This window comes from Pagrus major, chromosome 3, assembly GCF_040436345.1.
Source record: "Pagrus major chromosome 3, Pma_NU_1.0".
Taxonomy (NCBI): domain Eukaryota; kingdom Metazoa; phylum Chordata; class Actinopteri; order Spariformes; family Sparidae; genus Pagrus; species Pagrus major.
In genome coordinates this window covers 15,272,782-15,344,379 of record NC_133217.1, presented here as the reverse complement: position 1 = coordinate 15,344,379, position 71,598 = coordinate 15,272,782, and the positions used below count along the sequence as shown (strand labels likewise).

Genomic DNA, 71,598 nt, shown 5'->3' with positions numbered 1-71,598 from the left:
GTCGATCGTATAGTGATCTCTTCAGCGGAGAGAACTGTAAACTGAATTATTATTAAGACAAAATATCTCAAAAGCTGAGTGTTTGCTGGTTTCAAGAGAATAATTTTGTGATATAGTTTAGATTGGTAGTTTGCAGACACTAACTGGGTGAACTGATTATGTTGTATTATATCTGCATGTGATATGTGATTGGTAGCTAGCTACTGTATATCTTTTTTCAAGAAAAGCAAGAAAAAACCTGGCGAAAAACAAAAATGCAAATGCTTCTCTTTACCTGTTCTTTTTCTTTTTCTTTTTTGGGTTCTGTATTGTATGTATATTTCTTTTTTTTTTTTCTTTCTAAGCGTCCTAAAAATGTCACATTGTGTTATATGAATGTTTGTGTTTTAATTTATTTGTGGTTTGCCAAAATGAAGATTTGAAGCATGTTGCAGGTATTGTCACAAGAAAACGAGAAGAAAAAAAAAAAACTTACTAAGAATGATAGCCTATGTGTTTGTGTGATGGGGGAAGGTGTGTTTATTTGGGGGGATTTCAGGGAGTACAGAAGGACAAGAAGGTTGCAAAGCCTCAAGATTATATAGGGAGTATTTCCTTCATTGGGAGTGCATCAAAGTGGAATCAAGAAAATTCCTACGCTCCCTTGAATACTTCCTAGTCCCCTCCATGATGTCACTACTGTCCCTTCCCCATTGGTCCTGCTCTAGATTTGGCTTATGGGTAACGCAGTCAACACAAAGATCTGGACTGGAAGTTCCCCCCAGTCACAGATCTAGGATCAGTATGACCTCCCTGTTCTTCAAATCTCACGCGTAAAGGGAATGTGCACATCTGACCTGCGATCAGTTACTCTGGGTAACTTCAACCCAACTCCCGACTTGAGTGTTTGGTCTTAAAAGTCTAAAAGGTGAAAGGTCATTGCAAGACCAAACAGGAATGTGCAATAAAAGTTACAGCTTATTCAAACTCTGCTGATTGGACTGTGGTTTTGTTTCATATCTGCATTATGAGCTAATGTCACACCTGGGAGCTTCGTTTGCCGCTACACTTACATTTTAACGACCCACTTCAGGCTGCTGTGTCCTCTGCATGGCCCCTGCATTGTCCTACTTTCATTTACTGCAGTCAATAAGACACTGTTTCTACTGTCCCCCTGCTCTTTGGCTTTTATCAGGCTGCCTCTAGCTTGATGGTAACACAGTGTTCCCTCTTTGTGTGTGGAGTGGACGCAGGCGGGACCATTTCGACTTCTATCAGGGCACAGTCACATGTGTGAAGCTAACTTTGGTGAATATTCACCTCCCACTCACTCTCATTTTATACAAGCAAAGGGGTGAATTCATCTATGTTTCTTAGATCTATAAGCATTCCAGGTGAACAACGCCAAAAGTTAACAAAGAACTTGGCTGACCGTAACAAAAAGATGTCTCTGTGGCGACTGTACGCACAGTTAAACCCTCAGCAGTGCAGTCGCCTTGCATATACAAAGAAAAGACACATGAGATGACAGAAGCCATTATTATTTAATTTAACAGCACTTTCATACTGGGAAACATATCTAAATTTTCCATTCACTCGTCTAATTAAGTAATTAGTCGACAAATACACTCCATACCTCCTCCCTATGGGTGCTGCCATTGTTGCGTGACGTCAGACAGCTGCTCCCTCTTGAAGTCAGGATAGATGGATGTGCCCTGAGTTTACAATGAACGCCACTCCAAGTCAGAACCCTACTTGTGAACTCGAGTCTGAAGTCTGAAGTCTGAAGTCGATAAAACATGGACGCCCCCGCAGCAAACTGATGTTTGTCTGTGAACTTCTCAAGCAGCAGATTTAACAGATGAGCACACTTTAAAAAGAGCCAGGGGGAGTAGGCTTCTGCCGCATGCTTGCAAAGACTTCTATCAAACATGAATCAACTGAATGGAAATGAAAGTTGTTACAGAAGGTTTCACAACACAAACACAAACATAAAGTGAAAAAAAGTGAAAAGGTAATTGCTACCTGCGTGCGCCACCATACTGCTGTGACGTCGATTGCGTTTATGTCGGTAAAGCTGGACTTGGTGAAACTTGCCCGAGTTTCTGACCTGAAAGTTCAACTTGGATGACTGTTCTATTGCACTTTTCTGCATCAGAGGTCGAGTTCCGAGTACGATGGATGGCAGCACCCATGGTGATAAGGCAAGGTGTAACTGTAGACTACAGTATTTGTATAAGACTCCTGAATGGAATATTTAGACATGTTTCTAAGTATAAAAGTGCCATAAAACAAAATGTATGATGGCGTCTGTTACCTCTTGCGTCATTTTCCCTCTTTTGTTTAGTTTAAAGGAAGCTGCCATGTGAAGGGTTCACTTGTGCTTTTGTTCACTTGCCAAAGAGACATGATTCTGTGACGGTCAGCCAAGTTTTTGTCGCTTTGTGGTCTGAAGTTGTAAATTTTAACTTGGAAATTCCGACTTCCTACTATGACTGTAACGGAGCATGACCTGTGTGTGTCACATCCTGCTCTGCCCACGCTCAGCACCAGCAGACAATAGTCACCTGCTCGGCCGCATTTCATGTGTGACTGTGCCCTCATCCTTATTAGTACTTGGTGACATCATGCCAAGTCCAGGGCGGCTCCAAGAGGACGTTTAAAACAAGTGAATAACATTGACGACAGAATGAGACAATTTGATTTTCTTCCAGTAATTTTTTTTTGGTGCAGTGCATCTGGTGTATTTAATGATGTCACCAGATAAAGAAGATTAAACAAGATGACTGTCATTGGAAATGTTCATCTCACTCTGGTGCCAAATCTTTTTTTAGTTTCAGAATGGAAATTTTTCCCTGGGGACATTTTGCATGTCAGAGCAGGAAACACATAGGTGTAAATAAGGAAATGAATTTAGATGCTTGGTCCTGGTACTGACCCTCTTCACAGCAGACATTTTGACTCATATAAGCAGGAAAAATACAGGAAAAACGTTAACAATGGCTCCATTCTCTGAAGTGTCCCTGGAAGCCATGCCAGTGAGCTGGTATGCACAATACCAGAAAACAAGCTCACCTAAATGGAATGCAGCCATCACTAACGTTATAAAGTCCATCTGTGCTTTTCCTGCTTCGACTTGTGAAAATGTCTATTGCACATATAATATGAACATTTATTTAAGAGAGAAAACACACTGGATGTAATCAGACAGTAATGTTAGCTCGGAAGTGGTTGAATGCTAACGTTAGCTGTTGGCTCACGGCAGCTAATTTGTTGTTTTACCTTAAAAAACAGCCGGATGTCCCTCCAGAAATGAACTATCCATCATCTTTTCAGTTGCTGGTCAATAATGAAGCGCTGAATTGATGGGGATTTGTCAGATTTCCCATGTTTATCCCACGTATAACACAGCGGTATAACATAAACCCAGCATTCGAGCTGACGTCGGCGGAAAATGGCCGGCATGTGGATATGGGTGATGGCTCACTCAGTCAGCGAAATTAAATGGCAGCATTGTTAATGTTAGTTACACCTGCGCTTTTACTGCTGTGACAAGTTAAAATGTCTGCAGTTAAAAAGGCAGACTGTCCAAGTATTCAAGAAACATTTCCTGTACAGCAGCAGGCCTATCAATTAAAGGAATTGTTAGGCATTCTGGGAAAATGCTTAACAATCGCTTAACGCAGCAGGTGTTAGACAGCACTTAAAAAACTTAATGAACACACCTACATCCACCCTTACACACACACACAGCTATCATCATTGCTGACATATCCCATTAATTGATCCCTGAGCACTCTTGTTTTTGTCTAGTTGATATTTCCCCGCTGCTCATTAGGAGGGGAGAGAGACCGAGCAGTGTATGGATCAGAGAGAGCGAGCAAGATATTGATGACACCGTTCTGAATCCTCTGGGGACATGGCAGCAAGCAAAGAAGCTTCATTTGACTGATTAGTCAACACAGTCAGCATGCAAAAAGAAAAAAAAAGCCAGTTCCTGTGCGTATGTACGTGTACGTGTTTGCGTGCACTCCTGCTTGAGTGGAAGCAACAGACAAAAACATTCATTATTCAATTGTGAGACAACAAGACTCAATCCCCTGAAGGTTACCTTGGCACAGAATACATCCAAAACAACCTCGGCGAGGCTCAGAGAGACAGAAAACAACAGGAGTGAGACGAGAATGAAAGCAAAGAGGAAGGTGACCATGACTGTGTTTATGTATTCAGGTTATTGCTTTTATTCCCCCTTCCCAAAACAACAACCACAACCCCCCCCCCACAGGAAGCTGTTTATGTGATTTGTAAAAGCAACACGCAGCGTGATGAAATAGCAGCACGGCAATCTGAGAGATGAGAGCATATGGCACCTGTTTTCATGGGGCAAGCTTAGTTGGAATGGGATTTTAATAGGGGTGAGGAAATGGTGATAAGCTGTTTTATATGGGTGGTGTCATACCTGGAGAACTGTTTTATTCAGGATTAGAGATGAAATGGAGCGGAAATCCTCCTAAATGTAGTCTAGCCACAATTTTTTTTTACTTTTCAGAGATATCATAAATCTTGATGATAACATCAGCGGATACGTAACTGCAGCTAATAGCACACTGGGGTGTTAGATAAGGATAGGGTTGTTTTTTTTCTTGACAAACATTAAGTAAATGGTTTCTTTAAAGTAGCCTGTAGATTTCTGTGTACAGTGGTGGCTGTTCACACATCATTTCCCAATCATTAGGTAAAAGAGCTGTGTTCGTTATGAAATAGTCATTTATTTTGAAGGAATAGTTGAACAATTTGTGTTATCAGCTATGCTTATTCGCTTGCTGGTGGATTGTTAGATAAAAACTACTGCCTCCTTCTCATAATATGAAGCTACAGCCAGCATTTAGTCAGCTCAGCTTAGCATTAAAAAACATAACCTAGCATATAAATTCAAACCACCTTTTGAAGCAAGATCACTCCAAACAAATAGGGGGCAGCATATCACCAGAGTAACCGGTAACTGCTGCTAGCTGTGGCTGCCGTTAGCTAGCTAGCTCAGTTAGCCTTGCAGCTAGCAGTCCAGACAGGTAGCAGTCCAGACTGGGACATCAGAGTGGGATTAAAAGACAAGACAGGCTGGGGCTATCTGGTTAGCATGCTAACAGCATTAGATATCTCCGCCACACAATACATGTCTTTGACATCACATTATCACATTCTGTTGATCATTTTAGTTAATTTATTTATGTTTTAAACCAAAAAATATTACATATTGCACCTTTAACATACAACTTCTCGTTTGTAAGTCTCCTCAAGAAAGAGTATTTCCCCAAATGTTGAAGAATTCTTTTAATGATCAGTTAAATGGTGATTACAAGATAATGATGAATGCCAAAATGCAGTGTGTCAATAGTTTGAGGAAAGCACTATCTAAAGTTTGCTAACATTAGCTAATGTTGGCTAATGTTCTCTCTTTTGTCAAATGTAGGCCAGATAGTTTTGCTTTATTAGTGTCAGATGAAAGAATGCCCTTTCCAATCAGCCCCCAAATTACTGATTTTGTCAGATTGAGAGTCAAAACCACAAAAAGATTTAACTTAAAACGCGAGCCTAATAATGACATAAATCAGAGGAACAGAGCTCTGATTCAAGGAGATGGAGCTAGCCAATGTTAGCTAGCAAGCTGCATTTTGCTTTATAAATAAGGCCTTATTTATTCATTTGGTTAATGTCCTCATCAGAAAATCAGAGTCAGTTCTTGGTTGACGTAGCCTCTCATGGTTATGCCAGTGACGATGTATATTGTTACAGTGCTGTTCTCTTACAAGAGCTAACATTGGTCATCTTATCACGTACATTTAGTTGTCGAGTCTTAAACAAGGTGGCAGATTAAAGCACCTATAAATAATATTTGCCAATTTGTATATGATTATCAGTATTTTAGTCCATTAATTGTCAGTCGGCAACTCAATAAGCTTATTATTTGGGTCCTACTGGGGAACACAAAGGAATAGTGACCCTCCATGAAGCCAGCAGAGACAGTGAAAGAAGGGGTTTAATAAACATAAAGGGATGTAATAAGACAGTGAAATAAGGCCACACAGCCAGAGGAGCAGGGGGTTAGCTTCTCCTCTCTGTCTGAATTATATTAGCTTCATTAGATAAGATGTGATTTGTGAGTCGCCCATTTCCTCTGCCCTGTCCTCGCTGACACACACAACGCTGAGAAGATTTCCCAGAATGACTCTGTGGGAGATCAACCATGTCGAGAGCGTGGCAAGAGGATGCGGAACACACAGACACGAACGCCATTAAGCACACTCGTGCGTCGAAACACACTCGCACGCGGAAACACTTGCCATTCGATTGGTGACAGAGTTAATGTCAAGAGGATCAGTAGAAGCAGGAAGGGGCCACAAAAGGGTCGGAGAAGAAAAACCAGAAGGGCCAGAAACCTCCTGGGAGAACCCATCAAAAAGCCTGTGTTGAATTATAGATCGTCCCTCCCTCCCATACATAAGCCAATGATGTATACAGCTGTCTTTCAAAATGCATGAAATACTGGAGGTGCTTTTGCATCAATGATATATAGATCACACATAATATATTATCTGTTGATCATGCGAATTCCCACAGGATGATGTACAATGATGCTGTCTTGGAAAATCATATTTCAGAGTGAGAGCTGAAGGATTCCTCTCCTCCACAGGAGGATGGGAAATAATAGGAAATATTGAGTGGCTCCAGCGCAGGATGAGATGAGGCCGTACTATGCAAAGTGACGGACACTGGAGATGTTATTTCATTCTATACAGCCTGCATGCATTATGCATCTATGCCCAACACACTGGTGTCTCGCTTGGAAATATGGCGTTAAATAATGAATTTGTTTTCCCTGTTGATACACCAACGTATGGATAAGATGGACTGTGTGTATGTATGAGGGAAGATTTGCATATAGATAATGCGGGCATTGTGCACGTGAGTGAATAAGTGGGTCCATCAAAAATGTATGAGCATGAGCAAACATCTGCCGGATAAATTAAGCTGTGTGGAAGCTGTTTACGGCAATCAAAATAAATGGAGCTCTGTCAGTGCTCAGTGGGCATAGCTGCTGTCATTTACCAAGCTAGCGACTAATTTTGGTGTATGTCATGGGCTCTAAATAATACTGATACATGGCAATATGCTCCCATACTCCAGTTCTGCTCAGCATCAGGATCTTGCAGTAAAAAGCAACGGAAAACAACAAGAAGTAAAAGTAAAAAAGAATGAAACTATGTACAATATAGACAATATCTGCACTCTGTATTGTTCCGTGTAATGTCTCTCTATAAACAGATACTGCATATGAGTGCAGAGTCTGTAGCAACCCAGTCACCAGAATAAATGTTGGCAATATACGTTTCGGCAGACCACGGATATGTTTAACATTTCTTTAGGCTCAATTTTCAATTTTATCTCATGACAGCAGTGTTTGTCGCCACAAACACTGCTGGAAATTGTCCTGAGGTCTCCTTAAAAATATCCAATGGTTTCACACTTACAAATGTTGAAACTGTACGTCGTCTATGACACATATGTGAATGTATCAATGGTTTGGAGAAAACATCAACTACCAAGATTTTATACAGGGAACAGGCAAAGGACAAGATTTTGGCATTGTAGGAGCCCGAGTATTATTGACCAATCAAGCTTGAGCGAGCCTTGTTAAAGAGTCCGTGTGAGGAGCAAAAGAGGCTGAATAGGTTGGTCGAAATACACTCTCTGAAACCAACTGAGCACAATTTTGCCTTTTTTTATTTATCCGTATTCATATGCAGTTAAATCTCTCAACTCCAACTTCATTCTCGCATTTTAAACATGAATGTATTAAGAAGAAACTGGGTGAAGCATCAGAGGTGGGGCCTTGTTCATTGATTATCAAAGCTGCTCCTTGGAAGCTAAAAAAGTTCGACCTTCCTGTTATAAAATAACACAGATCTTCTGCCCGGGCCTCTACAGCATGTGCACCAGAGCTGCCTATGCTACCACGAACATGCGAGTGAGCAGCAGGAGCTCAGCAATGCAGCCGACACGCACTACACAAGCATCCAGTGTGGCCACCCTGGTGCCTGGATATTCCTTATCCAGATGTCCGCTGGTTACACTGGAAGCCCTGAAACACAGGCAGCCGCCCCCAGAGGCTAAATGGACATCAGACCATATCCGATCCCTTCAGAGACTACTTACTTTGACATAATTGTTATCAAGCTAAAACCCCCACCATCAAAGGATATTGTTTCATCTGGGATGGTGTCCAGACTATACAGCCAGACACAAGATCAGGAGACAGACAAGGTCAATGTCAGCCTAAATTGTTTTATGCAATTATGGCATGGTATTGAAATCACATTACCAGAGCTCACTGAATATAGTTTTGAACTGACATCAGAAACAAAGGATGGTCCTCAGATATATGAAAAATGTATTTTAGTATGCTGTGGATGTTTCATTCATGATATATTTACACAGGTTCTCAGTTTCTGTGCATATAAAACAATATACGCTTCCATTTTCACAAAGCTACAGTGCATAATACAGAATCATTGGTTAATCATAAAATCATGTCTTATTGTGTTATGAGTAAATTCTTCGAAATGGCTTTTTATCTTTTCTTTCTTCAATAGAAGGTCAGAGCGTTTCCTCCCACTCTGAGGAAGACAGTCTGTCAGCGTCATCATCCTGTGCGTGCTGGTAACATAACTGAATGTGAGCTCATTTGTAAATTTGCTGCTGAAAAGTCCACAACTTCCCACAGAGAGGGAGTGCTTTTCCCCAGTACAAATATTGTCAGTCCTAATTATTAGACTGCCATTCAAGTGAAGCTGGTGTGAGGGGTATTTCCTACTTGACAGCTTCGTGAGAAATGAGAAATGAGGTTTGATGTTCGCTGAAAACCCCTAAAATACCAGAGACTGTTGTACAGTCACGCTATTCTTTTTACTGACTGACTTGTTTACTCCTGCAAATAATGTCATATGAATACAGTCTAAATCATGATTTTGTGTTATCTCCACACAAATGATGGCTTTCAATGATGAATGTCTCCCACAACTGTAAGCGCGGTAGAATCAGGACATGCGTAGTCGCGGGCTGTAGGATACAAAGAGGTGATAAATGTAGATTCCTGGAGAAAGAACGCACAGTAGAACCAGTCCCCTCTCTTCCTGTCTGTCTTTCTCTGTCACTTTCTGTCTCTGTGTGTGTGTGTGTGTGTGTGTGTGTGTGTGTGTGTGTGTGTGTGTGTGTGTGTGTGTGTGTGTGTGTGTGTGTGTGTGTGTGTGTTAAAAACAGAGTGTAAAGCTCTGTACTCGTCCCTCTCAAACTGCAGTTAGCTCTTATGTAAGCTCTGGCAGCAGGATGGAGGCTACCTCGAGCTTTGGCAGCTACTTCCCCTTTCTCTCTCTCTCTCTCTCTCTCTCTCCCTCTGTAGCATCTTTGCCATTCTTAGCAGGCTGGGGCTCACTATAAATATTTTATATGGCACAGTGCATGTGGGAAAAATGTATTTTTAGCCTCTTTCTGTGCTTCCACAAGAAGCCAGCTCCGTGTGAAGCCAGACAGCTTTTTTGGTGTGGATTAATTCGACTCTCCTCGTCTGTGCATGTGTACGCGCATGTGCACCACTGCCGGCCTTGATTAATTCGATCAGTCCTGACTGCTGCGCACTGGCAACAGTTACAGCATTGATTCTCAATGAGTTCCTTTAAGGTAGGATGCGCTATGTTAGCTCTGAATTCAATAAAGTTCCGGTTTTAAGGACCTGCGTCCCCAGCACGGGTGGGATTATGCACAAGGTGATCCCTCTCTCCCAAAGGACAATTAGGCAGATAGAGACACTGACAGCGCAACAAGGGGACTGCGAGGGGGGAGATCAGAGAATAGGAAGAGAGGGAAAAAAAGCCTTTGCAGACGTCGCGAGTGAGGGATGGGATGTTAAAATGCAAAGCACACCCTTCCCCCGGCCACAAAGACATGCATGCATGAACATGAGCAGCAGCAGACAGCAGTTGGTCACACACTCCCAGTCAGCAGCGCCTTGCAAACACCTGAAGATGTAGCCTTTTGAGAAGTAAAAGAAAGGCTTCCTTTTTCAAAAAACAGAGACACTCATTGGTAGTCCAGACATTAAACACATCAGTGATGCAATTTGTGTTTCCGTGCGCAGACATTGGAGGATCTGTTTTTGAATTTTGTCTGTAGAAACAACAAAGACACAATGTGATTTCCTGTCTCTCTGTCCTTCTTTTTTACACCTGATCTGTTAGTTCCTGTAATTTTTAACAAGGCAGTAGATAACTGGGTCGATTACACAAACCCTCTCGCGCCCAGAGTGCCCTCAATCTAACCTTGAGGGGTCACGACTGCACACCGAGTGCTTCGCTGAGCCGCCTTCCTCACTCATTTTATAAGCTCTCTGGCAAGATGCTGAACGTAAATCAGAGTCATTAAAAGCCACTGGTCGGTCGGATGTGTGCTGTGTGTTGGAACTGCAGAACAACCGTAAAAAAAAGAAAAAAGAAAACAAGCTTTCAGAGGGAAATGATAAGAAAGTGGAACGGAGCAACAAATGCACGGCAACAGCCTTGATGGATGTTTACAGGAGGATTTCGCTGCATTTTCTCACCTCTGTGTCTACTTTTCCTCCTTAATTCATCTCCCTCCTCCTGCCTCTCCTTGCCCTCCTTTCCTAGCTTCTTCCTGACAGGAGGACAGCAGCCATCCTGACTGCTAATGAGGGACAGGGCTTTTTTGCTATTTGTGTGTGTGTGTGTGTGTGTGACAGAGTCTGAGGGAGAAAGACACAGAGAGAGTGTCTTTGTTTGTGTGTGCGTGCCTGTATTGGGATTTTGGAAGAGTGTAAGGCCAGGAGCAGAAGAGAACGAGTGAGAAAGATAAAGGGAGATGTGCTCTCCAGTTCTCTTCCCTCGATCTGTTTCCTGTCTGTTACTAGGCAACACCTGCAGGCATGCACTAAATAAAGCCTTGTACCCACTATTCAAACCCCCCGCCTCCAACTCCAACTCTAACTCTCTCCTCATCAACCTCATCCATCTCTCCTTCTCTCATTCATCCCTCAACTCTCCAGGACCCTTACCCTTCACCCCATCTACCCAGCACCCATTACTTTCCTGTTCTTTCCTTTGGCGTTGTCCTCTTCCTCCTCTATCACCTCCTCAACACACCTGAAAGCGGGCTTTTTTTTTTCTTTTTTTTTTCTTCGATTTGGGTTCTGGCCTGACACTGAACAGGAACGACAGCACTCCTCGGTTTGAAAAACCAAAAAATCACCAAGGTTAGGGGCGCAGTTAGCGAGGTAAATCAGATTACAGGGCGCAGTGTTTTGTTCAAGGACTTCCATCTTTTTGGACTGAAAAGTAGCTTCACTCTCGCCAAAATCAACAATAATTACTTTCTTCTACCACTAATGAGTGAAGAAGAAAAACGCACCTGAGATACAAGGTTATCAGCTGGGTTGGGCTGCACAGGCTGCTTGTAAATCCATTACATTTTGGGTAAAGACCAGCTAGTTTTAAAGGGGCTCTATGTAACAACTTGCAGCAGTTCGGAAGTGAAAAATGGGACCGTCCCCCGTCCGTCTTGGTTGCCTATACAAGCCTGCCTATTTATTTCAGGACCTACATATATCAGAGAATATACATTTACACAGACAAAAAAATGTGGTACCAAAAATGTACATTTTAGAGCTTCCCTTAAATTCCAGACTCTCAGGAGGGCTCATGTATCTTTCTGGGGAGCTGAGCTTTATGTAACTCTCCTATTATTGGAAATCTGAATAGCATAACTTCCACAAAGTAGTTGAAGGTGGTAAAAATTATATATATTAGTAGTATTCATGCCTAGCTAATCTAGCTTAAGCTATTAGGCCACTCAGCAATGTAGATATTTGTCATTTCTGGTGTGTTGAGTTATTTTTGTGAAATATGAAAAAGTCTCAGGTCAAATGTATGTATGTATCATATTTCACATTATCTCTTTAACGCCTCGATCTAAATGAGTCATACTGTATATTAGCAAGGTAACGTTCATTTAACAGTTACATCTGGAAGTTACTGGGTGAAATATGTAGTTACAGTTCAACACTAGTACAAAGGAACTGGTTTGTGTGGCGCAACCATTTTTAATTGAGTGATGCATAAATGTCCACTTTGTCACGCTCATGTTACAGCCAGGTTTTAACTTAGCTTGTGCAACCGGCTTCTTGTCAATACAGGTTATTATCAGCATTTCAGACATGGCACTCCCACACGGATTTAATGAAAATCCCACAGTCTCTGACTCATATATGCACATTTAGATTGCCTCTGGGAAGCTGCAATAAGTGCTTCAAGGCACTTTTAAAGCATAAAATGCTTTATCCAATGGCTATTACAAAAGGAAAGTGAAATTCTTCCTCGTCAAGGAGAACCTTAGAAAAGAACTTGTGTGGAGGTGGGTTGATTTCTGCCAGAAGTCTGCAAGTGGTTCTTTAGTATAGGTAATGGAGGCTTTTTATTTTATTTTCTAAATGTCTTTTATTCATATTTTTGCTATGTTTTCTATTATTTTGCATGCAGAGTGCCTCTGAACTCCTTCGGAGCACCAACAAACCAGCGTCAACAAACCGCCTCCGCAGAAACACTCTCCATCCTTCTCAGTACTGTTCTTTTAACACAGCTCCTATCTGAAGCATTTCATGCATTCTTTAAGGGTTCTGCGGTGGTAAAAGCCTCCAGGACTATTTTCTGGTACTGTACTTGTTGAAGATTGTTTTAGCCACTTTATGAGCACTCAAGTGCAGAAAGGTTGAGTGGTCCGATGAGCTATATCTGTTATGAAAGATGGATATGGGCGAAGATATTGCTGCCAATTTAGCGCTGGGGAATCCCATATTGATGCTTAGGGTGAACAGGTGACCCGGCCCTCACCTGGATTCTGCCCTGAACCCTCAATTAATTTACAGTGAGAATATTATTATTTCTCTTTTGGTGATTTGTCAGCTGAGAGAGGATGAGGGCCGAGGTTACACAGAGACAGAGACAGATAGAAAGAGAGAGGCAGTAGTTCAAGAAGGCGCACTTGTGGGCACAGGCAGCTAAAACTAACCCCAAACTGTCATTCTGACATAGTACCCCATCTTCTCTCTGCGCTGCTGAGGAGGATAAATCTTTGGACCATATATGAGATCAGTCAACCTGACAGGCAGCAAGTAAGTACAGTATGTAAGCAATGACCCTGGACTGGGCTGTGACCGATAAGAAGGGATTTTTTTTGCTTTTAGACCTCTAAAACCCTTCTTTTATTAAACCATAGTAGATAATATTTAAATGTAATACTATTTTTTTTTTCATTACAAATGATAATATAACAATATGATAAATCTAAATTTGAATTGTACAAAAAATTTACATGAATTTAGGAATATGTTATTATTTAGTTTTTCCCCCTTTTGCTTTGATGACAGCGTGCACTTGACCTGCATGGACTCCACGCGGGATATGCGAGCCAGTCTACATGCGTACCCGAACGCGTTGTTAAAAGCAACTATTTCTTCAGGCCTAAAGGTTTCTAAGGAGGCGGTGCATGGAGCGCTACAACACTTTTCAGAAAACTGGATCAGTTGCATCCAAAGTATGACCACACCATCAGAGGATTCATACTGCAGCAGGATATTGACCCCGAACACACCTCAAACCTTTGACAGAACTACTTGAAGACCAAAGGCGACCGAGGCGTCCTGACTGTCACGGACTTTCCTCCACAGTCACCCGATCTCAACCCCATTGAACATTTATGGGGGCACGTGAAGACTGAGAAAGCCAATCATCCTGTGACATCACAAGAAGCTTTGTGGAACACTGTCAAATCATGCTGGGATAACATGAGTCCACGCCAGATCAAGTGCATGCTGAAAGCAAAGGGGGACATACCAAATACTGAAATTCATGTATATTCTTCATGTGTATTCAATGTATTTTGACTTCCTGGCCCTACTATACATTTTTATGTATTACCTAATTAATTTTAAAAGACTGTATCACATTTATATCAATGATTTGACCAAAGTTGATCAATAAAACATGAATACTGGCCCAATACTAGTCTGATATTTGAAGCAGATATGTGAAGCAGAGAGAGTCATTGTGATGTGGGTGCTGTTCAGCTGTTGATTATAATAATGGCAAAGAGTACTCAAGTATACCTCTTGAGGCATTAATTTGGCCTAATGCAGGAGTGGGTGTTTGTTCACCCCGGTAGAGTTGATTTTATTACACATTAGAGGTAAATTCAGGTTTAAACCCTGGATGCATTCCTGAGAGACAGCACATTCACACACACACACACATTTATCACGAGTCCCGGACGGAGGACGACAGGAAAAAAAGGATTAAAGCCTGTGAAAGCTGCGGCATCATGCGTTAGAGAACAGAGTGTGTTTCAGAGATAGAAATAAAATCGCATAGGTCTCTGTGCATGTGCGGAGTGGGAAGGGAGCTGCTTTAAAATTGTTATATTGTGAGGGTGCACGTGCACACATGGACACAAACACACACAGGCTTTGCACAATAACACTATCAGACAGAGCCAACATCCATAACCAGAGATTTACCAGCGGATTTTAAAAGGGCGAGCGGTTGTGTGTGTGTGTGTGTGTGTGTGTGTGTGTAGAGCTGAGTGGGATTTGGTTTAATCCAAACATGAAACACAAGATTCCCCCCCACCACACACACACACAAACCACACCACCCCTCCTATCTGTCACTCTCTCTCTCCCTCTAAGTGTGTGTGTGTGTGTGTGTGTGTGTGTGTGTGTGTGTGTGTGTGTGTGTGTGTGTGTGTGTGTGTGTGTGTGTGTGCGAATTTGCCTCCCTCAGTCTCTTTTAGCGTTGCGTAACAGCTTGATTATATAATCCCAAACATATATGCATGTCCACGAGGCTGAGGGCTAGAGTGCATGAAGCATGCAAGAGCATCAAACTGAAGAGGGGGATGATGTGGAGGAGGAGGAGGAAGGAAAAGAAACGAAAGAGGTGAACGGGGGACAACATCCCCACTGCTGTGGTTACTGAGGACATTTCTTGTCTGGCTCAGAGCTCTAATGACATCACACATTTATAACTGTCAATTCATTAATGTTGATTTAAACTCATCAACAGCTGAGCAGAGGAGGCGGCATGTCTCATATTATTAAATAGTGTAATGTGGCGAGTAAAGATGATATCGATAGATGTAATAAGATTAAATGTCAGATCTGATTTTGATGGTTGTAGGTCTGACCTGAGAAATGACTGGAAACACAGTTGAAGTGTCCTTGGCTGTGTTGCGACTGTCCCTCTCACTAGTGCTGGCTTGTTGTGTCTCACAGCTGTTGTCTGTAGCTCCCAGCGTTGGCACAAGGTGATGGTCGTTTCTCCTGAGCATACCTTGTGGCCATTGACCAGGTATGATCTTGACATAGGAAGTGCAGCTGTCACTGTGCAACACATCGTCATACCAAAACAACCGAATTGGTCGATTGCCAGCGACTCCCAAAACGACATACGTATATCACCGTTTCCAAAACGACATGACCGCATTGCTGCGTACCAGCGACAGACATAACAGATCGTTATCGTATGCTTTCGTTAGGTTTAGGTGAGAAAACTGCTTGGTTGGGTTGAGGAAAACGTGGTTTGGCCTTAAATGTTACTTCTGTAACTTCACTTATAAATGTACCTATGTCACCTACATGACGTAACTTGACTATGTAAGTTAGAAGAACTCACCGTTGACTTCTGGTTTTACACTGGACACAAACAGCAGTCCAGTCAATCAAAGTCCTGTGCATGTTTAACCCAACCATCCATCCTGATCTTCTTCCTTGAGGGACTTTTTGCTCTTTACCTCCTCCTTTACTGCTGTGATGATTATTATAGCCACAAGAGGTCGCCACCCTTCATTAAACATCCATATTGGTCGTAATAGGCTGCTTTCAAAGTCGACCTATGGTGGTTTTTCTGATGAGGACAGGCTACACCATGCCTATCGTCTCGGGGTCGGCTGCTTTTTTCAGCAATGTTTTGACAGTTTTGACTGCTGTTGCTTTGTGGATACCTGGAGTTGAGTGTGACGTGCTTGAATCCCTGGTCTTTCATGTCTGGACCCTAGAACTGAGGCCCATTGTCTGTGACTGATCCAGTACACCATGTCCAACAAACATTGATTTAAGGTGTACTACAATGTCAGCGCATCTTGCCAGGCTCAGCTGGATGATCTCTATGGATCTAGAGAAGTTGTCTACTATGAGCAAGTATTTGATGTTGCTCAGTGTGAATAACGGTGTAGGCCCACTGCACACAAACTGACTGGTGACAAAATCCGCACTCGGATGCCAGTTTATAGGCGTTGGTCGTGCGCAGTGGGCCTGCAGTGTAAGGCCCCAATCACACTGAGATGTGTGTTGTAAAATAAACCCCAAACTGTCAATTTGACAGCTACTACAGGCGACGGCGCTTCAAAAACACCTTGGAAAGTCCACAATGTCCATGGTCCTCTGGGACTACGCTCACCATCCTGGATGCAACATTGAGGTGCTGTCCAGCATTTTTGGGCATGACTTGTGCTCTGCTCCTAGTGCTGTTTTGTTTTCCTGATTTGCACTGCATCTACAGTAGCTCTACTGGCATTTGCACTGTTGAAATATCTCACAGCCAGTTTCAAATGTTAGTGTATCGTCATTAATAACAAGTGATCAGTTTCTCTTTTTCTGGTAAGCTTTCAAATACATCTCACAGATAGCTCACTGGAGTGGTTTTCCTGATTGATGTAAAAGCTAGTTAGAGATATGTTTTCAGAACTTGGCAACCCAAAGGTTGATCTTATTAGTAACTTATAACTGTTATATAAAGCTTTAAATAATTAGCTTCTAATTAGCTGTTAATAAAGCAGTTACAACATATTTTGTACGTTCACCAGAGGAGTTGAAAATGTTTCAACTTTAGCTTGCATGCTTTCTGGTGAATTCTAAGCTCAATCATCAGTTTTTCTACGTCTATATTACTTTCAACGTGGAACACAGCAGCATAACATTGTCCCAGCATTTGAGCTTCCCACCCCGGGAGTGATGTCAGAGGAAAATGGCCGCCGTGTCAATATATGGTCCATAGAGTGCTGATGTCCCGCTTCTTCCGGTTTCCCTAATGGGACCTTATTTCAGAAAAACTTTGTATGGTAGTGAATGGAGAGAGAGACAAATCATTTCTTGATCCTGCCATGAAGTGCACACATGATGTTTCTCAATTTAAAAGACAACTTTCCAAATCACTAAAGTCGCAGTTTGTCAGAAAACTAATGAAATATACGTAATTATAAAGACTAACAGCCAACAGTTGCGTTAGGGACACCGTCTCGTTGAACGCTTAACAAAACCTGTAACGTAACCTTGTAGAGCTGCTCATGTGTATTACTTGTATAGTAACAGCTCTCCAATTGGCGGCCATGTTGGTGTTGGTGATGTGTGTTGAGCGAGACAATGTAATTCACTGAGGGGTTTCACACAAAATCTAGATGATATTTACTTTATTTAGGACAAACTGCGACTTTTCTTTTAAATTGACCAAAATCATGTGTGTGATTCATGGCACAATGGCGTGCCTTTGGCTCAATATGGGTTGAGGCTGCAACACAAATGCACACCGTCAAAACGCACACCGTGGCCTTTTATTGTGGCCAGCCTAAAGCACATCTGTGCAATATTCATGCTGTCTAATCAGCATCTTGATATGCCACACCTGTTAGGTGGGATGGATGATCTCGGCAAAGGAGAAGTGCTCACTAACACAGATTTAGACAGATTTGTGAACAATATTTGAGGGAAATGGTCTTTTGTGTATATAGACAATGTTTTATATCTTTGAGTTCAGCTCATGAAAAATGGGAGCAAAAACAAAAGTGTTGCGTTTATATTTTTGTTCAGCGTACATACATGCTTGATACATTGCTTGCTAGCTTACAGCTAACATCTGAACTAAACTGGCTGTTTGGCCAAAAATAAAACAATAACGCTTTCTGACTGCTTCCACAGTATAAAGTCTCGTGATCCATGGTTGCCATAAAATATCAAATAGTGCAGCTTTAAAGTGTACCAATACTCAGTCAATCAATTTATCAGGAATAAAATATTTTAGGTTTCAATGAATAGTTTTTTTTATTGCGTCTGTGACACAATGTCTTTGAAGCCTTGAAACATATCTTGATGTACTTTACAATGGGCAGTGGAAGAACAGTGCTGCTGTATTGAGGGGAAGCTAAAAGCAGAGACTTAAATTGAGACGACAGTTTGAGAACATTTTAGTATCCGAGCTTCGGGAGGCCGTGAGTGCTTTCAGAAAGCTCTTCCAGGGACAAAGATAATCAAAAAGGAAAGAGGAAGCGAGTGGTATGAATAAAGTTAGAGACAAGGACCGGATGGAAATTTAGAAAGAAAGCAGAAGACAGGAAGAGGGGAGGATGAAGGAGAAAGAAGACATAAAGTTAATGTATGTGTCCCTGTGCCGAGCTGATGTCATTACTAGTATTAGTAGGTTGGCAGTAAACGCTGACGCTAAAAGGCAGAAGGCATCACTCACACTGACACACCAGCGCACACACTTTTAACACACAAAGACTGGCTTAGTCGAAGCATACACACATATTCACACGCAGGCTTAACTCAAACACACACACACCCACGCACACAGACAGGCCTATGACTCAGTAACAACTTTTGCCTTATCTCCAAACCTTTCTCTATCTGTCCAATTCAATTTATTCATCCCCACCCTCTCTCTAACCCTCCATCCACTCATCTCTCTTCATCCTCCCAAGGCTTTTATCATTTTCTACTCCTTCCATTTTCATGCGCTTTCCTCTACTCAGCTCGAAAAAATTGAGCGTTTTTCTCTCCTTGTTCATCCTTGACTGACTCCACGATCAGCCCCACCCCCAACACCTCTGTTATGGCTTCACCTTCACTCTGAAATACCTTCTACACATTTCAAAAGATCTCCACCTTTTATTCATCCCTCCTTGATCTTGTTTAAACTTCCCGCCTCTTCCCTCGGCAATGTTGTTCATATCAACCATTGAGTCTTTTATTTCCATCTTTCTCTGTCATATAAGCTGTGAGGAAGGGTGGAAATCAGCCTAATTTGACAAACAAAAAAAGAAGCAGGTTAAAAAATACTGTACAACTGGTTTTACTCTTCCACTAGGTCTTCTCTTCTTGCCCCAGACTTGTCCGCCTCTGCCTCTGCAAACAGCGCTGTCACAGGCATATCCACAGCTGAGAGAATTGACATGACAGCAGTAATACCCGCTGCCGTGCACTTTAGAGGTCACAGATCAAATAAAAAAAGGATGGGAACAAGGGCCAACAGAGGATGGAGAAGAAAAGCGAGGAGGGAGTTGGGAGAAAAAAAAATGAGAGGCGAGCAGACGAGTACAGGATGCTCTCTGTGGTCCCTCTGTCCTCTGTTCCCTTTCCGACACCAGAGAGAGGTGAGGGGGCTGGTTGTCATGACGGCTGTTGTCATGGTAGCTGGACTGGGTAATAAACAGGAGGAGAGATGTCCGTCCGTCCGTCCGTCCGTCCATCCAGCACAGTGAAGACGTGGCTCATATGCTGTTGTCATGGGAAGTTGATCTCGTGTTTTGCATATTTTGATCATCACCTTAAAGTATTACAGTGAACTTTTGAACTGGTTATGAAACATTCTCAGTTTAACACTGATGCCTGTATATGACCTACATAAGCAAACAAGACCATTAGCAAAAAGACTGGTTGTTTCCATTAGAAATACTTACATTTTAGAGTTTGTTACTTCCTGGAAAATCATTTAAAATGTTGTTGACTCACTCTGCACTCGGAGGCGTATATACATTTTTCATCCAATAAGCGCCTTCTTTCTTGCTTGTATGGATGTATAAAAAGAAGAAAGTCTGGGTTGTGTGTTGCTCGTGACCGGAGCTTATGGATTACTGTACAAAAGCACAACTTTATATCTTTATTTAATGTTTTGGGTGAAACTGGGTCATGTTTTATGGAGAATATTTGCTGGTTTTCCCTCTGCTGCCCTCAGGCTGCTCTGCCTTGAGCAGCTCTGGGCAGGTAGCTTTACTTGTTGCCAAAGTAACTGCTAACAAACGTACTGATACGTTTCTCCCTCTGGAGCAGGGCCATAGTCTTGTTTAATCCGTTGCCCCTTCATACAGATTTATTTTCATGGCACCTTCCATAAATCTGCTAATTGGTTGAAATTACTTTTGTTATTCAGTTTTAGGTTTTCAAGGACAAAGACACAGATTATGTTTTTCATCTTAGTCCATTAAGAAAAGAAATATAAAAGGACAAGGTTATCTTTTTTGATTAAAGAGAGATGTTTTGTCTTTGAATCTGACTTTGTTTCTGACAACTGTGAACTTGGAAAAATTGCATGCTGGAGACCTTGTTGCGTTACTATGGCAACCAGCAACACTGAGCTGTTGTCATTAGTCTTGCCAATGATTTCATGCGAGTTTGATGGTTTCTTCAATTATTCGACATTTGAAACCATAATATGAAAAAAATAACTTGCAACACCTTTGTTTATCCTAACCCACCTAATTTACTAAACATAATTTTTTATTTTTTACCATTTTATTTCCTCATAGCCGTTTCATTCTGCCTGTAATTATCAGAACCTAATCAACCCCATCTCGAGCATGCCTTTTACACTTCAAGAGTCCAAAGTTAATAATTTGACCGGTGACACAGTTAACCTTCAACGCTTTTAATCAACTCCATATTTCTGCTTAATTACAGGTGTAGAAAATGAGATGGCAGTTCATATAAACCTCTCGAAACATTAGCAAGTGAAAGAAAATTGACGCCACTTGGTCAGTGGAATAATTTGTTAAACCATAAAAAAAAACAGCTATATAAAATAAGACGAGCCATTAAACTAAAAGCTGTCTACTGGAGGGGCTCCAAAAATTAAAATTCCCAAGTGAGTCCATCTCTGGGAGGGAATCCTTCTGCAGTGGCAGTGTGTTGAACAGAGAAACCCTCCTCCACCACTTAATGTGGTCTTGGACCTGGTTTACAGCTCTCAGAGCTCCAACACGTCTTCAGTCAATCTTCCTTCCTCTTCCTCTCTTTCACAACATCCTCAGCTGCTAGTCCCCTGGTTGCCGCTGTTGGCCTTTGGTTGTGATGATCCATTTTCATCACCGTTCTCCAAGTCCAGCTCCGCCTCATTCTCTGCCGCTCTTTCCTCCTCTCCCTTACCCTCATCCTTCTGTTTCTGCCCGAGGCCCTGTTTGTCTCTGAAGACCTCCACGCCTAACATTCGGAGGTAATGAAACCTCTCGTTACGGGGGACGAAGGCACGGATGGACGTCTTTCCCCTCCAGCCACACAGCTGGATGGAACACTGAGGGTCCGCTGGGGCACTGACAAACATAGGGTTAAGGTGAGTATCAGAAATGACCAAGGACACTACTTTAAAATACATTTTTCCAAAAAACACACAACTTACTCTGGGTTGGGGATGTACTTCAGCACAATGCTACCCATATCTGTGGAGAGAATAACAGATTAATGATAACTAGAAATCAATAATGGATTATTCAAAAAATGTAATTTCCATTTTAACTAACGATACTCCACCACGCTCGCCATGCACAGTTACTTACATTCATATTTGACAAGTGCTCAGTGTAAGTACAGTTTTCTTTTGTTGGGACTGCTCAGCTACTATTTTGAGGTTTTTGGGTCAGTGCCTTGCTCAAGGGCAGCTGAACACCAGTTGTTGAAGAAGATCGAGCATTACTCATTCATTTTCTTCTTTCATTTAATGCCAGCCGAGCCAGAAACCTTCCAGTCACTGATGCACTACTCTAACCTCTAGGCTGCATCTCAGACTCTTTTTGTTGGCAGTATCAAAAGGAAACCTGCTGTAGCACAATCCTATTAATTACACTTTAAAGTCTTTATTTAGTTGAAATACATGTCTTATATTATGGGATAAAAATCTTTTGGCATGCGTACTTATTTTCTTGGCCTGAGCGTGAGCGTCCTCCTGCAGTTTGCTGAGGAAGGGGTTCTCCTGGGTCAGCAGCACTTTGATGTCCTCCACACTCACTCTGATTATCCTGGAGCGAATGTACGGCTGAAGAGTGTAGATACCCTTCAAGGACAGAGGAGAGAAGTGGTTCACAATCTGAAGAGCAACTAAATAAATCCAGATTCCTTACAGTTACACAGACCATAAAAGATTAATTCATTATAAGCATATCTGAGCGTGAACTCTGCTGTCTGGCTCTCTTGTTATTATTCATCTGTGTTCATCGCATCTGCAGGGAATAGAGCAATGATAGGAAGAATAACTCTGCATGATTGAGGAGCTGCTTTTATGGTGAAATGTAGTATAAAATCAAAGAATCTGTAAGGTGTCGAGGTCCTACAAATATAAGCTATCATCACTATGCATCACTGCGTGTATCACTTCAATTCATGAGGTTGATTTACATACAAAAAGGAGATTATGGGAGTAGTGTGAAAATGTGCAGCTAAGGTGTGAATAGAGAATGTTACGTTTTCAAAAATAACACAGCTTTCAATTAATAAAAAGACACTGCACAACAAAGAGCAGCTGGATTTACAGAAAATGTGTGTGTGTGTGTGTGTGTGTGTGTGTGTGTGTGTGTTACCTCCTGAGCCAGTCTGAAGGCACAGCCAAACTCCTCTCCATCACTGTTGCGAGACCACACCTTCACCCCTGTGTTAATGACCTGAGAAACAAGTAAAACAAGCATGCTGACATATGGCTCCGCACAAAAACAACACAGGATGCCAAATTCTTCTGGCCAACACCACTAATTAACATCTCTCTGGAAAAAAAGGCTGTATAAAATAAAAATACATGACTAATTAAGCTACTTGTGGTGTTGTAGTATTACTGATGTTAAAAAAAATGCCTTGCTCAAGGCATCTACTGTACACAATATTACAAAACTGTGTGTAAACACTGTGCAGCTGGTCTCTGGTGTCCCAGCAGGAGTGGGAGGCAACTGTCAGTGATTTGCACAGGAAAAAATCTACTTCTGAAATAAATATGCATGTGGAATTCTTTACAAACCTAAGGGAGGTGAAACTTGTAAAATAAGATTTGCATGATATTTTAATATCAGAATAGTAAGGCAGGAGAAACAGATACTTTAATTAAACGATATGTAGATTTTCTCTGTGAAATGAAGGAGGAAGGAAGGGAACACAGGGCCTGGTTTATTAATCACCACATCTAAAATATGGAATCGTGTGGAGGGATGCAACTCACTGTGGTTAAGCCCAACAGAAAGTGGCTAAAAGTGAGAAACATTAAACACAAGGAGGACAACAAAGAGACTGAGGCACACAAACACACACACACACAGCCACCTGTGCAGGTGCTACAGGGTGGAGGACCAGAGGGATTTGGGATAGGAGAGTGTCCCATCTGTTATGCACGTTCCCTCTGATGGGCTAGTACACACACGCTAGTACACACACTACAAAAATAAACTGATGAACCGATGTAAAGCCAATATGTCTGTGCCCAAAACTGGCCTGTGCACTGCAAAAATAAACATAATGGAGTTTGTTTGACTACACTGTGAAGTCTGATCAATACTCGATGCATCGTCTCTAGGAAAGAATTGACTCTTGATTTGTTGCTTCTATTTTTAAATCAGATTAACAAGCTAGGAACCACTTTATCATCATCACCATCAAACCTAGCTTTGAATGTGTGCGAGTATCTGAATGCAAACACACCTTCATGCGCTCGCTGTTATTGAGCAGCACATTGCGCAGCTCTTTGGACACCATGTACAAGTGTCTCTTCTTGCCCTCGTGGGTCCTGGTCAGAACATTCATTTTGGGGAAGTTTGGCGACAAATCATAGAAAGATCTGGAAAAAACAGAACAAGAGTAGTTAAGCTATACATAAGTGCTGAAAACAACCATTTGCATGCCTAATACACACAGAGACACTCACTGTATGGTGGTGAAGACAGGGTCATCTTCAGTCAGGAATACAAAGGGGTCTTCTTTATAACCAAACAGCTTCATCTTCTTAGAGGCTGGAGGCCTGGGGGGAGGAGAGACACACATTCATTTATGGCTCTAATTAATTACTAAGGTTTATTTCAAATCAAATCAATTTTACTATGTAGCCCAAAATCACAATCACATTGCCTCAGTGGGCTTTACAAGTTGTAGAGTGAACCACACCCTCTGTCCTTAGATCCTCGATTCGAATAAGGACAAACTTCACTTGCAGTCATTTGAAATATTTTTCCCAATATCGAATACTGAACAACTGTGATGGCCTCTCATAGGGCTTTTATTTTGAAAAGAAAATGCACGATATGCTAATTTTTGCATTTCATTTTTACTGTAAACTGATGATATGATTTTTTTCTGAGGTCTGTACTTAACAAGCATGTTCCCTCACCTCTGATTTGGATATTGCACTTGTTCAGCCCTAAAACAATTCTTCTTTATGTAACGGCTCAAGACTGCAGTATTCCTTTGTTCATTAGCTCACCAGACCAACATGACTCACCCACACACTCCATCTTGTTTCACAGCACTCTCCTGGGCCAAGGATGCTCCTTTGGGTGCCTCCTCTTCTGCCTCACCGTCTACTTTTCCCTCTGGGCATCCCCGCTCCCCCTCCTCCATAGCACTCTCAGGCAGACAAGGAGTGTCTACAGGGGTCGAGGCCGCTGGAGAGTCTCCAGTCTGGGCCGCTGAGAGGGACGAGACATCCTTCCTCAGCTGGAGACGACGGGGAGGGAGATGAGCAGACAAAGAAGAAAGAAAGAAGTCCCAGCTGTGGTTAGTAACACTGAACAGGTGAGAGATGCAGCGGGGGGGAAAGGGACTACTGCTGGTTCAACACACATACCCACATGGGGGGAGTTCTGCTCCATTTCCCTCTTCAAGTAAGACTGACAATCTAATCATCCATTAACTGTGAGTGTTTGTGAGGCAGTACCTTGGGATATCTTTTGTTCCAAGGCATCGGGGCTTTCTTCACCAGCACTGCCACAAAGAAGCCTCCAGTGTTTTGGTGATGTGGCAGAATCCTCATACTGACATTAAAACACACACAAACATCACAAATCATGCCGTTGAGTTTTATGGTGCCACCTACTGTGTAGATAAACACGGATTTTTTTCAGCATTAAATAAAAAGGTGCTGAGGCAGTGTGTGACAATAGCTCCATCTGCTGGCTGGCATCGTGTCAGCCTGAGTATTAAAGTAAAAGCTGCAGAGCAGAAATGACATCATCCGCCATTAAGTGAGAGTGCAGGTGTGTACATGTATGTGCATGCATGCAGACTGTGTGTGTGTGTGTGTGTGTGTGTGTGTGTGTGTGTGTGTGTGTGTAGCTGTGCCAAGAAAATAAATCAGACACATTACTCAGCTAATGAATTTGGCATCAATGAAAACAGAAAAGACTACAAGTGTGTGTTTGTATTTCTCTGCTTTCAGAACAAATTACTCTGAGGAGGCTAAAAAGATGAGAAAAATTAGCTAAATTAAGATAGAGGTTTTGTGGGGGAGGGTTGGATCACGTCAAATTGGCCCTTCCTTTTCTATACACTGAAGAAATTCCAGCAGGGAACCACCTCCTTATTACAGCACTCGCCAATAGACTACACTGATTGTTTTGGCCATCAAACTCATGTCAAACGAGGCTTGCCTTGACTATAGAGCCTTTAGCAAAGTCACTACAGCAGAGCCGACCATATGTGGACTTAAAGATTAAGGTTTGGGGGGTTATTGTCATGAAAAAGGAACTGAAATGTCTTAAAGTCCTCCACAGTTTAGAAGAGTACGTATGTAGAGTACATACTTTTAGTGTGTGAGTGTGTATGTACCATCTCTCCAGATGCATGCTAGCAAGCTTCTCGGGGTCTTTTGGCGGGAACATGGTGGGGCGGATCTGTGTGTGACGACTGCTTGGAACCGCGGACCAGTCCGGGTACCACTGGCCCTCCTTGGTCATCAGCTATGGAGACAACAGTCAAATTAGTCAGGACACCGACCTGCCAAATGTAGTCAGACTTTGAAGCTGAAGCGCTTCCATGACTTAAACACTGTTTTCCTGTCTGGTTTGTTTTTGTAGTGGTTGGTTTGTCGTAATGACCGCCAAAGACTAAACGTTCCAGTACCTTCCAGGAAGTGACCCCAGGCATCCACTTCAGCCCTGGCAGATCGGCTGAGCTGTCGGCCAGCTCCAGCGCTCCTGGCAACGGGGATGGGAAAGACATTACAACTTGGCAGAAAAAGACGGAGTGGTTATATTTAGATGTGATTTTCATATACTTTATTCGGATACATTTAGCAGCTCAAAGGTGAAGGAGGTTTTATTGTAAGCGCTACAGTTATAGGCCTTGCGTGTTTCATCTAAAAGTGCTCCAACTCTTATTTTTTTTGTGTCATCTGTCCAGTTTTTTTTAATTATATATATATATATATATATATATATATATATATATATATATATATATATATATATATATATATACACACACACATTTACAGTGTCTAAGAGTGCCATGGCAGAAGGTAAATGAGACGTCCTTGGCAGTCTTTAACAGTATTATATCGTAACAGAAATGTTCTTATTGAGCACTCAAACGTGCGCTAATACAATATTTCTTCATCCAGAACAGAGTCCCTGATGACATTTGGATTGGGCATGGGGTGATATGAGAATCTGATGTCTGTCCTGGCCACAGTTATTGCATTGTTTGTGATAGTCGGCTTTCAGAACCAACAAATCAGACTTTAATCAGCAACTATTAAGATAGCAGATGAGTTATTTCAGTAATTTTTCAAATGAAAATGTCATAAATAATATCTGGTTTCAGGATATATTATAATAAATATAATATTGTTTAGTTTTAGATTGTTGGTCAGACAAAATAAGCCATTTGAAGATGTCACCTTGGAGTTAAAGAAACTGATTTTGTTTTCTGCCATTTTATAGACAAACAATGATTTATTGAGAAAATCCGGAGAACAATCAATAATAGAAAAAAGAATTGTTTGCTGCAGCCTAATTGATCATAGTAATAGGTCAAGATTCAGTGCTTTTAAAATGGTTCAACATCAAAACATCAACTTACTTTTGCAACACAAGGTAAGCTAGTTGTAAGCCAATTGTAAACATGTTTTATGCTAGCTGTAAGGGCAGAAAAAATGGTCCATGCAAATACACAAACACAGATGTGAGGCAGACACTTCAAGCTATGCAGGTTCAATTTCATGCATTGTTGCATTCCAGAGTTATGTGTCTGAATTAGGGGTGTCACGATTCTCCAAATCCTCGATTCGATTCAACTTTAGCACAGGTTGCTATGCCATTTTTAGACTAGACTTTTATGCAATATAATATCTGACCTTTGTTCGCAATGTACCACATTACATTGTCAAATTTAAAACATTTATTAACAACATAATGTAACAATAACTTTTATCTTCAGTCAATTGGAAACTTAAACAAAATAACCTGCCATCTAGTTTCTCTTTTGTAACTGCAGTCTTCTTCACAGAAGATGACATTCAAGTTCACAACAAAACAAACAAAAAAATAAAACAGCCATGTCCATAGTCTTCTCTGAACAATTAAGTGTCTTAACACACTATTCCCGAACAGTTGAACATATACAAGGTGCGTAAGGTGTGAGTGGGTGAGCAGAGTGAGGGAGCGTGCGTACGTGCGGACAGTGAATGAATGGGAGAGGAAGGAGAAGCGAAAGGAGTAGCAGTAGTAGTGACAGCAATAAAGTGTACAATATAGGCTGCAGTTTGGCTGTGAATTAAGGCGACGGCTCCTCAAGGTACAGCAAAGCTCCTTGGTATTATTTCCCGACCAGCTTAACACGTGAAAGGGGGTTCACCCCGAAGGTAAACAGAAACTTCGGCCCTGGAGGAAATCATCTCCCCTGTACTTCCCGACCACGGTCCGGGAGCCGAACAGGAATGGTGTAACACTATGTTATCGTTTGACTGGCTGTAGCTAATAGCTACTGGCTTAGCTAGTAGCTAAGTTAGAGGAGGTTGACTCACACGTGTGTGTTTTTTTCCCCTTGGCAAGCCGACCGGACGTGACATGGGGGCGTGGCAGCATCGATGATTCTATTTTTTAATTCGAAGTTCGAGACGGACACATTCAGATTAAGGGTGTCATGATTTTGAGTTTAAATCGAAATCATGACACCCTTAGTCTGAATGTGTCAGTACGTCACAGAATCTTGCTTTGGTGCTATCTGTGGTGGATGTGGTTGAGTCAGGCCACATGAATTCCTCGTAAATGTGGCGGTGTGTGTTCCTATTTTTGAGAAATTTAAAGCCGTCCGTGTGAAACGATCAAGGCCAAGACTATTGACATGTGTTTCACAGCCAGCAATAGCAACTGAGATGTAAGAGACAAGCAAAAAATGGAACAAACAAGAAATTAAACATTAAATAAAAGGAAATAACAGTTGAAACTGAAGATAAATTGAGCTCATTTCAATAAAAACTCTGCCACATATTGCTTTAATTGTATAGCCCTGTGAGTGTTTGTTACCTTCGCTCTTCTCCAGCAGTGCTGCAATGACAGCTTCGTCCTCTATAGGGTTGAGTGAACAGGTGGAGTAGACCATCCTCCCTCCTACAGCCAGCTGTTCAACGCCACGCACTGCAATACGCAGCTGGAGCCTGGTGAACACACACACAACACACACACACACACTCTGTAATATTGCCAACTTTTTTTAATTAGCACCAAATGAACACACTCCATTCCCTTGTCGTTTCGTCAATTTGGTCTACCACAAAAGTACGTGGATTCCTCTGTTGTCACAAAAGCACAAACACACACTTCCCCCCACTCACCCATGGAGGTGCAGGCTGTTGCTGGTAGTCCACTTCTTCCACACATCTATGTTCTTCCTCATGGTGCCGTCCCCGCTGCACAACACAGAGCAGACAGCAACACCAGTCAGACACATCCCCAGTTTGGCCCGAGGCGCTGCAACCACCAGAGATCCCCGACACTTCTCACAGGGCAAAAACTGTCTGCCAAGCACAAACTGTCTAAACGCTGGGCTTTAGCTGACTGCTCACATCACTGCTGCCTGCCTGCCTGCCTCTCTCTGTCTTCATTACGGCTTTTCCTCCCCTCCCTCTCCCTATGTTGTGCTTGGCAGGGCCCACTGGCTTCAGCGCTACAGCTGGCCAAACTCAGGCAGCATTTGCAAACAAATGCAGTTCTGTTTTGGCCATAAAATGACACTAGATTTCAAGAGGAGAAGGATGTTTTACCACTAAGCCTGTACTGAAACATTAAGAACAAAACACTAGAAACATTCATTTATAAGGACATGTTAATCCTGCATTTAACAGACTGAGTAAAGTATCATCTCCATCTGTCACACAAAATCTCCTCTCCAGCCAAACAACCACACATACAGCACAGTTTATCAACCATATTTCTGTTCTTTATCCACTTCCTCCTCCGACTTCCAAACTCCCACAGTGCTGTAAAATGTGTCAGTGACAGTGTCCTGTAGCCTTTTGCTGACCTGCAGGGCACATCACACAGGATGCGGTCATAGAAGAGGATGTCCTTCTGGCCATCGGCGTCGATCTTGAGTGTGGGGATGCAGGAGGCGTCGTGATTGATCACCATGATGCAGGGGCTGTTGAGACGCTTGGCTTGGTGAACAAGCAGGTAGCAGCGCTTGTTGTCTACGTCGTTAGCAATGACAAAGCCCTCTGAAGGGAAGAAGAGTGGATTTAGGTTAACTTAAAGTGGGGGCACAGTGGCAAGAGCTATGGTTTACTGCTAGGTTATTTCGTACAAAGTAATACAGAGGATTCATACAGAGTTTCAGTGATACAATTCAAGCCCTTTTAAACACTTTCAAGGTACCTAAACAAAACAGTTCCAGATTACAATCATATCTAAATAGTTATAATAGATGAAATTGCTAAAATAAAGTTTACAGAATTCCTTTATACCCACAGCAACTAGCATATATTGTAAACAGATTAATTTACGAGCTGTTCATATGAATTTTGATCGTGATTTTTTAAATGTTTGTTCATTTTGACACCAGAAAAGGTGTTTCTAGCTTGTAACAAGTAAAAAAAAGATCTGCAAGTATGTGTAAATATCTGCAAGTATCTGTAAAAACAGTCAAAAAACAAGTCCCATTTATCTCACTGAAATGCTACTTTCTAGGTGATATATTTTTAACATGAATTAAATTAAACAAATATACTTGGTAAGAGCTGTGCAACAAATATGATAGAATCCAATATAACGAGATTGTTTCATTTTAAATATCAAGGATTTTTGGTTTACAGTACATGAGTGATTGTGTAGTTGAAACACCAGTTTCCTGTTGAAAATCAAGCATTTTTCAAGAAGTATATTTGAATTCACATAACATAATGGTTAATATCAAGCATTACAAAAACTTTCACGACTTTGTACAAAACCTAAATATACTGGGTTATATTTATAGATGTGTTCTGTGCTTGATAACAACAATAAAAGCCTTTTCACACCAAGCAAAGGTTTTTGTCTAGCTTGAGATCGCCCTGCAGCTGGGATACAATGAAGATGGTAATGCAGCTGATTCCACTTTTGTTCCTGATATTAAACATGTGTGTCTTACCTGGGAATGACACATCCATGTCAGCATGGAGCATCTCAATCAGCTGGGCTGTCTTTGACCCTGGAGCTGCACACATGTCCAGGATCTGCACAGAATCACATGCAAATGAACACTTCAAAACAATATTTTTCTTTGGAAGAGCGATATTTTTCCAAGCCACAGGGAAAAAGTTTTACAAGGAGGAACAATGGAGAATAATAATAAATAAAAAAAATGCATAAAGCACTGGCAGACGTGTTATTCTTAACCTTCAAAGAGGGCTTTTACCTTATGGTGGGACTCAATCTTCATTAGGAGAGGAGGGATCATACTGACAGCCTCCTGTCGGCTGATGTTGCCCTGCCATGACAAACACAAAAATGATGCTCGTCTCTTCATTTCTCTGAAGACAACTGACATTGTGTTCTCCTTATTTTTTCAACAACCTATCAAGACCACATTTTGTGATCGAGGCCAATGTTCAAGCCTGCAATGCTGCTGTTATAAATTAGCTCTTCAACAGGGCCGCAGGTGTTTATGGTTAATTTCCTGTGTGGTTTGTGTTTGACTCACAGACTCAGTCTCGCTGACCAGAAACTGGTGGAACTTCTCCAACAGGGGAGACTTCCTAATAATCTTCCTGCTCATGTTGGTGTGCCAGGCCTGTTCATCCGGATACCTGCAGTGGACAGGATACAGTGTGTACTGACTTTATAGGCTGAATCTGTGTGTCCATTTAAACTAGAGTAAACCATGAGATCTTACCAGCTCAGAGGCTGCGGGGCCTCAATCTTCTGGCCTTCGATCTCCAGCTCCTGAATATCCTTAAAGTATTTGTCCTTCAGACAGTGGAGGATTTCTTTGGCATGGCTGAAACAAGACAGAGAGCAGAGGAAATTGGGCTTGTAGCCACAGAATCCAATTATCAAACCACTGTCCCCTTTACAAGCCCAGATACTGGAGCTTAGATCAAGACGAGAGAAAGAAAAGACACATTCATTTTACACATCATGTATGGGGACACTTTTACGAGCAATACAAATATTCTGAATCCAGGTTATAAATCTGCCCAGCCCACCTCTTGTATCCAGTGATGCGGATGGTTGCTGGCAGCGGTTCCCTCATCGCCTCCATAAACTGTTCGAACTCTCCATCAGGCACCAGGCCTTGTTCCTTGTAGTAGTGCTCAAACAGCTTATTCTCCTTGACAATGTCAGCGTAGCCAGCTCCCCAGCCCTGAACACAGCAATGTATGGTTATTAATAGGGGTCATATATACAGAATATTTGAACTGCCTTTTTGCAAACTACCTGGACAAGCATCAACTAAAAAATAAACTGAATGTCATTCAAAATTCTATCAATTCCATGTTTACGTGCTTATGGTCCAGTGTAAATAACCTGTAGAACATGTCATATGAGCTGTTACAATTCAGTACGGTCTAATGGTCAATTCGGCATGTTGTAATCCATAAATATTACTTTTTCAATTACATTTTCTATGCTTACTACCTTCACAGGATTTTGAAAAGGACTATTGGACTTGGAAAGCATGGCCACTTAAAAATTAACACATTTCTAAGCAATGTCTGGTGAAGGCACACAATCTCTCCTGACAAAAACAAACAGGTACGTATCTGGACTAATGTTTAATGTGAAAAAAGGCGGTCACACATGGCTTTTAAAACATTAGCAGAGTTAACGGTGGCTAACAGTGAAGCTCTACAGCTGTTAACCAGCGCCACAGCAGCATGACTACACACGTTTAGTGAAGACAACTTTGACACAGAACCGTGCTCGTCACAGCTCACTTCGCATCCAGTAAATAAAGGACATAAACGTGGCCTGAATGAGCACTTTCCATCCAACATTAGCAAGAGTTGCTGCAGCAGAAGTGTGAATCTTACAGCGTCTCTGTCGTCTCTGCCAGTAGACTGGTTTTTCTGTCGCTGCCTGCTTCTCTTCCCCATGTTGGAGCAGCAGACAACTCTGGAGACAAGTCCGCGGAACAACGTGGTGGGTAAAAGCGGAGAGAAGTGACCAGCGGCTCCGGTAAAAATATAAGCCTGCGGAGCGTTTGATGAAGGACTGCTGCTGCGCTGTGTTGTATCCTCGAAACGTGTTGCCTCTGACGCACGTGAATCAGGACCCTTTCGGGGTGGCCACGAAATCTGCCTGAAAAAAAGTAAAACACCTCCGTGGCAATTGGTGCGATTTTTGAAAACAAAAACAACAACAACAACAAAATAATAACCGGCTTTTGGGTAATATAAACGCATTACACAGTGACCGAATTCACCTATACATTTTTACGTATTTAACTGATTTCTTTCTCCGTGGTGTTATATTGCGTTTATTCCAGCTTGAATGTCACGTAGACTAAAATACAAGCGTTAGCAACAATAGAGTAACCTACAAAGTAACCAGGTTATTGTTTACAACAAATAATAAATGCAAATTGTATATGAATATGAAGTGATGACATCAGACAGCCCATACACAGCCGCGCATATGATTGGCTGATAAGATCCAATTTGGTATGCTCAGGGACCTGTGATTGGTCCGGGATGGGACACCCATGCGTCAGTTGCTTGCATGTACTGCATGCCATTCGTAGCATGTGTGGGTACTAGCTTATGATACAGCATATCTTGAAGTAGTTTTAGATATTCGTAACATTTAAAACAATAATATTTTTAGTTGTGCAATAGTCGTCATGGACTGGCTGCTCTCCAGGCTCTTCTCCTCGGAGAACGAGGAGCTGTACATGTTGGACTGTCTGGCTTACTTCATGGTTTTCATGGCAGCCTGCACTTTCGTAACTCTGCTCTTCGAAAACGTCCCATACGGCCGATATGCTACCAGCAAATATGGCTTTCCAGTGAATGTAAAGTTTGCTTGGTTCGTTCAGGAGCTGCCTGCCTTCCTGGTGCCTTTGTGTCTGGTAGTCTGGACGTCTTGTGCGAAAACATCACTGCTGCCCAACCAGCTGCTCATTGCTATGTATTTCTGCCACTATGTTCAGAGGTAGGTAATTACAGTCAATTACCAATCAAGCTGCACTGTATTTAATATGACATCAGTGGTAATAGCTTACTAATCTACATCAGTCGGTCAAAATAAGTATTTGGAATAACTTTGACATTTTTGTTCTGTTGCAGATCCCTCATTTATCCATTTTTAATCCGTGGAGGTAAACCAACACCATTCGCCTCGTTTGCCCTGGCCTTTGTCTTCTGCATCTATAATGGCTACATGCAGATCAGATACCTGAGCCATTATGCTGAGTACCCTGCAGACTGGGTTACGCATCCATGCTTCATTGCAGGTGGGTGTTCTGTGTGTGTGTCTGGGATCCCACTGTCTTCAAGGAAATATGATGCATTGTTTTATTTTGCACAAGATCTTCACACCTTTTTCTGTGTAAAATAGACCTGCTTTGTCATTCACATCCCTCACTGTAAGCAGTAACTGGTGTATGTTACAAGGGCATAGGATTAAAAAAGAATTGGTTATATTTTATATTGGCAGAGTTCAGGATTCCTTTATTCCTGTTTATTCCCATCCAGCTCATGTGTTGTTTTGAAAGCAGTTTGAGGATTGATTTGTTAATCCTGAACTATTTTATCTTAAATAACAGTGCACTCTCATTTTGCAATAAAGACAAAATATTTCTGGAGCTTCAAATCAAAAAAAGAGTAGCAGCATTCACGTAAACAACTGAAGTAGATGGGGACTTGTTCTAAAACATAAGAAAACAACGTTAAGAAAAAAACATAAAAGTTGTCCATCAGCTTGTCCAGCATAATCCAAGTCTCCAGAATCCCAGAGATCCTAAATTAAATTGATTTGAAAAGACATTGTTTACACCACTTCAGTTGTTAAGGACAATGCTGCTACACTGTTTTGCTGTGAAGCTCCGGAAATGATTTGTGGATTACGAATTTTCACCCAACTTTCCATCGACACGGGGACGAGTAGATAATGCATGAATTTTTATATTTGGATGAACTTGGATGAAAATATCATTGATAGCATGATATTTTACTTAATAATGTCATAAAACTGATTGCAGATAAATAGTTAGATTATTGCACTGTTCAGTTTCTGTGATTTCTGTAGCTTATTCCCAACACTGTCTGCAAACGAATGGAGGAGCTGCTGTTTTGGAAGACACCATAAAACTGTAGCAATAGTTTGCTATGTCGTTTGCATTCCATTTAAATCCCCCACCCACTTTCCCTCTGTGTGATGTATCTTGTTACGTAATACCAAGGGCTGAGGGGAAGTGGAGCTACTAATGAGACGCAGTAAAAGTCTCATTTTCTGTGTGTTCCTGCATTATTACTGCTGTTCTTTTGTCCTATATTGCGCCCCACAAGATTAGATTTTACCAGTGAATTTGGTAAATGCCAGTGATATTGGTGCATGACTGGTGGAGGTTCTCAATGCATGTGGAAAAAAAACTTTTCGGTGGCAATCATAAGCCTGCTATTAGAAAAATGAAAGCTTCCTAAAATCTCATAAATAGTTGATTTAAATGCATGAGCAGTTTTTTTTGCAAAGTGATTACTGCGGTTAAAACAGTCGGCAAGTTTTAGTGTTCAAATGACAAATTTATATTTTAATGTCAAGTTAAATGGCTTTGTTGGTCTTTTAACAGTCAATCTTTTAGTTGAGTTTGTTCATTTTTGCAGTTTGTCAAACTACATTTGGTTTTGCTCGTTTTTATTAGTCAACTTTTATTTCTTTGTATTTGATTTATTTTTTATTAAAATTAGTTTTAACATGTAAAAGTACAGTGAACTCTTTGAAGTCATTATGAAAATCCAGTTGTGATTATTACACAGCTCATTGTGATTTTATAATAACCTCTATGATCTCATCTAATTACAACATTTTGATTATAAATCTAAGAAAACTTTTGCAGATTTGGATTTAAGGACAAGTTGCTCTGATAACTATTCCAGATTCATTTTAAACCAGTTAAAAATAATAATAATAATAATAATTTCAGACTAATGCCAAATGGTCAACATTCTTATCTGGATCAATCCGTTATCTGCATACAAACAACAGTTCATCCCTTCTCCCCTCCTCTCCTCCCCCATGCTGTCTCTCTCTCTCTCCATTGTAAATTAAATGATATGGCAGGGCTTTGCTCAAAATCACAGCTGTCATTCAAACTGTTTTGTCGTCTCCTGGCTGTTGTTCCACTGCAGGTGCTCCTTACGCTTTCCAAACCTCAAAGTGCTCAGCAGTTTTTTTTGGCTCCGCTTGGCTAATGCAGGAAACTGTCAATTTAGGATATGTTGTATGTTTTTCCACTGTAACCCTCTCTTCACGGCCCTTACAGTCTCTCTCAGACCTTCAATCAGCTTCAACTTACAGTTTTTGAGTTCAGTTTTTTTTTTACTTCAACATTAACTCACCATCCTTCACAGGACAAGAAGATTAACAATAGATATTATATACATGTATACACAGTAAATACATTGTTGACTTTCTATAGTAATGAGCAGTTTGTGTAAATGGAGTAAAATGTGACCAAGAGCTGGACAATAAGACAGTTGCATTGAATTAGCAATATTATGACTTTCTTATCAACCCAAATGTATATTCCAATTTTCAGTCAATATATAAATTATAGCCTAGTAATCTGATGTAACTGCTGTTTTATTTTGAATCACAGAGAAAATCTAAGATGTGCGTGGCCATTTTGAGGTTGGAACCCGGCTGATAACCAGTAATTACACTAATTGGGTAATTAGCCCAGTCTGCCCACAGTCCAGCCCAGGTTATAGTGTAATTAATTAGGACAAACAGGTCAGAAGTGACAGTAACATGGTCTGAAATATCATATAATGTATGTTTTTATTTTTTAAATAACTATGGTTACATGTTTCAGTATATAGGTAAAAGTGAAGATATAGATTTTAGGTCATAGATGGCCCTAATATAACTAATATACTATATATATGGAACATGATAAGTGTTTACAAAAAGATTATATCGCGGTCTTCATGTAGTGTGACATGTAAAATTTCAAGTTTATTTTAATGCAACATTATGTAGAAATTTGCTTGTGCGATTTGGCGCCCCCCACAGTTTCCGAGTGCAACACCACTGTCGTAAATACAAATCCCAGGTCTGTAACAGTTTGTCAGACGTAATGTAGGTGCTAACTACAAACAAAACTCATTGTGTCATAACAACGTTATGTGCTGAAAACTTGTATGTTGAAGTCAACATGTATGTAACGCTGTGATCCTACCCTCTCACTGAAGTCATAGTGCAGAAACAAGTGACAGAGACAGAGACACCATTCACCCTGTTACAAAACACTGTACCATCAACATGATGTTAAAAAAGCATTATAGGTCACAGCAGCACCAATACCGATGCAACTAATGATTATTTTACTCATTGATTATTATGTCAGTTATTTTCACGATTAATTCATTATTCGTTTAGTCCATAAATTGTCAAAAAATGGTGAAAAAGTTGTCCAAACAGTCCAAGACCCAAAGACTTCATTTAACACCATAAATGACAAAGAAAAGCAGCAAATCCTCAAATTTAAGTCGCTGAAACCATTAAATATTTGACATTTTGCTAATGATTGCAAATGAATATTCGATTATCAAAATAGTTGACGATCAATATTCTTTTGATTGAATAATCTGCTATCTCAACTAATCATTGTTGCTCGAAGGAATACTAATTAATTACTAGGGGTGGGAAACTCTAGGAAACTCTCCGATTAAAATGTTATACATTCTATACATGATTGTCTTTTCTCATTGTGTGACTACTTGGTACTTTTAAAACAAATCACATTTGTAATGACCCATAATTTAAATAAACAGATGAATTTACTTCCATTATCTTTACTCACGCTCAGCCAACCTTTGTTACATAAATTGTTACAGGTGATCATAACAACAGTAAAATGTTTATTAGTGACTGTTCTGCATTGAGACATAATCTCTGAAGAAAGAATCACGATGCATCTGAATCTATTTGACCCCCACTCCAATTATTACTGTGAATAAATGCTGTAACTTTTGAATAAATGTTTCACATTTAGAAAATATGCTCATTTCCTCTCTTTCTGAGCATTGAAAGGAAAACGTAGCTCAGACCAAGCTCGTGTCTGTGCATGAAGCATGGGGCTGGAGCCGGGAGGCGATTAGCTGAGATTAGCATAAAGATTGGAATCGGGAGGAAACCGCTTACCATCACACAGATATGAGAGTAGTATTGATCTGCTCATCTCACTCCGGGAAGGAAAGAAAATAAAGAGTTTTTCATCAAAAACATAAGTTGGCTGACTTGGCTCATGGTCAGTAAAATGTCGTGCTGAAGCAGCTTTTGCTTGGTTTGTCTCCAGGGTCTGTCCTGTGGTTGGTCGGCTGGCTGGTGAATGTGCACTCTGACCACATCCTGAGGAACCTGAGAAAGCCTGGAGAGACTGGTTACAAGATTCCCACAGGTAAGGGCTTTAATCATGAAGCGCTGGGTGGAATTATTTCTCTCACCACAGCCAACAAGTCTGATACTCCTATTACAGTACATTGAAATCTCACAGAGGAAATCTTAGGTATTGTACAATTAGAAATACTAAAATACTTGAAAGGGACCATTCTTGAGTATTTTTCATTTTGAGCCCAGGACATATGCTGTTCGCCATGCTACTTCTACTTCAATTTAGAGTTTGAGTCTTTTTTCCACCACTGCTGTGGGGTGACAAGAAAGTCAAGAAAGCAGTAATCACATCATGGCACAGAGCTCTGCGGTCTTTGTGCGCAGCGCTACATGCTAATTTTCCAGTGTGGTCGCATGATTATACAGGATCACACTGTGAGCAGAATCACAGGTTGTCAGTAGTTATCTTCTCCTCGCTGCCTTACCCTCTGTGAGCCCCTACATTAGTGTTCTAAAAAGGTTCTCGCTGTTTTCTCTCTAATATGGTCCAACTCAGCTTGTGTGTCAGTGACTCACAATACTTGTAGTGTGTAGTTTTGCTTTACGTGACACATTTTCGAAACCACACAGCGTTGATTGTAATCGTGTGGGACAGTAAGCCAGCCCTATACTGGAACATGCACATTATATGTCTGTACATGTACTGACTAAACCGAATCTGGATTCATGGTACAAAGCATTCAGTCTGTGTTGCCAGTAAGCTTTAATGGCCACTGCTATCGTACTGAACCAGTTCATATCAGATGTTATATTTCGGAGACGTCTGTGCCCTAGTAGAGGATGAAGACCACTCAACTACATTGATGTTGTTGGCAGAGACACGCAACATGTAATCGAGGACCTAACAGTGTCCTGGTTTTGGCCACAAGATGATGAGAACTGTTTAAAACTGTAAAAATAATGTCCATGCGATCATCGATATTACTTGCATGTTTAGTAATAAATGCTTCTTCTTCATGAGACAGATAAATAATTCAGATTGTTGAGATGCAATAATTCTAAAACTAGCTTCAGTATATGAATAATGCTTAAACAAAACAGTTCAACAATTTGGGAGAACACTTTTTTTGTCGTTAATAGGGCAGAAACTAACGTTTATTTTCATTCTCGATTAATCTGCCGATTATTTTCATGATTTCTTGATTTTGATTTTTTTAATTAATTTTCTGAAGATTGTGAAAATGGTCACAATTTTCCAGAGCCAAAAGAGACGTCTTCAAACTGCTTTTTTTGTCCAACTAACAGTCCAGTAGTCTTCGTTTACTGTCATAAATTTAAGAAGCCGGAACTAGAAAATATTTGACAATTTTGTTTTAAAAATGTCTGAAACAATTGATTATCAAAATAGTTGGTAATTAATTTTCTTTGGATTTACTAATTATTGCAGAGCTACTTGATTCAAGCACTCATGTTAGCACAGTAAGTATGAAGCTACAGCTAGCAATCGGTTATGTTAGCTTAGCATAAACACTGGAAACACTGGGAAACAGCTAGCCTGGTTCTGTCCACTAACAAAGTTAACTAGAATGGCACTTAGGAAACACATACCTCTCCCCAAGGCCTAACAGTCCCCTTTAATTCAATCAAGCCTCAATCCAATATCAGATAAAACATCTTTTAATCCTCTAGATTCAGATTTTTATTTGGGTCTGCATCATAATGTTCTCACTCATAGACACCAGCCACCTAATAAAGCTACATTTTTTTCATCACAATCCAGGCATTATTCCCTGAGAAAGTAAGAAAATGTAGAAAAAACACACCCTATCTCGCCATGTTCAAGGTGCACTGTGTAGTTATGGATAAGAAATTTTAATCAGAAGAGAAAGATCTTCATTGACTGATTTTTTTAGGCATTAACAAACTAAATAAACAAACTCTCTTTGCTTTCATGTCTGAGTAAACTGAATAAACAAACTGACCTTAAAGGACAACACAATTTCATACCGTTTTACTTTGTTTATATGTGGTGGACCCTGCCACCTTTTTTAGCTTCAAACAGTGTTCAGGGGACCTTATTTTCCTCTGAGAACAGCTTGTTTATTCAGTTATGAAAAATCTAAATATTTCAGAGTTTGTATTATTACCTCATTAAAATTGTAAATACTAAACTTCTGTGTTTGAATTTCTTCTCTAAAACTACATACTGCCCCGTTAAAGAAAGTGAGAAAAAAATCCTGGATCCAACCATTTATCAGGATCAGCACCAAAAGTTAATGGGGTCTATTCATCTTTCATCCAAGTGTCTGGAAATCTGTTCAGTAGATTTTGTGTAATCCTGCTGACAAACCAACAAATTAACCAAACTTGGCAGAGGTAATAAAATCTGCCTCCCAGCACTGCTAAAGCTCACCAATTAACGTGTTGTATCTTGTTTGTTGTAGTTGTACAAAAACCAAGAACTGGGGTTTTACAATCCCAGGCTATTTCTGATTCAAGCTAAGCTAACTGCTTGCTTCAGCATCATGCTGAATGGACAGTTGTGAGAGTGAATTATTGAAAACAATTCATTATCGAAACAGATGAAAGACTGTTTTGATGGTGCATTTTTGCAGTGTTCAACCTTTACTATGTGAAAATGGATGCACATTCTATGAGACGTGACAAGCACAGGGGTGGGGTTGGGTAAACAAGATTTTGGCCCATCTCCAAATTCCTTTTGACAAACAGCCTTGAGGGCGGGATGTATTGGAAAAGCAAGATAAAATCTATGCTGCTGCTTTTTTAGGTCACATAATTGGCAAATTCAAGCCATACGTTGGATTTTTTTTCCCCTTTGCTAAATGAATCAGTAATCATAACACGTTCACACAGAGTGAGTGGCTCCCCTGACTGTGAACATAGTCACAACAATAGCACCTTGAGCCTGAACTTGTGGTGAACCTGTTGAAACAATCCATCCCGGGCCCTGAAGGAAAATAAAGTGGAGGAGGAAGCTGTGAGCCGCACTGCTCCAAATGAACCTCCAGGCACGTCTGGAATCTCTTCAGCCAAGAATCTTTCACAGAGTGGAGCAACACGACACATGGCCTGCAGTCAAATAGTGAGCGCTCAGCCATCTTTAGTCAGCGTGGAGCTAGTTGTGTGGATGCGCTTTGAGTTTTTATCAGCATGCCTTCTCAGAATTTCATTGAGAGAAGAAATTGAATGGTCGTAAGTGAAAATCCATAATTTTTCCAGGGTAAAATATTTGGGTTGATTTTGCTTCTGGGGAATTAAGAAAGGATGATCACACCTGTCCTGTTTCCTGTCTTCCACCCACAGGCGGCATGTTTGAATATGTGTCTGGAGCCAACTTCTTAGGAGAGATAACAGAGTGGGCGGGCTTCGCTCTGGCCGGCCACTCTGTTCACAGTTCAGCTTTTGCCATCTTTACCGCAGTGGTCCTCGCCAGCAGAGCTGTGGCCCACCACAAGTAAGAATAATAACCCGCTCACACACACACGGAGTAAGAAGGTTTTCACAGAGTGTGTTGCACACTTGGAAGCAAATACTTGTATTAATAGAAGAAAATTCCCTTTTTCTCTGTCTACAGATGGTACCTCACTAAGTTTGAAGACTACCCTAAAAGTAGGAAGGCCCTGATTCCCTTTCTCCTCTAAAAACACTGTGGGTACTGGAAGCCTGAGAAGGTACTGGTTTTTACGGTGGCTGAGAAGAATATACCCATAATCCTTTTTTCTAATTCAGGAAAGCTGTGATGTCAGAACAAACCTTGAAGATACAGATTTTGTTTTTTCATCTGATCTGCAAGCAAGCAACAGTTAAAATCCATCATGTTCAAAAGACTTGTACTGCTGTCATTTCTTTGGTTATAATGTCTATGAAGCACAGAGTAACCCCAACAATCATCAACTGAATGTAATGGAAGAGTTTTTATCACTGCTCTGGAGGATATGAGATAGTGATGTGAGCATACCTTAACAGTAATACAGCGGATTTATAACGCTCTGCACCAGCAATAAACAGTTTTAAGAGCCTCTGCTGATCTGCATATTCTCCCAGATGGAGCATAAACTTAGAAATGCGAAGCGGACCTTTAAAGTTTTTATTCCTTCTCAAGAATCATCTGTTGCAATGCATCTATTTGAATTAAATAGATGAAAGATGATGCTTGAATTAAGTCCCGCCTCGTTTTGCTCTGGGTGTCACCAGAAAGAGATTTCTTCTTCTACTCTACTTCATCTCAAGCTGCGGGAAGAAAAGCCACTTTGGAACAAACGGTAACCGCATCTCTGTGCTGAAAAGACTGTAGCAGGCCGGTCCACAGCTACTGAGCTGCAGGGAAGTAAAATGGAGATCAAGCATGGCCCCTCAATAACTCACCCATGCCTGAAATGAGAAGATGAGAGCACGGCCACAACACATCACTCCTGGCAGGGTGTCTGAGAAAGAGAGAAGAAGAAAAAGAAGTGAAGTAATGAAGGGGGAAAGTATTGAGAAGCACGTCGAGCATAAATGACTGTGTGTGATTGAATGAAAGACGGAGAGAAAAGTGGAGGAAGGGAAACCTTGGTATCGATCTTAACATCTCTTTTATCCTATTACTGTCTTATAATTACTTTCACCATGAGCCAAATAATCTTCTTCTCCAAGAGTCAAGTCTTAATGTTTTAATACTTATAATGTGATCTGCCTTTTGAATGTTTTCAGTATTTTCACTGTTACTTTAAATAGGTTTAGACTGGAAACAAGTGCAATTACCTTATCATTTTGGTAAAAAAAAACTTCACAATTAATAATGACATCTGCTATCATGACACAGGTTGCATTATCTTTTTTTACTGAAGTGCCAGCTGCAGTTTCCTCCTGTAACTCCAATCCCTTTCCCAGCGGGGGACATTTCCAACACCAGTCACAGCCAAGGTCACGTCACTGTTAATGTAAAAAAATGTGTTGTACCAGAAATCAATTTATTTTGTCATCGTTTTTACACATGGAGTCATCAATAAATAATAGGACCGCTGTGTCTGAGTGTGATGAAAAATGAAGGCTGTGCGTCGCTGAAGGCTACACAGAGTGACATCCTTCATGTTCATGGTCCCCATCGTCCCTGTCTCTCTTCCAGGCTATTTCCTCTGTGTATCCTCTTTATCCACGCTTCTTGTAATTGCGGCACTGTATTACATAGCCAGTATTTACTGTGCCTGCCATCCGACTATAACACCACGTATCTTCTGGCAGACACCATTGGATTTTCTTTTTATATGCAAAGCATTTCAATGGAACGACTTTTAACTGTTAAACTTCATTTAATTCATGCAGGCTGCAGATACTCGGATATTTAATTTGCACTTACCAACATGTGGCACCTATAGGAAAGAAAAGCAGCAGCAGTTAAGAAGTGCAATGTCGCCTTCTACAGATGACAACAAGATGATTCATAGGAATAGCTACTGTAGCTGTAACACTTGTAACACATGCACTCAAGCTTGCATGGACTCCACAAGTTAATGTAAATTTTGATGTTAGCCCAGCAGGATTTGACAGTGTTCGACAAAGCGTCTTGTGATGTTACATATTCGATTTAACTTGACTTGATTTAAATGACAAGCAGACCCTTCAGCCATGGTTACAGGCTTAGGATTAAGGAATGACTGTCAAGATGCAGGATCGTTGTGGTAATTCAAAAACAAATTAGGAAATCAATATAGGGCTGAATGTTAGTGAGCTAGACAGCGTCTTCAAGTTACTCGTGGATATTCACAATTATCCCAATAATGGAAATTCACCACAATCAACTTTTCCTGTATGTTTTTATCGCAGTCAGTGAAAAAATTCATGCCAGCTAAAGTGCATGCTGTCATTAAAACAAAAGGGAGGCGTAAAAATACTAAGATATTCTGACATTCATGGACATTATTCAAAGATTCAACTTTTCACTCACATTGTTAAGCTGATATCATTCGTAATGAAAAAATATAAAATTTTAAACAAATGTAAAATAGAAGTGATTTGACTTGTGCTCTTTCTGACCCTAACTTGTTTCACCAAATAGACCTAAAGTGACTCAAGCCTTGACAATATAAAGATGAATGACACATCTTCACTTCCTCCCACTGTGCAAAATTGAAGCCAAAGTATCCCAGAAAACAAAAAGCGATCTGGCGCTGGTGATGGCTGATTGCCTAACTACGTTACCACCAGGGCTCATCTGTCAATAATGACATTTCACCCCCTTTTCATAGCATGAAATAACTAATATAAACCAAACGTATAGAAAAATGAACAGCTGAACATACGTCACTGTGATAACAACGACATTTGAAAAATAAAAATGTATTTGCCTTGTCCTTGGAGTTGTTGGTCCCATGTCCAATATGCTAACATGGAGGGGCAGGGTTAATTAAATATTCTGCAGTGAGCCTTTAGGGGGCGATGGAGATGTTTTGGCTTCATTCTTTACATGCATGTAATATGTCATCCATCTTTATATATGTCACTGAACAACAAGTATGTAAATTAGGTCAATAAAAAAATGTGTAGATAAAAATCAGACGCCCTTTGTAGTATTAAGGTCAAATCACAATGCTAGCGGCTTGTGCTTTTCTTGCCTGTAGATGGCACACATCTAGCCTGCCTACTCTACATTTTCAGGTCTAAACTGTTGTTACTTCTCTTTAAGGTGGTACAGGTTGAGCGGACCTGCAGGGCCAGGTTCAGTTCTGAACCTGCTGCTCTGCAGTTGCTGAGATTCTAGTGGCTGTGCCCATTATAACTGTCCTTGTTATGCTGTATATAACCCTACTGTGCGGCTGACATGCCACAGGCGATATGTTCCCGTGTAGAGATGTGAAATGGCTGTTGATATAATAGTAAATGCAGCGTTCCACTAATGTGGGTTAAATATCTGGAACATGCTGCGGCCTCATTATCATTCGAGCCACATGCAGCCTCAGACTACTGCCTGCTTCCTTAATATTATCAGCTATTACTGTTAAGCCTCGGAGCATACTGTTTACTCCTCTTGGCCTGTCTCTGTTTATGTATGTGTGTGTATGTGTGTGTGTCTGTTAGGCATCTGTCAGCCATGGTCCAGTCGTCACCAATGTGGTAATCCCATAAAAGCTGACAATGAGGCAAACCAGCCTTGAAATCACACACACACGCACACACTGGCACACAGTCAGTGTTGGCGTTAGGCTTGAGCTGAAACTGTGATGCATGAGAGATGAGAGGAATAACCTATTCAATCTGGTGTGTCACTCCAACGCCTGCATTTCATACAGTGTAAGATGGAGAGAGAGATAGAGAGAAAAGCATAGATTTCCACAGGCGTACAGTGGGAGTGAGCAGCTGTGTGTGTGTGTGTGTGTGTGTCTGTGTGCCGCCTGTGTGTGTTATACAGAAAGCTACATATCCTAGCTGGCATACACTTTGCTCTGGGGGGTTTTCCTTGACTCTGTCACATGCTGCACGTGAGAAGCAGCGGCGGGGGGCGGGCATTATGCAAGACACTCTCTCCCTCACTCTCTCTTTTACATGCATACGCATCCCAGAAGGTGCTGGTTATGCCTTATCCAGCCTGCCTCCGCTCCATCATGGCGCTTAATGGGCTGGGAGATGGCTGTTACTGGTGCCGGAATGATCAACACCACCTGCTGTGCATTGCCCCTTGAAAATGAGCATTTGGATTCACGGGCTGCGCCATAGCTACATCTGAAACAATAAACAGAATACGAAGGAGCTGCATATACGCATACAGTGAGAATGACCTGTATGTGTGGTACCCTGTGGATTGCAGTGTGAGAGTTCTGCCGTTTGTTTGTATGTGAGCAGCATTTCAAAGGCCAGAGGTCGTGATTATGACCCCCAGCAGGATTTGAGATGCCAGCTGACATCACAGTGTGGTCTCCCTCTCTGTCTAATGTTTATGGAAATTGTATTTTGCTGAGGAGTTATGTTGCTCTAGTTTCTATTTCCAAGGATTTCAAATGCTCACAGTGGGCGTCTTTTACTGTCAGAGTTTTTCTAAGCAGAGGCACATGAAGCTGTGGATCCAAGACTGGGTTACCCGCAGAGAAAGACTGATTTCCTGGGGTCCCAACCTGTTAGTGGCCCCTAAACCCATAGCTTTGCATATACGTATGTAACATCCTTCTATTTTTGGGTTTATTAAATATGTGCCGATACTTAAAGGTAGCTATCAGACACAAGGATGTTAATAGTTACCTGTCATCCCTGCAATTTTCAGCTACTGTCCACAAGTTGATGGGGGATCCCCTATGAACCCACCCACCTCTGATGGCCGGGAGGTGGAGATAGAGTGCTCAAGGACCTCTGGGCTCCCAGGCCTTGTTTCAGGAGCCACTGGACCACAGGACCCTTATTAATTACTGACGTTTTACCGTGTACTTCATTTGTTGTCCAATTAAATATTTATCAAATAAAAATTCAAATATTTATTCTGTGCAATTCATCAACCGGCCGGAGTGATGAAGGAGTGGGCGGATGGGGGGCGCAGTCATCGTTTAAGAAACCCCTCGTAGAGCGCATGCGCATGGATTTGAAGAGAATACGCCATATTGAATTCCCGTAGGAAACGGCTAGCATTTTTTTTCCAGCTAGCGGTGTAAAGGGGCCACTTTATCAATGGTCCTAATTCGGTTTAATGTTTAAATACGTCTCTTTTCATTACCCCGGACAGCGTAGCGACCTTTGAAAGGTCCAGGAAGCGGCGCAGATTCACAACGGGCTCGCTAGCGTTAGTTAGATACTTGTAGGGGGGTTACCAGAGGAAGAAGTTGAATGGATCCGAGGGTAGCTTGGATTCAGCCCGAACAGAAAGGACCTGCGAACGCCTTATGGATGCACGTCTGGGAGACCTCTCAGGGAGTACGGACACTCTCCGCTCAGCAGCAGCTCCACAATCAAAACCACAACCAGAGCGTGAATTACGCTGCGTTGGATGTTTTAAAAAATGTGGCGACCGCGGTGGCATCGAGTAAGAGCATTTGCAGCAGCAACGGTAACGCTGCTGCCAGTTTGAGCAACGGCAGCAGCCATCACAGCATCATGAACGGCACTACGAGTATTAGCGGCACTGCGATTTCCTCGCTGGGGATAGCGCTGTCCAACGGGAACCTACACAACTCCTTCTCCACGGCAAACGGAGCCGAACCTGGTGAGGGAAAAACCTTGCCCCAGAAGACGGGATCCGTCTCCTCCTCGTCCTCTTCACAGGAATCCGGGACGGACAGCCCCCCTTCCAGCTGCTCACTTGAGAGGACTATGGGTGGAAATGTAACGGGCAACATTAATAAAAACGTCGGGGGTGCCAATCTGCTCTTCAGCGTGAGCGACAGCATGGACAATAATGTCAACCTTTACCACCATCATCACCGTCACCTACAGGAGCACCCGGCTTTCAATTTACAGCAGATTTGCGCGAAGCGCCATCAGGTTCACCCCTCTGTACCTGTAAATCACACACACAATCACCATCCAGGCCGAAGGAAAAGTGACAACAAAGCGAGCACTTATGGGATGAATTACTTGCTTTCAAACTGCACTAATGGCAATTATGCGAGCACTTGGACGCCCTGGAAGACGAGGAAGTACAACCCTGGGGTCCTCGGGTGAGTGGCTGAACACTACAGCGTTAACATCTTGAGGATCGAAAAGCTAACGTTTACGTTTGTCCTTTGCAGCTGGTTTAAAATGGTCAAAGGCCATTGGTAATCCTCGATTATCTGTGTTAAGTACTGTGGTACGCAAAACGGGATGTAGCTTTTCCCCCTCAGCAGTCAGATATAACAGTATGCCCAGCATTGCAGAGTACTGGAGTTAGGCTGGTTGCTGGATGGCTAAAAAAGCTACCGTTAGATTAGTTGCGTAAAGACGGCGATTGTCGCCCAAGAAAGACCGGATGTGCTGTGTTTGTCTGCTGAAGTTTGAACTGAGCCGTATAAAAAATACCAAATGCCAGCAAACTACTGACAAGTACGGTTACAAAACATATATAACGTGACTGTGCATAATGATATAGCAAATTACGCCACTGAATTGTATCGAGTAGTGTTTTCCAGGGGGTGATTTATTGAGAAGGTTTTGACCGGATGTGGTGCCTTATAGTGTAGCCCGTTAGCCTGACTTAGCCTAGCTAACGGTTCACCCTGTTGGCTCCGTGTTAAAGTTAGAAAACCAGCTATTAAAAGACAAAAACGATCAACCTTAACGTCAACCAAATGAAATTGGGTCGACTTTGAAAGTAGGGTCGAAACTGTAAATAACAAACGAAAACAAATATGAAGTAGTACAACATGCCCTGGTATTAGCTGACGGGTTGGATAACATTTAACTTGTGTAATGGTGTGTAAGTAATGTGCATTCTCCCTCGGGATATCTACAATGTGCCTAAACTATTTTCATATGCGTCATTATAAAAAACTAAGCAGTTAGAATATGGTCAAACTTTTGGGTTTAAACGAGGAGCCTTTTATATTTAAATTGAATGTTTTAATAGTTTTCCCTACATTTCATTACACTTAATTAAAACGGATTAAAACTATTTATCAGTATGTTGAGTTACTCCACTATATTAAATTCTGGATAATTGTCTCTTACACAGAAGTCATTTTTAGGTGCAGTCACAGTTAGTTCTCTCTTTTTCCAAGTTAAACTTCATGGAGCTCTCTGTCAGTGTGACAAAACAGACAGAAGTGAGACTTAATGTACATACAATGTCCCATTGATAAATTTGTCTTATGTATAAAAAAACACACACAGTTTGATTACATCTTAACTCGAGTATATATTTTTAGTTAATGTCACTTTATTGTAGTTTGATATGTATGACTGTAGGTATGTATGATACCTACATTGTTAATAAAAGTTGTGTCAGTGAATATATCATATTTTTGACACAGTTATAACGGTAGTAATTTTGCTCTGTCAGGAGCCTTCTTCAAAAAAACAAATGGACAAGGAGCTTGCAGCTGTGTTGCAGGACCTTGTGATATTTGTAATGGCTGGTTGCACCCATCTGGGAATTTTCTGTACAAGGAATCGGTGTTTGTCATGAAAGCTCTTCCACATGCTTGAGGCCAATTTAACAATAATCCTAACATTAAGTTAACTGGAAATGTAAGTTATTCATTGACGTTTTGTCCTGAAAATAGTGAATGAGCAACATATTTAACTTTCTTGTGGTTCTACAAGTTTTCTGATGCAAGTTTTGGCGTGTGCACTGACTTTTCTTGCAGTAGTTTGCCTTCAGGGACACCCTTTGAAGTCCCACATAGAGGGATGCTGCATTGACATTTTGATAATCAGGGATGATGTTTGGGTAAATGGGGAACTGTTTGTGTGGCAATAAAATTGATTCCACAGTAAGACACATGGCTGCCATAGACTGCACCAGTGAACCGCATTGATTACTTCAACAACGAGCCCTAATGTTGTTGAAGAGGTGATGTCTGACTCTAAACTAGTTTGTCAGGAATGGCTGCAGTAACAGTTCTTATTTTGACTGTGTGGGGCCCAACAATAACCGTGCCCTCTGTCAGCGGTGGATTATTGGCATGGATACGCCCCGGCTTGCTGGCAGAGAGTTTTCACCAAAAGAGTGGGCACATGGGCTGACTGCATTTCCTCCAGGGCTCTGGTAATTGATTCTGACAGTCTCCCTGTTCTGTATTTCACACTGACATCATGGCATGCATTCCTAGAAAAATGAATGGCCGCAGGGTTGAACAGAGTTCCTCTGTTCAGAGGCATTTGACTGGTCAGAAATCTTTACATTATATGTACCCCGCCGCCATACAGGACCATATCAGCAATAACAATAAGGGCTGGGAGTCCTCGGGCATAGTCTGGATGATATGGCCCTCAGTGTTTTTACAAAAGCCTGTTTTCACATTCCTCTCCAAACCTCAAAGGTGTGTGTTGCTGTATCAGCATCTTGATGAAGACCAAAATGTCCTCACTGATAATGAGATAAGAATTCTTAGTCTCCCTCCCCCCCTTATGATCACTTTAGTTCTTAATTATTTCCAGGCTTGTGGCTATGTTAAGAGCTGTGGTTAAAGTTGATGTTATGGTTAGGGCTACGCAGAGTATTAAGGTTAGGTTAGAGAAATAGACTTAAATTATTTGTGGTCCTAAAAAAAATTAAGAGGAACTTGCATGTTTTTTGTCACGGTGTTTAATTAAAAAAAAAAAAAAAAAGAGTAAAGTACAACTCATGGTTTCACATTGTTGTGATTCTAAAATAACAATCACAAAATAAATCATGTTTAAAGCGATAAAAAAAATAAATGGAGTCATTGTACAAGAAGAGTAATTATAGTTTTATGGATTTTCAGACTTTACACATACATTTAATTACATCAGCACCAATACTGATCCAGTGTATTGCTATGGATCTTTTTTTGCAATCTGACAAGTTGAGTAGAGTCAAGCAGAAGCTAACAAAGCAAAAAGTACCTCATTTTCAGTACAGTACAGAAAATACTGTGCTGTTGCTTTGATTCCCCAGCTCTGGCATGATGGGGGTTAATCAGAACACTGATAAGAAGGATGCATATCACAGGCCATCTGTTTTTTGGGATTTTTTTGGGGGGGGGGGTTCTCCCAAAAAGTAAGCCAAATCTGGCATGTGTGTAAGTCAAGTTTTAGCAGATGTCCTCATGTGATTGTTAGTTGTATATAAGTAAAATGAAAGCAAAAGAAATATATTTCACATCGTACACAATTCCTTGTCTTTAATCTATGTTTCATGTGTAGCAGAATATCTATTGTGGTGAGAATAACCCCTATCTGTCTTTCTCCTTTCTGTCCAGACTCCACGAGGAGGTGATGGACTTCTACAACTTCATGTCTCCTCGGCCAGAGGAAGCAGCTATGAGGAAAGAGGTGGTGAACCGGATAGAGATGATCATCAAGGAGCTGTGGCCCACTGCAGATGTAAGATACACACTCACGCACACACATACACACACACACACACACACACACACACACGTCTCTGTTTATTTGGATCAACTTTCCCTCTTACAGGTTCTTAATATCTTAGAGAGCAGTCTCTTAAATCACACAATCCACTCGTGGAGGAGGAATTATTGGCACACAGACAAACTGCCATCTCAGATTGCTCATAAATCTTGTTGGAATACTGTTTCTTTTTAAAGATAAGGCACTGTTTGTGCAAGATAACACCTACTTCTTGTATATTTATTTAACGTTTTCAATCCACTAACTACTTCACATGAGTGAGGCGGATCAGAGCTTGCCAAAAGTATAGAATTTGTTTGGTAGTTATCCTAATTGTATAAAAAATACACTTTTGTAGCTGCTTGGGATTTTCTTAAACTTTAAGGAAAAGGTTGACATCTTTGGAAGTGTACTTATTTGCCTTCTTGCCAAGAGTGAGATAAGAAGATCTCACATCTGTATGCTAAGTATGATGCAACCACCAGCGCCTGGCTAGCTTAGCTAAGCACAAAGCCTGGAAACAGGGGGAAACTGCTAGCCAAGCTTTGTCCAAAGGTAACAAAATACATGTACCAGCATATCTAAGTGGTATCTCCTTTGTTAAATACGTACAAAAACCAAAGTCTGAAGATGGCAATTTCCAGGGGGGTTATGTACCAGACTGTTTCCTTGTTTGGGAATAGTAAAATTCCTGGAGTCTCTACTTGTTGCCTAGCAATCGGTCCTGGCCAAGAAATAGTTTGGCTTACAATGTTATTCCTCTTAAAGCTAACCAGGAAGTGCATTACACTGATTCCGCTGAGATTTAAATTAACACACCACAAAGGAGGTGAAGCTGCAGAAGGTAATTTAATCAAAAGTAATTTTAAGTCATTGTGTTTTTTAAAAAAAATCCATTTATATACTGACGTGCACTCACTGTGTATGTGCAGAAATAGTGATGGAGGGTCCTGCAGCTGGTTGAGTAGAGCAGCGACGTAGGGTTGATGTAATGCCGCCTCTCATTACTTAATCATGTAAAACACGCGCTGTGGTGATTTGTTGGCTGCCAGTCTTCCCCCTCTTCCACTGTGAGTCAGATTGTCAGGTAAATGGATCAAGCCTGTGATTTGTACCAGCCTCCCTTTTCATTTCAATGTATTAATCCCGGCCTGTCTTAGTGCCATTGCCTTGTTGTATTTACCAGACGGGAAGGGAAAGACCCCCACTCTGCTTCCTTTTGAGAACTTTCACTTGCTGTCCCCAAAGACAGAATTTCTTTTTTCTTTTTTTTCCCTAGCTATTGTATACTTAATTTGGCAGCTTATTCAACTTGGCAGCCATTACTGTCTCAGAAGTAGAACCTGGAAATACCTAGTTCCTGATAGTTTACAAACATCATGACAGATGAGCTGTGGTTTGATACAGGATCTGTAACAGTTAGAAGCATGTAGCCAAGCCCTTTATAGTTAGAATGTGATAGGACAGTGTGAAATTGGTAAGGGTCATATGTGCTGTCTTTAAGGCTAACAGTTGAACTACAGTGATTTTGGTCATTGATTCAAATGTCTTCAACATTATTTTTCCAGGTCCAAATATTTGGCAGCTTCAGCACAGGGCTGTACCTTCCAACAAGGTATTTATGTTTGAAGAAAACTACTACAAATTTTTCTACCTGGTGTGATTTGCTGGCTGGTATTTTAACATTCTGATTTCTCCATTTTGCCCACAGTGACATTGACCTGGTGGTGTTCGGGAAGTGGGAGCGCCCCCCGTTGCAAGAGCTGGAACAAGCTCTTCGCAAGCATAACGTGGCCGAACCTTTCTCCATCAAAGTGCTGGACAAGGCTACAGTGAGTAGTGGCACCGGGAGATGTTTTTACAGACACACGTCATGCTGTGTTCATATCAAGACCTTAAAAAAATGCCACACTGGTTCAAAGCAACAGATGCCCATCAAATACACAAGTGATTTTGATAAAGTGACGATGATATTATGATATTCCATGTGCACTGATGTAACTATAAATGGTTTGGCACAATAGAATTGTTTGACAGTTAATTTTAGTCTTGCTTCTTCACAGTCAGTGATAAAAATATTACAGCCCCAGTAAATGGGAGACCAATTGGAATAAACCCAGCCAAATCCAATATTGGCAGCACTTTCTACATTCGTAAAAAAAAAAGTTCCTTTGGACTTCAGATGGTTAGTTAGAAGTATAAAGTGTTGGCGCCTTTTACTCTTATCTCCATGGAAATATGAGGGGGAAAGAAGACACTCAATTAGTCTCTTCCATCTGTTTGCGTGATAGGTGGCACACTGCCAGTTGTGTGGTTATTTTTCTGTTCAACTGTAAATTTACAGTTGGCTGTTTATACCCACTGTCATGTTACAAGAGCAGTTGATACTCAGCTCAGCTCAAGTGCACCCAAAATTAAAACTGGTCATCAGTTACTCACCCTTGAGTCTGTGATACATCACTGTTTGTTTGTCTATTAATTTGAAGTCAAATCACTATTTTGCAGTTTAAATAAGGCTACATAACGTAATGTGGGACCTTCTCTGGTGGAAGTGTTTATAGCTACAATCCCAGAGTAGCATGATAGCTCTGTAGCGTGCACTATCATCCCGTGGGGAGGCTAACCACTGCGAGCTGCAGTGCTGTCTTGACTGACACGATAATAAGCAGTTAATGGCTGAATTTTCTTTTTTGGATTCCTTCTAAAAGGCTGTCAGTCGTGACAGATGGGTTTTTTTCCCTTTAATTTCTGCACACAGTGAAAGTGTCTTTAGCTGATGAGTTGACTGTTATGTTTGCTAATACATGTCACTTTTTGTTCCCCCAGGTGCCAATCATCAAGCTGACAGACCAGGAGACTGAGGTGAAGGTGGACATCAGTTTCAATGTGGAGACTGGAGTCAAGGCGGCAAGCTTCATTAAAGATTATGTTAAGGTGAGAAATGTAGTACCTGTGGTGTACTGCTGTCAGGATCTACAGCTTACGATTAATCTTGTTATCTTAGTGCCAATTTTTTTTTTACTGTGGATGCTATTTGCACCAAGGTTAGACTATTCACACCTGGGTGTTCACAACTTAGCCGAGTAGTTAATTTACATTGTGATGACGTCACATATTTTTAAATCGCCTTTCTCGGTTCAAGGAAAGTTGTACGTATACAAACCCCCATAGATCAAAAATGAATAATAGTCAAAATTGGGCCTGTTTGCAGTTCGAGGTGTGCTCTCAGCAGTTTAAAAGACGTCTCTTTTATGATGGTGTTCTGGGGAAAAATGGTTCTTGGGCTGCGGGGGAAATTTTCGCTGCAATCCCAGGAGTGACCACTGGGCAAATTTGGAAACAAGGCTGAGTCTTTGTATCCAGGTCTATAATACATTCATTGGTGTGACTGGAACCCTGGTCTCGCAGTGAAAGTCCCGTGTTTGACCCATTCATCCACCATAACTGCCGAGCTCTCGACTCGTGCTCATATCACTGTAATGCGGGACTTGCGCCCACAGCTAGCATTCAATCACAAGTACAAATTATGGCATCGGTTACTAGCCCTTCACAGCACAGTAGTATTAGCCAATCATGGCACAGAAGACTAGGTGGAAGACGCTTGGGGAAGAACAATAATGCTAACATGTAACCATGCTTGCAACCGATTTTTTGTGGAGGTGAGGGGGCCAGGTGTCAATAGCTGAATAGGTTTGACTTAAATAGACCCACAATTGGTAACGCTTTAAACAACCATCATTAATAAATGGTAAATTATAGTTTATTGAATTTAAATTAATAGTTATTTGACTGTAAAAAGCCCTTGAAATGTTTTATAAACCATTTATTTAGAACTGGTGATTATAATACTTTGCAAACGATTAATGAAGAGTGTGTCGTTTATTTATAAAAATGATCTGGATGGCCATTATAAAGTTGTAACTGATGTTTATAAACCTTTACGATTGCTTAATAAATGGTTTATAAAGCTTTTTTTTTGTTTAACAGTGAAATAACTGTTGACTAAGGTTTAATTAACTATAAATTCACCATTTGTTAATGATGGTTATTATATAGTGTTTGAATGGTTGAATCGGATCAGAAAGCATCACATGACGCACAAAAAATCCATTTGCACATTTTGCAGCTGCATTTTAAAAGCAGATGGGGACTGATTTAAAGACTTCACAGACTAAATCAAATTGTTCCACAACGCACATTACAAGCAATACATAGATGGAGTAAGAGAGCAGGAAAAGGTCATGAAGACAAATTTAAATAAAAGCCACCAGAGGAGTCACATAATTACCATTTTACAGTGCGGTCTATATACAGAACTTTGGAAATTCCCTCTGTAATTCAGAAGCCAGCAGTTTTTAAAGCATGACACTTTACTTACTCCAATCTCGCTTTTACTCGTCTCATTTCCAAAGTGAAGTTGGAACGAACCCCAGCAACCACGCACAGTGTAATCTTATTTCAAACTGAGCCTCTGTGTTGCTGAAAACCTCTTCGCCAAATGTACTCAGCAGAGGTGAAATCCACCCCGTGGCTCTGACAGGATTCCTGCTGAAGGTGGATCTCTGCCTGCTTTAGTCACGGTTGTAGTAGCTGCTAATGCAGGAGAGGAATTCCAGGTGCTGATGTTCCAGCACGCTGTAAGGTTTTGGCTTTTGTCCTTTGTTGTTGTAGTTTTTGTATCACTGCTCTCTGAAAACATGTCACTGCTTGAAAGTTGACAGCTCTGCTCGGCATTAATCCAGTGATAGTCGATGTTGTTAGTGCGTGAGCGAGATGCACTCAGGTCACCTCAGAGTTAATCCTTATATGTCAGGTTCCCATGTAGCCAGTTGGAGCAGCGTTACCCTCCAGGTCTTGTTCTCACTTCTTAAAAGCATATTTGAAAAGTCAACCAAGCCCTGCTGCTCCACTGGCACAGAAATGCACACACAAACTGCCAGGAGGACATGCTTCCTTTTCAATTGGAAAATGAACATATTTGTAATTCCCATTTTCAGGCCCTCTGGGGTTTGAGCACATTATCGAGTCACAGGCACTAGGAAGCCTCGTTGAATACCTTTTTAAGAGCGTTTGGCCCAGTTGGAAGCTAGATGGAGTATTTATTTGCTAAGTAGGGGGGTAGTAATTCATATGTAGCACTGATTACTAATTATGATTATTCAGCTGCCTCGACTTACTAAAAAAAATAATAAGATTGAATAATTACTGTCTCAGCTGTGGCATCAGCAGGGTTTTCTTTTCTGGTTTGGCAGCATGAAGCTTCCTTAACAGTATGCAATGGTGTATCAAAGTTACTATGGAAACACGACTAATGTATCGAGCCTGACCGATACTCAGTTTTCGGCAACAGCAATATTAGGGAGTAAAAAATTCCAATCAATATGTTAGCTGAGATGCACACATTTTTTTAAGGTCCTTGTAATTACTGTTAAAGTAATCAAGGCTCTTATAAGTCCTTCTAAGATGCTGATGACCATTAATAAGACTATATAGTTGTTAATAATAGCATCATAAATATATTTATTGATAAATTATAAAACATTTATGAGCACTTATGATAAACTTGTTAACAGTTTATAGATGCTTAAGAACGTTACTAAAAGCCTAATGAGTTACTTATAATCGTTATAATCAATGTTGGTCAAGTTCCCTCCAAAATGCAATGTACATATTACTACGTGCTACCATTTAAAAGTAATAAATTACTTTACAATATTACATTGTTGACATCGAAGAGCACTTGCCCCTAAGGCCTAGACGTTACTACAGTAGGCGGGGAGATTTTTGGCCTTCTGTTATTGTGCTAAAAGCAAAAGCCAAGGAGAATAAACTTAACTTAAAATACCGTTTAAAAGTGCATACTAAATAATTTATTAACCTTAATAAGGCATTGTTTTGATTTAGTTCTGGTAGCAGCAAAAAGGACAATTAACTGCCAATAAATACATAATAAAAGTATGTTTCAATCTTAATAAATCAGTAAAAGTTAAACTCAGTAAATGTGTTTTGTAATGCTTTTTTAAAAATGTGTTTATAAATGCTTTATTTATTATTTATACCTTGTTATAGTTTAATAATAAACTTTATCTTCTAAAATGACACCAGTGCAATGAAACTGTAAACCTCACTGGGAATTTAACATTAAGTGTTCATATCTGTAAAAAGTGTGTCTGTATAACTGTATTCTGAGGCTGCTGGTAGTGCTGGTTGTTTGACCAGAAAGTTTCACAAAATCCACTGCACATCCACAAAGATTTATCTGCATGGATACCTATTACGTCTTTTTTAAAGGTTAGGGTTTAATGGTTCCAAGGTTGCCTTATAGCAGCTGAATTAATTCATGATTTATAAAATGAGTTGCATCAAAGTTTAAAGGAAACAATGAACTGTTCCTGGTCAGTGATGTATTAGAATTATTTGTATCATTTGAATAATTTGCTCTTAACTTTGAATGTAATCTCGCCCCGTCTCTGAACTCACTGAACCCTATACATCTCACCAGAAAGCCCCACTTCTCCTCAGTGACCCATACAAATGAGTGAAATTTAAATCTTTTTTTTTTTTTTTTTATATGATTTTCTTCTTGCCCCGAATTTAACTGAATTAACCGTTCTCATTCTGTCTCTTTCAGATGTATCCAGTGCTGCCTTACCTGATCTTTGTGCTGAAGCAGTTTCTGCTGCAGAGAGATCTGAACGAAGTGTTCACCGGGGGAATCAGCTCTTACAGCCTCATCCTCATGGTCATCAGCTTCCTACAGGTACAGAAAGATAAAGACTCACACACACCCCAAAACAATGCAGAAAGTAGTTCTGGTGCAGGATGTGATTGCAGTTAGCGTTTCCTCACACATCCAGTGTCGCACACATCAGTGGTAATCTTTACTAATGCATAGTATTACCTGTTGTTGTAATAAATCCTCATCCAGTCTTCTGTGCTGTCTCTTAAGCTCCATCCTCGCATTGATGCCAGAAACCCCAACGAGAATTTGGGCGTGTTGCTGATCGAGTTCTTTGAGTTGTACGGCCGCCATTTCAACTACTTGAAAACAGGGATTCGCATCAAAAATGGAGGCGCATACATAGCCAAAGAGGAGATCATGAAGGGCATGACTAATGGATACAGGCCATCCATGCTGTGCATAGAGGACCCACTGCTTCCAGGTGTGTGTTTCACAGGTTTACCATGAATATAATGAATAGAAATGGTACAATACTTAGTATGAATGAATAGCTGAGTACAAGAACAAATGCCAGCTCACCCAGAAGTCAGAACTTTTCATAGGTCATGTCATGGATATTCTCGAAGAATTCATAGAAAAACTTCTATTCAATCCAAGGGACCTTGTAAAATCCTAAAGCTGTACTCCAAATACTTTTTAGTTATTTTTTTAAGATTGGCCCTCTGAGCTAAATTTCTGCATGTTAGTGATTCTTTGTATGTGTATTCAAAACCTAACCAGTATTTTATTTTTCACTGGATCAGGTTGAAATTTATCCCGAACATTGAAGAAACCCTCAGGGTGATTTGCAACATGTGTTGATTTAAAGAGTTGTTGCAGAATAGTTATAGTAGGCTTATCAAGAATCTTTCAATTTCAAAATGTTCATATTTCCACTAGTTCAGTCACTTTGTTGCCACCAAATTATGATTCTGTGTAGTATTAATATTTATATAGGTTATTTGGTCCTGCAAAAAAAAGTGTCACAGATCTTGATTAATATACCTTTGGAGCTGAAAAACCCCTCTTGTATTTTTCCCCAAAGAAGATTATTTTAATTAGTTGTAGTATTAATATAGAAATAAATTAAATAAAACCATTGAATATAATTTTGCCGTCCAAAGTACCAATAAATGAGCTATTTAAGAAAAAAAGTTGAAGTAATATCACCTTTTGAATTTTTTTATACTTCTGCAATAAATATTTTACACTCAACATAAAAATGTTTCAGGGATATTAAAATAATCCTCTCTGGGGAACTATACAGTCAAAATATGTTACAGTGAGGTCGTCAGCTCCATCTGTGGCACTTATTTTTTTATGCAAGACCAAAAAACTTCTAGATGTGATAGAACTTTATGAATACTACACAGAACCAAAATTTCCACTAGTAGAAACTAGTGGAAATCAAAATTTTTGAAAATAAAAGAGTCTTTGTTTGGATGATAATTATATGTTTATTTATTTAATTACTGTAAACATTTTGCAACAACTTTTTAAATGAATACATGTTGCAAATCATCTTTAGGGTTTTTCTTGGATGTTCAGGACAATAATATGTATGTCATAATAATAATGCGTTATTAAATATTTCTATGTACGAGCGTGTCATGTCACGCAGCAGAGTTTAGAAAAAGTAAAAAAGGAAGCAATACAAACTCAAATCACAGGTTGAATACTGCTGGGCCAGATAACATCTCTTCATCCCTCAATATTTACTTTTGTGTTGCTGTGTTTGTCTGTCCTCCTTGTAGGTAATGACGTGGGGAGGGGTTCCTATGGTGCCATGCATGTCAAGCAGGTGCTTGACTATGCCTACACTGTCCTGAGTCATGCTGTATCCCCGCTTGCACGGTCGTATCCTAACAAAGACTGTGAAAGGTTAGTACTGAATTCATTGAACAGTGTGAAAGATACCCAGGATGAAAGCGGTGCTTTTTTCAAACACTTCTCTCTTCTCTTTAGCACCTTGGGCAGGATAATCAGGCTGACCCAGGAAGTGATCGACTACAGGGAATGGATCATTAAGAAGTGGGGGGGCAGGGATGTGGCTCGAACTGACAACAGAGGTACGGGTCCTCAGACTTAAATATACTGCTCTATAATAAAATAGAAACTGCTTGAAACTATGACTAAGTATTTTATTATGATAAGAGGAAAATGACTACAGCTCAACAGCTCAAGGAATTTTATGAAAACAATAAATTTGAGCGTACAAAAGACGACTGAAAAATGATGTCCTTTAAGTATAAATAATAAAATCCACTGTGAAAAGCTTGCAGAGTGATTAACTGAACCTTTTCAACTGTGTTTTTTAGTTTCACCTCCCAAGGAGCCGGTGTCGGAGCAGGAGCCCTGTGTGCTCGGTGGTGGTGTGGGGTCAGAGGAGCAGCAAAGGGACTCGGTGTCGCCCCACAGCGCGGACTCCCCCATGTCCATCTCCAGCCCCCAGCAGCACTCCTCAGCCTCCTCTGTCTCCTCGCTGTCCGGATCAGACAACGTAAGAAAACACACGCAAGATGAGCAGATAGGCACACATTGTTAAAGCACATGCTTATTGCTTTTTGTGGGTAAGAGTTTCTACCTAAAAGCGTTTGAAACATACAGTGTTTGTCAAGTAAATTCAGACATAGTGAAGAGTTAATTAATATAAGAGCTTCTCTGTTCAGTCAACACTTATTTGTATGAAACACCCATGAAAAACTGCTAAATGTTACTGCTACAGACAGAAGCACAGTACAATTCCTGGTGATTTTGCAATTGACATCCAACAAGATGGAGTAATACTGCCACCCACCTGAGTCTGTTTTCTCCAACCCATCAGATAGAAGCACTGAGACCCAGTTTGCATCAAATGTAATTGTTATGTTTAGATGGAAGCACACAGTAGCTACAGTGGCATACTTGGCCTTGCTCATCATCTTGTCCTTTTGGTGTGATTTGCCAGGACTCTGATTCAACGCTGCCGTGTCCCGTCCCTCCGCCAGCCCTGCCTCCATACCCGTCTTTCCCTCCTCTGGGCCTAGCTTTACCACCAGGCCTCAGCATGGGCACGGGCAAGCACGGTATGGGAGGACACCCACTCCTCATGCCTCCAGGCTCACAGGTAGGCACATAGAAATGTCTGTGATTAATTATAAGGGTTAGGTGGCATTAAGAGAAGTGTAAACGTTTCAGACAAAACGGCTCTAATCGTAAGGGTGTTTCTTGAGTGGACATGTTCAGACTAGACGTTGATGCTCTTTCTTGTAAATAATTCTTATCCCTTCTGTCCTCCAGGCTCGCGTCTCACTGCCCGGTGGTCTAGCAATGCACTCCATACCTGGCAGACAGGTGTGTATAGACACCGGGCTCCCCCCCTTCTTCCACATGCCCCCCCTAGCCCATGCCCATGCTCATGCCCCTGCCCCTTCAAGCCCCCAGCCTCCGCCCAGCCCCCACTCCAGCCACACACACAAGGTAGGCGCCGGATGCCACAAACGCACAAGGCAAACTTGTCTTACACACACACACACACACACACACACACTCTCTCTCTCAGACTCTTTCCATCTCATACATTGTTTCTCCTCAGCAGTCTCCTTTCTCTGTCAAGTGTCTGAATTCTCTCTGTGTCACACTCAATTTTTCCTCTCTTCAATCTAGTCGTGTAACAGCTGACATGAAATTGAAATTGCCATCTGTAGTCCATAACTGATCTGTAAACAATAACACCATCAGTGCTGCTCTGAGGCCTGATGTTCCAACATCTGGTGTGTACCTGTTGCCATGGGAATGACATAAAAAGGGACATTAAACATAACAGCGTAATCCAGTTTTTAGTATTTATAGCCGTCTGGCTTTTTAAAGGAACAGTTCAACATTTTGGTTCAGTTAATTTAATGTTAACAAATACAAATATAAACATATGGCTTTAAAGTAGGCCTAGATCTAAGGCAAATGTTAGTTTCTCAAAACTGCTATTCCATGTATCAAGAGCCCCGTCCCCTTTTTGTAAATAGGCCTGTAAAAATGTTGTGTAGTACCTTTTAAGTAACATTCTTCATAGGGTTACATGTACGTCAAGTCTGTTTCTATTTTCTACTTTTGTCACATTTTGCCTTTATTAATACACCAACTTTTCCACCTTAGCAAAGCGTAAAAACTATTTTGCATCATTTAAGTGGTTTGTTTTTTGCCTTTTCCACTCAGATTATTAATACCCAAATTTATTTACGCATTTGTTTAAAGTAGTGGTGGGACTCGATTAAAAAAATTAATCTAATTAATTTGAGGCTTTGTAATTAATTAATCTCAATTAATCGCTTATCAATATTTGACACGTGAAGCAACATTTTTCAATTTAAATGGATTTTGGTATATGACTGAATCAATGAAGAGACACATAAATGAGCTTAAACAACAAAATCGTGTTTTTTTCAATATGAATGAAGAATATTATGATTGCATTGTTCACAAGGCACAAACCAGTGTGTTTGTTAATTTGTCAGTTGTGGACTCATTTTGGCTCTGAACCCTGTCATCTTGTCGAGTGTGGATTGGCGACACTGCCTGCTCAAACTAGGAGCGTTGTCTGTGCTAGCTGCAACATGTTTGGCATTGAGGTGGTAGCGGAGGCTGGAAGTGCTCCAGTGATAGGCAAATTCTTTCTTGCACAATTTGCACACAACTGTGCTTTTATCCAGGTTTCCACCTGGTAGTTTTTTAAAACTAAAATTTCCGCCCACCGAACCCAGCAACGACTTCTCATCGGTTTCTATTTCTCGTGTTGTGTCCTGTGCATCAGTATTACGGGATTGCCGGGAACTCCTGCAATGAGCAACGTTCCGCGCTGTTTGGAGTGCAAAAATAAATTGCGATTAAATGCGTTATTTTTTTTTTTGACGCGTTATTTTTTCTGTAATTAATTAATCGTAATTAACGCGATAAAGTCCCAGCCCTAGTTTAAAGATATTTCCTGTTGGGTCCCATAAATTCCAGTTAATTCCCATGGAGTTTCTACCTTGAATATTCTGGGAATTTTTGACTATAAAACCATATTTTGTTCTTTTAACTATTTTTTTGAATGAATTCACCAAATAAGATATAGCATCTTAATCAGTTTTAGAGATACTGATAGTGAGATTATTTTTCAAATTTGGAGCCAGCCTTTCTAGCTGTTTCATGGTGTTTCCAGCCTTTATGCTAAGCTAACCACCTGCTGACTGTAGCTTCATATTTAGCATACTGATATATGAGAGTGGTGTCAATCTTCTTATCAAACTCTCAGCAAAACTCTTTCCTTTTTGGTGCATTGTGAAAATGAAAGTTGAATTGTATTTTTCCTCTCTCCCTCTCTTCTTTCCACTCCTCAGAACGGAGTCAAGTTCAATGTGAAGGGCTTCCACAACCCACCTCTGGTCAACAACCCTGTTCTGGCTAACCGCGGACACACACACGCTCACACGCACACACAGTATCACCGCAACACTTGGCGACGCAGAAAGAGGGACAACCTACCGGTTAGCCTCAGCAGATAGAAACCACTCCTGTTCCCCCTCCACTTTTCCTCCCTCTCCTCTCTGGCTGCGAGAGCCTGGCTCTTCGTTCGTCCCGACGGAGGATGGACGGGCAGACAGAGGACCAGAGACCAGCAGTTTTCACTCTGGGGCTGCCGCCACATGGAGCAACAGCCCTCAGCTCTGCATCTTCCTCCTACTATCTCTACCTTTCCATTTCTGCATGACTTTTGTTCACAGTTTGGTAGTTTCAGTATTATGTTACTGTCAGTATTTTGTTTTCCTCATCTTGGTTTCAGGTCAGTTCCTGTTTTATTTTATTTTTGTAGGACTCGGTGGTGATGCCATTGCCAAGTTCACTTGACCTCGTCTTGACCCCTGCAGCCAAGCTGCCTGTGGTTCAGTGTTACTTTACTTTTTTTTTTTTTTTTTTTTACAGTTTATATACTTAAGAACAAGCGGTTTTTCATTTTGTGCAATAATGTTATTTTTTTCTTTTTGGAACTAAAGTAAATGCTTATTTAATTTTATGTGTGTATATGTAAAGGCTTTTTTATACTGTTTTATTTTTGTAGAATTTTAAATTTTGTTTACGAAACCTTTCCCCAGGCAGCATCTCTGGAGTGAGTGTGTGTGTGTGTGTGTGTGTGTGTGTGTGAATGTGTGCATCATTTGTTGTTTCTGTGTGTGAGCAGGAGTGTATGCACCTGTCTATCATAAGGTTGAGATGGCCCCCCCTCCTTCTCTTCTTCTCTCCTCTCTTGACTTGTGTTGTTCTCTTTGTTAAAGAGAAGCAGGAACAGGAAGGGATACCGAATGCTTGTTTCGAAAACCCTTTCATTTTTCCTTCATCTGTCTTGTGAAAATGGGCGAGGTTAACATGAAATTCCTTGTGGAACTTTTGTTCCTCGGTCCACTTAGTCTAAGGCATCCTGAAGGGAAGTGGAGGGATGAAAATTGCACCCTCGGATATCCTGAGACATGAGGGGAGAGGACGTACTTCTGTTTTGGCCTAAAAGAGGTAGCTCCCGAGCAGACAGAGCTTTAGCAGTGCCACCTCGAGATTGTGTGTATGTGTTTATCTCCATGTGTGTGTCCCTCATGGGACTGTGTTGTTGCCATATTTTGTCAGTCAGGGGAAGGCTGGCAGTGGCCTGCTAGTTTTGTCTTGGCCATCTTTCTCTCCGCTGGAGGCCATTTTAAAAGAAAAGCTTCCAGACAGTGCAGGATTTTGGTCTGAAAGAGCCTGTTCTGTTGAACATATATGCTAGTGTGTTTTTCATTTTTGTGCTTGTCTCTTTTTATTACATGTTGTAGGAGGGTTGGGGCCAAGAAGGCAACAGCTTATCTGACTTGAATTTGAAGATCAAGATTAGGGTAAGAGGGCAGAAAGCCACTGATTCCAGGTCAGAGAAATCCTCTTATTCTCTCTAGTCGAGGGACGCGGTCGCGGAAATCTGATCCCCACAGGCTGAGGTCAACTCTCGCCCGCAGCTGTAAATCAGTGCAGACCAACACTAAGATTCTCAGCGATAAGGTTTTCTCCTTCGTGGTCCTGGACAAAGGAGAAGGAGGGAGAGGGAGGGGGAGTCTTCCTGAACCAAGGACCCTAGTGAAAGGGAATTATATTTTGATTCCATTCAGGAATCTTGTGTATATTTGATTGCCAGGTACTTCCGCTAATTGTTTGCAATGCCTTTCTTTGTGTTTACTTGGAGTGTGTGTACGTCGTATTTTTCCGCGAGCACACCGTGTCACACAAATACACACACTCACAGACAGGACTGTCAAAGGCTGTGACTCGCCCAGAACACTACACACGCTGGTGTTATTACTATGCAAGTGGATTCTTCTAATTATTGTGTCAACTCTTTAGTCTTTTCATTTCTTTTTCTTTTTTCTTTCCAATGACAAACACCGCTTGTTGGACTGGAGTAACGTTACTGACTGTCAGACTCGCAAGCCAACTCATGTGAACTCCAACCGCATCCCCACAGCCCCGTTGTATTTGTATGAAGGTCCTGACATGTTTCAAAGTCTAGTTTTCTACATGTATCCGTCAAATGTAAGGAACGGGGGGTTGTTAATGTCAATGGTTGGGTCTGGGTCTGTGTAGTGTGTGACATAGTGAAATGTGTGTGAGAAGGTGTTAAGACTCATGTCGCACCACGACAGGTTTTTAATCAGACGCCCAACGGTTCATGAGCAGGTGCACCCAGAGAGCGACTTGCACTCTGCAGGTGCACCTATAGAAGGGGCCAATGTGTCCACCAACAATTCTTTACTTTTTACTGAGACTTCTGTCAGTACTGTTACACTTTTTATGTGTTCTTTTTCTTTAAACCATGGCAACTCTGATCCCTCAGTCAAAACTGCACCGGGCATCAATTCGACCTCAGATGAAGGGTTTCTGCTTGACAGATTATGAGCTAATCATCACCTCCAGATAGAAATTATAATTTTAATGATTTGACCAAGAAATATCATTGATGCTCCCAGCCATGATATCATAGCCTTTCACCCCGTTATTCCCAATGGGTTATTATCCTCTTCTTTATTATTTCCATCCATAGGAAGGTGATCACGTTGGTGCATGAAATGCTCAGTTCCATGCAACCCTAGCCCGATATAAATTGGATGATAAGTTGGATGTAGTCAGCAAACCCTTTTGACTCTTTCAAACTGCGTCCCTGACAGCCACGTATGCTTTTACAAATCAGAACCAGCATTGATGAGAGGCTGAAAATGAAATTGGTAATGGAAGGTTGTTGACTGGGTAAGAGTTGCCTGCATATTCACAGCAAAGACTTGACATGCAGTATCCTAAGAAGTCTGTATGGATTAAAATCTCTGTGCATCTCAGCGGTCCGATGTAGATCACTCTGTGTTCACTTTTCCTTCGTCACTTTCTCTCTATCCGACGGTGGTGGAAATGGTTAAACAAAGGTCTTGGTTGTGCTCCAGCACATTGCCTTCACTTCACACTGATTGGTGTAAGTGACAGTAAAGTGAAGCACCACAGAGTGGCTGGGACCGCTGAGACTTTGACGTACACATGTACATGTAGATGCAATGTAATATTACCCTCATTGCAATACAATGAGGGATCTTAAACTGGCGGCTGCTGTTTAGAGAAAGGTGGCAGCCCCTCTATGTCCTGGCTGATTCATGTGAGCAGTGGCCCTCTAAATGGACACCTAGCTACCGGTGGCCACAGGGAACCACTGTCCAGCTTTTGTTTTTTTGTTTTGTTTTGTTTTTTTGACATTTTTATGTAAATATATTTTTTTCTATTTTATTTTTTAATAAACATTTTAAAACTGCCATTCAGTGGGTGTTTTCTTTTTAAGTGAAAGTGTGATAATGTGTATACTTAAAGCAGCATTTAAGGGGCAATTTTGAAGATATGCCCAGAATTTTAGTCCAAAACATTTAGAAAATGAACATCTGTAACATTTTCAACCGAGTGTGAAGAATTGAAGATGTCTATGTGTTGTGCTGTAGAGATGTCTACTGAAGTTAGCATGCTATCCAGCAAGACTTGGCCCGTCCTGACTCCTTATCCCACTTTGTACCACAAGAGGCGACAGTGTGAAAGCCCCCTTAGTTTAAGCCTGATGATGTGAAAGTGACAGATTTGCTACTTAGGCTATACAGTAAACAAAATAAACTCACGATATGTAAAGAAAGGAGATATTTTTACACCTAACAGTACACTTAATGAATTAAGGTTCCTTTCTTTTACCAAACGAAGACGAGCTTAAAAACCTCACCAACTTGTTATAAAAACCACACTCTTTTCAAACTTGACATACAGTGGTTTATCTTCCTACAATCACTTCTGGTTTGGTCAAAATAAATCCTCAATTCACAGAGTAAGATGTGACAATATTCCAGCTCTACACACCGTTTTCAGTCCACTGCTGATATCGGACTCTTCCTCAGTCCTCTGCCACGTCATGCCTCACCTGCCATGTGTTCTCGTCCCTGGAGTCTTCATCTGGTCCTGGTCAGAGCCCCTGTCTTCAGAGGCTGTTCACTTCCAGCCTGTTGTCCAGCCATGTTCAGTGTGTTCAATCCCCGTTGCTCCTGGTGCCTCCTCCATCATCCAAGGTTATGTTGTGAGTAGACTCCCTTCAGCTATTAGGCCTACTTAGCTCCACGACTAACTGAGCTACTTTCCGATAGTAACTAGTCACTATACCTCAAGATAGCAAATACTATACTGAGCAGCAGTAAGCGGTTATGCTGCCCCCTATAGTTTTGGAGCTACCTTCAAATTCAGGTCATGTCTTACAAATTATACCTTTAATACATTTCTGGCTATTTTGCTAGCAGCCCAGCAAGCTGTAAACACAGCACAGTATATATCATTGTATGCTATATTATCATCGCATACATTTTCAACTAGACATGGCAACAATAACATTCATTTGGCAAATGCAAGTTCAGCATTCACTCCTTTAGGCTTTTGTTTTGGCATCAACCAACTTGTGAGGGTAATATCTGCCTCTTTAGCTGCTAAACACTCAGCTATATTCACCAGCTAGCCTCTAACTGCAGGAGGGCTACAGTGGGCTCATCTGCCTGCTGTGGGTGGGTGTAGTGAGACTGAGTCAAAACAGTAAAGGTGTAGGCCATAAAACCAAAACAATTAGCTGGGAACGGTTTTTTTTTTAGAGCAGCCTTTACATTATGTAATAATAATTTGATCCATTCTACAGATAAAAATATGGACTTGTGCAGCTTTAAAGGTGCACTATGTAGGTTTGGGGAGGAAAATTAATCAGACCAGAAATATCTACATTGACTGACTGGATTTTTGTGTGGACCCTGCCACCTTTCTAGCTTCAAACAGTGTTCTGGGGACCCTATTTTCCTCTGAGAACAGCTTGTTCATTCAGTTATGGAAAAAAATAAACATGTCATAGTTTGTATTATTACCTAATTAATATTGCAAATATTAAAATTCCAAAACTACATAGTGCTCCTTTAACTTACCATTTTTGAAAGCTTGTTAATTAGCCTGAACGCCTGGGGTTTATAGTTTAGTTCCCACTGTGACTGTGTGGCTTTGGTATCTTCTTCAGTCAACATGTGCTTCTCCTCATCAACACTGGGTGGTGCACATGTACTGTACTGCTGCTGGGGCTGCATCAGCCCAGCCTTTTCAAACATAAGGCTGCTCTACATTGCAGGGCTCTTTGGTGTCTTCAGTACGCCTAAACCCCTCGAAACCAAATATAGAGGCGTTAACTCCACATTGCCAGACTTTGTCCACGGGCTTCACATTCAGTCACACCGGGCCCTCGGTGGATGTCAGGTGTTTGTGTGTGTGTGGTTTTGTTCAGGATTAGGTGTACTGGCGGTGCTGCTTCTCATGATAGAAAAGCACAAGTCCAGCCAGCTCTGAAGCACCTGCCCAGGCATCTTCGTGACGATCCTGATCCCCTTGTCTTAACCTCGCTTACATGAACTCTGAACGGGGATAAAGCTGAACTACAGTGGGAGCCTGAAAAGATTAGACCAAAAGCTTGGGTTGAACAAGGTGAAAGAGGCAAGAAAGTAGGAGCATTTGAATTGTAAAGCAGGAACCTGCTCAAAAGTGGGATATATGGATTAGTGTTCAAAGCAGGTGAGGATGACAAGAAAAAGATGAAGAGATGAGAATCAATGGTCTCTCAAAGGAGTCTGAGTGCTCTTCAGGGGACAAACTCCAGTAAGAAAGTTAAAAACAGAGACGAGTTAGGAGCTCCTCTTTGTAATGATGTCTAAACCTGTCTATTCAACTTAAAGAAGGCTGTATTTTCACAGAAAACCAACAGAAAACCATCTCTGATAAATAAGCTGGAGAGGAATCTGTCCAGTAAACAGATTGCTGGCTTCGGTATGTCTGAGCAGTGCCAGCAGTATTACCTGATGACCCAGGCCAATAGTCTCCCCTCAGCCAGAGCTGAATTAAACAGCTTTGAGTTGAAATTCTCAATGCAAGGCTGAATGAACAAGTCAGTGATTAGCTGCATCCGCACTTGGTTAGAATCTTAAACCAGAGCAGAGAGAGGACAGGCAGCTGAGACTTCTCCTGTTTGACTCTAACTGATCATTTAAAATTTACTTTTCTGCTTGTGATAGGGAGCATATTTGTGTTGGATTGAGATAATGAGACCACAATATTGTTGTACAAATTGTACAACATTTTTTAAAGGATAAGTTCACCTATACATAGTCATTATCTATTCACCCTCATGCGAAAAGAAAGCGGGGTGTTTCAAAGTTGTATGGAGCCATTTTAGGGGTTTCTTTTGTTTTGTTTGTTTTGTTTTTTTATATTTTAAAACAAGTCTCCATCTACTTCAGTTGTTAAGGGGAATGCTGCAACACTGTTTTGCTGTGAAGCTCCAGAAATGTTTTGTGGAAACTTAGAAAACAATATGAGGGGGAGCAGATCATGACTGAATCTAACATTGTCAGCTGAGGACTGCCATCTTCACAGTTTGAGTATGTTTAAGAGCTCTGAGTAGCTTAAAGCCTCTCGTATCAATATTTTTCAACATAAGTCAGTCCGTCATATGACTATGTGGAATACGAAAGGTGTCACTTGTGGTAACAAATTATCACACAGTTCTGCAGTTCACTTCAGTTTTACGAGCATTTCGGCGTTTTGAAATCACCGTTTTGATTTTATGGCCCAAAACTTTTTGGGCCATAAAAAGTTTTGTAAATGTAAATTTGTAATTTTTTTTTTGTAAATTTTTCAGAAAAAAGCTCCAAAAAGCCAGTTCATCCTGCCTAACCAGCACTAAACAGCAGACAGGCAAAGACAGCAACTAGCTGGGGAACATAGTGGAACATTTAGCAACTAAAAAACTTCTAATGAGGTAATAATACAAACTCAGAAATATTTATCTTTTCCATAACGGAATAAACAAGCTGTTCTCAGAGGAAAATAAGGTCCCAGAACACTGTTTGAAGCTAGAAAGGTGGCAGGGTCCGCCAACGCAAGTGTAGTTAAAGAATGAACCTCCTCCAACCTTTCCCAGGTTGTTTAACATGAATCATTTTGATATGGCTGTGTAGGATGGGAAGAGGAGGGACATTTATGTAATGACATAAATATATCATGTTTTTACGTCCTTGCTTTCCTGAGAATTATCTTCCATTCCTCAGATTGATCTTGTGACCCTGAGGAGGACCTGACCTGAACCATTGCTTGAAATATTAACATAATCAGCCATGGTTATCATAATATGTACCACTGACACTGAATGACAGTGAGTTGTTATGATTTTATGTCAGTAGCCATTTGTTACAAACCAGCTCATTAAGTGTTGTATTTACAGTGTACAGTGCCGAGCGAGAACACCATCTCCAGTACTTAATGATGTTGTAAATCCCCAATATTTTTCCAGGGAGTCTTCTATCTCAATGATCATCCAGTTCTCAAGATTTTGTGCTGGAGCAAACAGAGCCAAACTGCATTTTAACAAGCCTGGTAAGAATCCCTTGCAGAATAGCAATCAAAGGCAATTAAAAGCCTGATTAACTTAGCATTTTGTCGATTCCCAGATACTTTGCGTATCTCTCAAATAAGGAGTTTTTTGTCAGGGGAGCAAATGCAAAACAGGCTGGGTGTACGGCGCAGTTTAAATAACTGTGTTTGATTGAGAAAAACATTGCGTGTGGTACCTAATGAATCCCACAGTGTTCATCTTAATGAGGAATCAGGAGTTCTCTGTGTGGGTGGCCTCTCTCTCTCTCTCTCTCTCCATCACTGTCTCTCTCTCACCCACCTTCCCATCTTGATTGCTACTTATCTAGGTCATCTCCGTGTGTTTTAATCACCGTTGGGTTGAGAGAGACCCAGTTAGGTGATGAGGCCCACTTCGTTAGTCCTGCCACAATTATCATTGTTCGTGCTCAGCTGCAGCTGCTCCAGTTCAATATTCACAAGATGCTTTTTAACCTAGATCCTTTTTAGCCCTTTAATATGTTCAACAACTTTATATCATATATTGGAGACCAAGGAGCAGATTTAGTTTTGACCTTTTAATTTCAAGTGCGCTTCGGTGAATCCATTAGACAGGATTGATCTCCATCCCTGCTGATTTCCCAGATGAGTAAAGGTGGATGTGTGATACCAAGCAGGCCCAATAATATCGTCCACTCACTGATTTCTGACAGTCCTGCTGGATGTAATATGTCTGTTTCTGTATTTGGTCTACATAAAACGGCAACACACAGAGGAAGCCA

At 41.0% G+C, this 71,598-nt stretch overlaps 4 protein-coding genes across 5 annotated transcripts in view; 3 read left to right on the top strand and 1 right to left on the bottom strand.

The window, feature by feature from the left end:
* ube2ql1 (ubiquitin conjugating enzyme E2 QL1) overlaps positions 1–963 on the top strand; it is a 14,923-nt gene extending 13,960 nt beyond the window's left edge. The window contains exon 3 of the mRNA XM_073463595.1: positions 1–963. This exon is cut by the window's left edge and continues 2,581 nt beyond it. The gene's annotated coding sequence lies outside the window, so the exon portion shown is untranslated.
* A 19,813-nt stretch (positions 964–20,776) lies between these two features.
* nsun2 (NOP2/Sun RNA methyltransferase 2) lies at positions 20,777–32,851 on the bottom strand. Its single transcript, XM_073463492.1, has 19 exons — positions 32,616–32,851; positions 31,788–31,945; positions 31,475–31,579; positions 31,283–31,388; positions 30,998–31,069; positions 30,731–30,815; positions 29,630–29,822; positions 28,941–29,015; positions 28,633–28,763; positions 26,228–26,301; positions 25,934–26,064; positions 25,044–25,140; positions 24,609–24,823; positions 24,039–24,131; positions 23,816–23,951; positions 22,714–22,794; positions 22,052–22,190; positions 21,540–21,579; positions 20,777–21,453 (listed from the first exon to the last, which is right to left on the bottom strand). Exons 1-19 carry the CDS (start codon positions 32,676–32,678, stop codon positions 21,171–21,173), a joined length of 2,277 nt encoding a protein of 758 aa, XP_073319593.1. The 5' UTR covers positions 32,679–32,851; the 3' UTR covers positions 20,777–21,170.
* A 485-nt stretch (positions 32,852–33,336) lies between these two features.
* On the top strand, positions 33,337–43,163 carry srd5a1 (steroid-5-alpha-reductase, alpha polypeptide 1 (3-oxo-5 alpha-steroid delta 4-dehydrogenase alpha 1)). Of its 2 annotated transcripts, XM_073463586.1 has the most exons (6): positions 33,337–33,735; positions 33,870–34,036; positions 38,102–38,203; positions 41,461–41,611; positions 41,732–41,805; positions 41,887–43,163. In XM_073463586.1, exons 1-5 carry the CDS (start codon positions 33,425–33,427, stop codon positions 41,796–41,798), a joined length of 798 nt encoding a protein of 265 aa, XP_073319687.1. In that variant the 5' UTR covers positions 33,337–33,424; the 3' UTR covers positions 41,799–41,805; positions 41,887–43,163. The 2 variants fall into 2 exon arrangements, with proteins under 2 accessions (XP_073319687.1, XP_073319686.1); XM_073463585.1 differs by having other exon boundaries at positions 41,732–43,163.
* A 3,608-nt stretch (positions 43,164–46,771) lies between these two features.
* tent4a (terminal nucleotidyltransferase 4A) lies at positions 46,772–66,674 on the top strand. Its single transcript, XM_073463480.1, has 13 exons — positions 46,772–47,774; positions 50,979–51,102; positions 52,698–52,744; positions 52,841–52,961; positions 53,956–54,063; positions 57,761–57,889; positions 58,079–58,292; positions 59,605–59,731; positions 59,816–59,919; positions 60,169–60,350; positions 60,798–60,956; positions 61,130–61,309; positions 63,205–66,674. Exons 1-13 carry the CDS (start codon positions 46,945–46,947, stop codon positions 63,367–63,369), a joined length of 2,490 nt encoding a protein of 829 aa, XP_073319581.1. The 5' UTR covers positions 46,772–46,944; the 3' UTR covers positions 63,370–66,674.
* The last annotated feature ends 4,924 nt before the right edge of the window (positions 66,675–71,598 follow it).

Bases quoted from the DNA above. Each gene is read 5' to 3' on its own strand.
- nsun2 (XM_073463492.1), bottom strand. From the start codon at position 32,678: ATGGGGAAGAGAAGCAGGCAGCGACAGAAAAACCAGTCTACTGGCAGA. The intron at 29,823-30,730 runs GTAAGACACACA...TCTTCCCTTCAG, and splicing joins CATGGATGTGTCATTCCCAG to AGGGCTTTGTCATTGCTAAC. The intron at 26,302-28,632 runs GTAACAAACACT...CCCCGTTGCCAG, and splicing joins ACTGCTGGAGAAGAGCGAAG to GAGCGCTGGAGCTGGCCGAC.
- srd5a1 (XM_073463586.1), top strand. From the start codon at position 33,425: ATGGACTGGCTGCTCTCCAGGCTCTTCTCCTCGGAGAACGAGGAGCTG. The intron at 34,037-38,101 runs GTGGGTGTTCTG...GTTTGTCTCCAG, and splicing joins GCATCCATGCTTCATTGCAG to GGTCTGTCCTGTGGTTGGTC. The intron at 38,204-41,460 runs GTAAGGGCTTTA...TTCCACCCACAG, and splicing joins TGGTTACAAGATTCCCACAG to GCGGCATGTTTGAATATGTG.
- tent4a (XM_073463480.1), top strand. From the start codon at position 46,945: ATGGATCCGAGGGTAGCTTGGATTCAGCCCGAACAGAAAGGACCTGCG. The intron at 60,351-60,797 runs GTAAGAAAACAC...GTGATTTGCCAG, and splicing joins CGCTGTCCGGATCAGACAAC to GACTCTGATTCAACGCTGCC. The intron at 61,310-63,204 runs GTAGGCGCCGGA...TCCACTCCTCAG, and splicing joins ACTCCAGCCACACACACAAG to AACGGAGTCAAGTTCAATGT.